This window comes from Rhinoderma darwinii, chromosome 2, assembly GCF_050947455.1.
Source record: "Rhinoderma darwinii isolate aRhiDar2 chromosome 2, aRhiDar2.hap1, whole genome shotgun sequence".
Taxonomy (NCBI): Eukaryota; Metazoa; Chordata; class Amphibia; order Anura; family Rhinodermatidae; genus Rhinoderma; species Rhinoderma darwinii.
Window position 1 is genome coordinate 227,598,400 of NC_134688.1, and position 71,076 is coordinate 227,669,475.

At 44.7% G+C, this 71,076-nt stretch overlaps 1 long non-coding RNA gene across 3 annotated transcripts; it reads right to left on the minus strand.

Moving 5' to 3' along the window:
• Window positions 1-17,311: 17,311 nt before the first annotated feature.
• Window positions 17,312-51,640, minus strand: LOC142740990 (uncharacterized). 3 transcript variants are annotated; one of them, XR_012880952.1, is made up of 4 exons: window positions 51,553-51,640; window positions 49,643-49,783; window positions 19,754-19,906; window positions 17,312-17,526 (listed from the first exon to the last, which is right to left on the minus strand). It is a non-coding gene; the product is annotated as an uncharacterized LOC142740990 (long non-coding RNA). The 3 variants fall into 3 exon arrangements; XR_012880953.1 differs by lacking the exon at window positions 17,312-17,526 and adding an exon at window positions 17,870-18,309; XR_012880951.1 differs by lacking the exon at window positions 17,312-17,526 and adding an exon at window positions 18,527-19,191.
• Between the last annotated feature and the right edge of the window lie 19,436 nt (window positions 51,641-71,076).

The following is a 71,076-nucleotide window of genomic DNA, read 5'->3' on the forward strand; positions in this document are numbered from 1 at the left end:
TCCATCTCCTCCTCCTTCTCCTCCATCTCCTCCTCCTCCATCTCCATCTCCTCCTCCTCCTCCATCTCCTCCTCCTCCTCCTCCATCTCCTCCTCCTCCTCAATCTCCTCCTCCTCCTCAATCTCCTCCATCTCCTTCTCCTCCTCCATCTCCTCCTCCATCTCTTCCTCCATCTCCTCCTCCATCGCCTCCTCCATCTCCTCCACCTCCTCCTCCTCCTCCATCTCCTCCTCCTCCTTCAACTCCTCCTACTCCATCACCTCCTCCATCTCCTCCTCCTCCTTCATCTCCTCCTCCTTCATCTCCTCCTCCTCCATCTCCTCCTCCATCTCCTCCTCGTCCATCTCCTCCTCCATCTCCTCCTCCTCCATCTCCTCCTCCATCTCCTCCTCCATCTCCTCCTCCTCCATCTCCTCCTCCATCTCCTCCTCTATCTCCTCCCATCTCCATCTCCTCCTCCATCTCCTCCTCTATCTCCTCCATCTCCTCCTACTCCATCTCCTCCTCCTCCATCTCCTCCTACTCCATCTCCTCCTACTCCATCTCCTCCTACTCCATCTCCTCCTACTCCATCTCCTCCTACTCCATCTCCATCTCCTCCTCCTCCATCTCCTCCTCCTCCATCTCCTCCTCCTCCATCTCCTCCTCCATCTCCTCCTCCATCTCCTCCTCCTTCTCCTCCTCCTCCTCCATCTCCATCTCCTCCTCCTCCATCTCCTCCATCTCCATCTCCTCCTCCTCCTCCATCTCCTCCTCCTCCTCCATCTCCTCCTCCTCCTCCATGTCCTCCTCCTCCTCAATCTCCATCTCCTCCTCCTCCTCAATCTCCTCCTCCTCCTCAATCTCCTCCTCCTCCTCAATCTCCTCCTCCTCCTCAATCTGCTCCATCTCCTCCTCCTCCATCTCCTCCTCCTCCTCCATCTCCTCCTCCTCCATCTCCTCCTCCTCCATTTTCAACATTTTTTACTCAGAACAGACGTGTGACAAAATGTCCAATTACAATGCTTAAAAAATCATGTATTATAAAAACATTTACTTTTGGGGCTACTTTGCCTAAATTGTTAGCAAATTGAATAAAAGACACCTAGAAAAAATTTAATTAAAAATCACCGGCCTCCTCCATTTCCCCTCTAGCCGTCCTTTCCATCTCCAAAATAGGTGTGTTTTCTGCCATTTTAGGTAGAAAAAAAACAAAAAATAAACAATTTGCTTACCATTTAAGCAAAGTAGCAGGAGGGTATAGTATGCCGTTTCTCAAATTCTACCTTGGGGAGCTGTGTGGTTTGTATTTTAATAGTAACATTTTATCTAAATTTACTTTTTATCTGCATGACCTGGTATTTTTTTGTTCAGAGTTTCAAGCTCACATTGACTTGGTACTCCCCTATAGGACCTCTCTATCTGTTGAACTAGGTATCATTAATAAAACTAATCTAAATCTGATACTTAAACATCTAGCTACTACTTCTGATCATACAAGTACCATCAGTCAAGCATATCAAATTCAATCACACAATATTAAAACATAAGTAAGGAGCATGGTTACATATCAGCATTAGATACACATGGGAAGAACTTATCGTTGTCAAACCTTGTTTTTAAATCTTTAAAAAATTGTTTCAATTTATTAAAGATCATATCTGACTACTACCATAACAATTGACAAAGTCAGTTGTTGTGATATCTCACTTTTAAGTCCTAAAGCATGATACATTAAATCAAATAGGGGAATTTATTAAACCTGGCATTTCATATGCAAGTGTTAAACAGAAGCCTGCAGTAGTAAGTTGTGATAAGTTTAAAAAGAAGTGCACGGCTCTAAATAAATTTGACACAACTTGGGATATCAAGGCTCCACAAACTGAAAGCTATGCCAGATACAATCTGGCATAGATTTCCGGTATAATTTACTCCAATTCTTGGCGTAATTTATTGTAAATCTGTTGAGCAGCAGAACCGTACCTCGCGCTGTTACATGAAACCAATAGGTGGAATTTAGTAAGACTAGCTTTTTTATACGCTAATATTAAACAGTAGCCTGCTGAAATAGGTTCATGTCAAGGGTATTCAGTAATTTACTTCCCAAGCCTAGAGGAGCATCAGTAGCACTCTGGCCAGGGAATCCAGTACTAGAGGGCCCCCTGCCGTTACCGTCCTTATACGGGGAGTGACGTTAGAGGCTCCCTCTTGAAGCGGGATCCCGGCCACAGTTTTACCAAGGCTCTGGTCTCCAACACTCGCATGACAAACCCCTAACACCACTGTCGATACATGGACAGTAATGTCAGGGGTTCCTTTAGCAGCAGAATCCCCGGCTAGGGCATTGCCGACACTTTAGCCGGGTATTCCAGGATCTCAAATCCCCTAACTTCACTGTCCATATATGGACAGTGACGTCAGTGGCTCCCTCCAGGAGAGCAATGACTGGCCAGAGCGTTGCCGACATTCTGGCCGTGGATTCCTGGATTTTCAGCTCCTTACATCACTGTCCAGATATGGACAGTGACGTAAGGGGCTCTTTCCAGGAGAGCAATAACTGGCCAGAGCATTGCCGACACACTGGCCGTGGATTCATGGGTTTTTAAGCTCATAACATCACTGTCCAGTTATGGACAGTGACGTCGAGGGCTTTCCAAAGACAGAAGTTCCCGGCCAGAGCGCTTGCGATGTTCTGGCCAGGGACTCAAAAGTTTAAAGCCTTTGATATCACTCTCCATATATGGACAGTGAGTCCCTCTAGAATTTGAATTCCCGGCCACAGTGTTGCCGACGCTCTGGCGAAGGTTTCTGGGTTTTTAAACTCCTAACATCCCAGTTCATATATTTACAGTGACATCAAGGGCTTTCCCAAGCCCCTAACGTCACTGTCCATATATGCCTATACAGTAGGGTACGTCAGTGCCATATGTTGGAGGTATACGTCGGGACTCTTTCCGACGTATATCTCAGACGAACAGAAAAAACGTGATTTCAACAGATCCGAAGAAGCTCACAGCTCTGAATAAATTTGGTGCAACTTGGGCTTTCAGAGCTCCACAGACTGAAATCTACGAGCTAGCATAGATTTTCGCTATAATTCACGCTGGCGTAAATTATATTAAATCTGTCATACAGGAAATCCACTCTCCCGCTGGGCCCAACTTACTATTTTAAAAGATGCGAAAACAGCATAAAGTTTTAAAAAGCAAAATTTTTTACTCAAAGCAGACGTGTGCCAAAATGTTCTATTACAATGCTTAACAAAATCATGTCTTATAAAAACATTTACTTTAGGGGCTACTTTGCCTAAATTGTTAGCAAATGGAATAAAAGACACCTAGGAAAAAAATTGAATTAAAAAACACCGGCCTCCTCCATTTCCCCTCTAGCCGTCCTTTCCATCTCCAAAATAGGTGTGTTTTCTGCCATTTTAGGTAGAAAAAAACAAAAAATAATCAATTTGCTTACCATTTAAGCAAAGTACCAGGAGGGTATAGTATGCCGTTTCTCAAATTCTACCTTGGGGAGCTGTCTGATTTGTATTTTAATAGTAACATTTTATCTAAATTTACTTTTTTTCCTCATGACCTAGTATTTTTTTGTTCAGAGTTTCAAGCTTACATTGACTTGGTATTCCCCTATAGGACCTCTCTATCTGTTGAACTAGGTATCATTACCAAAAGTAATCTAAATCTGATGCTTAAACATCTAGCTACTACTTCTGATCATACAGTACCATCAGTCAAGCATATCAAATTCAATCACACAATATTAAAACATAAGTAAGGAGGATGGTTACATATCAGCATTAGATACACATGGGAAGAACTTATCGTTGTCAAACCTTGTTTTTAAAGCTTTAAAAAATTGTTTCAATTTATTAAAGATCATATCCGACTACTACCATAACAATTAACAAAGTCAGTCAGTTGTTGTGATATCTCACTTTTATGTCCTAAAGCATGTTACATTAAAACAAGTAGGGGAATTTATTAAACCTGGCATTTCATATGCCAGTGTTAAACAGAAGCCTGCAGTAGTAAATTGTGATAAGTTTAAAAAGAAGTGCACGGCTCTAAATAAATTTGACACAACTTGGGATATCAAGGCTCCACAAACGGAAAGCTATGCCAGATACAATCTGGCATAGATTTCCGCTATAATTTACTCCAATTCCTGGCATAATTTATAGTAAATCTGTCCAGCAGCAGGACCCTACCTCCCGCTGTTGCATGAAACCAATGGGTGGAATTTAGTAAGACTGCCTTTTTTATACGCTAATATTAAACAGTAGTCCGCTGAAATAAGTTGATGTCAAGGGCATTCAGACATTTAGATCCCAAGCCTAGAGCATCGGTAGCACTCTGGTCAGGGATTCCAGTACTAGAGGGGCCCCTGCCGTTACCGTCCTTATATGGAGAGTGACACTAGAGGCTCCATCTAGAAGCGGGAACCCGGCCACAGTTTTACCAACGCTCTGGTCTGCGACACTCGCATGACAAACCCCTAACGCCACCGTCGATACATGGACAGTAATGTCAGGGGTTCCTTTAGCAGCAGAATTCCCGGCTAGGGCGTTCCCGACACTTTAGCCGGGTATTCCAGCATCTTAAATCCCCTAACGTCACTGTCCCTATATGGACAGTGACGTCAGTGGCTCCTTCCAGGAGAGCAATCACTGGCCAGAGCATTGCCTACATTCTGTCCGTGGATTCCTGGGTTTTTCAGCTCCTTACATCACTGTCCAGATATGGACAGTGACGTAAGGGCTCTTTGCAGGAGAGCAATCACTGGCCAGAGCACTGCCGACACTCTGGCCGTGGATTCATGGGTTTTTAAGCTCCTAATATCACTGTCCAGATATGGACAGTGACGTTGAGAGCTTTCCAAAGACAGAAGTTCCCGGCCAGAGCGCTTGTGATGCTTTGGCCAGGGACTCAAAAGTTTAACCCCTTAAGGACGCAGCCTAGTTTGGGCCTTAAGGCTCAGAGCCCATTTTTCAAATCTGACATATTTCACTTTATGTGGTAATAACGTCGGAATGTTTAAACCTATCCAAGCGATTCTGAGATTGTTTTCTCGTGACACTTTGGGCTTCATGTTCGTGGTAAAATTTGGTCGATATATTCAGTCTTTATTTGTGAAAAATTGCAAAATTTAGAGAAAATTTACAAAAAATAGCATTTTTCAGAATTTAAATGCATCTGCTTGAAAAACAGACGGTTATACCACCCAAAATAGTTACTAGTTTACATTTCCCATATGTCTACTTTAGATTGGCATCGGTTTTTGAACATTCTTTTATTTTTCTTGGACGTTACAAGGCTTAGAACATAAACAGCAATTTCTCATATTCTTAAGAAAATTTCAAAAGCCTTTTTTTGAAGGTACCAGTTCAGTTCTGAAGTGGATTTGAGGGGCCTATGTATTAGAAACCCCCATAAAACACCCCATTTTAAAAACTAGACCCCTCAAAGTATTCAAAACAGCATATAGAAAGTTTTTTAACCCTTCAGGCATTTCACAGGAATTAAAGCAAAGTGGAAATGAAATTTGCAAATTTCATTTTTTCTGCTGAATTTACATTTTTTTCAAATTTTTTCTGTAACAAAGAAGGTTTTACCAGAGAAATACTACTAAATATGTATTGTCCAGATTCTGCAGGTTTTAGAAATGTCCCACATGTGGCCCTACTGCGCTCGTGGACTAAACCATAAGCCCTAGAAGCAAAGAAGCACCTAGTGCATTTTGAGGCCTCTTTTTTATTAGAATATATTTTAGGCAGAATGCCAGGTTTGAAGAGGTGTTGAGGTATCAAAACAATGGAAACCCACCAGAAGTGAACCCATTTTGGAAATTACACCCCTCAAGGAATTCATTTATGGTTTTTGTTATCATTTTGACTGCACAGTTTTTTCACAGCACCTATTTGAATTGGGCTGTGAAATGAAAAAAATGATATTTTTTCCAATAAGATGTCATTTTTGATCAAAATTTCTTATTTTCACAAGGAACAACATACCCCATTTTGTTGCCCAATTTGTCCTTAGTGCGGCAATACCCCATTTGTGGTGATAAACTGCCGTTTGGGCCCATGGGAGGGCTCAGAAGGAAAGGAGCGCTATGTGTTTGTTGGAGTCCAGATTTTGCTGGATTGGTTTTCGGGTGCCATGTCGCATTTGCAGAGCCCCAGAGGTATCAAAGCAATGGGAAACCACCAGAAGTGACCCCATTTTGGAAACTACACCCCTCAAGGAATTCATTTATGGTTTTTGTTATCATTTTGACCGCAAAGTTTTTTCACAGCACCTATTTGAATTGGGCTGTGAAATGAAAAAAATGATATTTTTTCCAATAAGATGTCATTTTTGATCAAAATTTCTTATTTTCACAAGGAACAACATACCCCATTTTGTTGCCCGATTTGTCCTTAGTGCGGCAATACCCCATTTGTGGTGATAAACTGCCGTTTGGGCCCATGGGAGGGCTCAGAATTAAAGGACCACCATTTGGCCTACTGGAGCTTTTCTGGTGCTAAGTCATGTATGCAGAAGCCCCTGAGGTACCAGTAGAGTTGAAACCCCCGAGAAGTGACCCCATTTTAAAAACTACACCCCTTAAGACATTCATCTAGAGGTGTAGTGAGCATTTTGACCCCACAGGTATTGTGTAAAAGATAATGCGCAGCAGATGGTGCAGAGTGAGATTTGCAATGTTATATATATATATAGATGGCATGTCAGTGTCCGATATATTGTGCCCAGCATGCGCCACCGGAGATATACACCCCTTAAATTGTAATGTGGGTTCTCCTGGGTATGGCAATACCCTACATGTGGCTGTTATCAGCTGCCTGGGCATTCTGCAGGGTTCAGAAGGGAAAGATGAGGGGGGTAAGCTGTGCGGAGTGCATCAGGGTAAATTAAAAATCAAGGGATGTATGATACATTTTAAAACAATCTTTTATACAGAGCCCTGGTTTTTCGGGACACGTGTCACATTGGTATATTGTGTTCTTCCTTATCCCCCTCTTATAGCAGACTCTGCACCTCTTTTGACTCTCTCTCTTTCCACCGGTTTGGGGAACTTCTCCTGGAAAGTGTTGCCCTGGTACGATGCGTGTGGCCTCGCTTCCAGAAGTACTGGGTGCCCCCCCTTCCTGGTCCCTAAAGATTAGATCTTGAAATTCCAGGAAAGTTCCCCTCTGGCCTGCACATCGACGTAGCACATACGCATTGTACAAAGCCATCTGTATGATGTGCCCGGCCAGCTTCTTATACCACACCGCATAGCGCTGTAGGGCTTCAGGGCTTGATCTTACAAGTCCATCCCTCCCATGTACCTATTGTAGTCCAGGATGCAGTCTGGTTTGGGGGTGGCCTTTCCTTCATATATCCTAAACCTGTAGGTATACCCTGATGCACTCGCACAGCTTATACATCTTCACGCCATACCTTGCCCTCTTACCCGGCAGGTACTCGCGGAATTGAACCCTCCCTTTAAAATGTACCAGGGACTCATCAATAGAAATACACTTCTCGGGGGTGTATGCTTGGGAAAACCGGGCACTGGAACGGTCTAATAGGGGTCTCCGTTTATACAAACGGTCAAAACTGGGGTCATCTCAGGGTGGGCACGGCTCATTATGAGTATAATGTAAGAAGCGAAGTATTGCCTCATTTATTTATTTTTTTAGGTTCCAGTTCAGTTCTGAAGTTGCTTTGAGGGGCCCATATATTAGACACCCTTATCAAACACCCCATTTTAGAAACTAGACCCCTCAAAGCATTCACAACAGCATTTAGAAAGTTTATGAACCCTTTAGGTGTTTCACAGAAATTTAGAGCAAAGTAGAGGTGAAATTTACTTTTTTTTTTTGTCAGAAAATCCTCTTTATACCATTTTTTTTATAACACAAAAGGATTTATCAGAGAAACGCAACTCAATACGTATTGCCCAGATTCTGCAGTTTAGAGAAATATCCCACATGTGGCCCTAGTGTGGTAATGGACTGAAGCAGCGGCCTCCGAAGCAAAGGAGCACCTAGAGGATTTTGAGGCCTCTTTTTTATTAGGCACCATGTCCGGTTTGAAGAGGCTTTGTGGCGCCAAAACATTGGAAACCGCCCAAAAGTGACCCCAATTTGGAAACTAGACCCCTTGAGGAATTCATTGTAGTTTTCTTGGGGCGCATGCGGCTTTTTGATCAGTTTTTATTCTATTTTTAGGTGGCGTGGTGACTAAAAAAACAGCAATTCTACTATTGTTTTTTTATTCTATTTTTTTTACAGCGTTCACCGTGCGCTATAAATGACATATTCACTTTATTCTGTGGGGCGATACGATTACGGCGATACCAGATGTTTATAGTTTTTTTTTATGTCTTATGGCGTTTGCACAATAAAATACATTTTGTAAACAATCATTCACTTTTTGTGTTACCTTATTCTAAGAGCCAGAACGTTTTTATTTTTCAATCAATAAAGCCGTGTGAGGACTTATTTTTTGCGTAACGAACTGTAGTTTCGATCAGTACCATTTTTAGGTACATGCGACTTTTTGATCTCTTTTTATTCAATTTTTTGGGAGGTGAAGTGACCAAACAATTGTGATTGTGGTACGGTTTATTATTTATTTTTTTTTACGGCGTTCACCGTGCGGGATAAATAACAAAATAATTTTGTAGTTCAGGCCGTTACGGACGCGGCGATACCAATTATGTATAGTTTATTTGTTTGTTTATAGATTTTTATTAATAATAAAGGACTAATAAGGGAAAAAGGGGGATTTTTACTTTTAATACTTTTATTTTCTTATTTTTACACAACTTTTTTTTTACTTTATTACTTTGTCCCACTAGGGGACTTGAGGGCAGGAGGCCCTGATCGCTATTCTAAAACACTGCACTACATGCGTAGTGCAGTGTATTAGAACTGTCAGCTACTCACTGACAGCAAGCATAGTGGGTCCTGACGTTGTCAGGACCCACTAGGCTTCCGTCTATGGCATAGCCGGACGCCATTGTTTGGTGTCCGGTTGCCATAGTCACCATCGCCGGCCGCTATCGTGTAGCAGGCCGGCGATGGCGGATTAACCCCTAAGAAGCCGCGATCGCTATTGAACGCGGCTTCTGAGAGGTTAATCGGCGGGGGAGCTCCGCGATCGGTCCCGGCACATTGAGCAGTGATAGTCTGCTGTCGGAAACAGCAGCTATCACAGCTCATGAACGCGCCCCGCGCGAACGGCGCCGTGTTTACTCCATGACATACTATTATGTCATGGAGCGCGAACGATGCACTTACCATGACATAATAGTATGTCCTGGAGCGTTAAGGGGTTAAAGCTTTTGATATCACTGTCCATATATGGACAGTGAGTCCCTCTAGAATTTGAATCCCCGGCCACAGCGTTGCCGAAACTCTGGCGTAGGTTTCTGGGTTTTTAAACTCCTAACATCCCAGTTCATATATTTACAGTGACATCAAGGGCTTTCCCAAGCCCCTAACGTCACTGTCCATATATGCCTATACAGTAGGGTACGTCAGTGCCATATGTTAGAGGTATACGTCAGGACTCCTCACGATGTATATCTCAGACGAAAAGAAAAACACGTGATATGAGCAGATCCCAAGAAGCTCACGGCTCTGAATAAATTTGGTGCAACTTGGGCTTTCAGAGCTCCACAGACTGAAATCTACGAGCTAGCATATATTTTCGCTATAATTCACGCTGGCGTAAATTATATTAAATCTGTCATGCAGGAGATCCCCTCTACCGCTGGGTCCAACTTACTATTTTAAAAGGTGCGAAAACAGCATAAAGTTTTAAAAAGCAAAATTTTTTACTCAAAACAGACGTGTGCCAAAATGTCCTATTACAATGCTTAAAAAAATCATGTATTATAAAAACATTTACTTTCGGGGCTACTTTGCCTAAATTGTTAGCAAATGGAATAAAAGACACCTAGAAAAAATGTAATTAAAAAACACCGGCCTCCTCCATTTCCCCTCTAGCCGTCCTTTCCATCTCCAAAATAGGTGTGTTTTCTGCCATTTTAGGTAGAAAAAAACAAAAAAGAATCAATTTGCTTACCATTTAAGCAAAGTAGCAGGAGGGTATAGTCTGCCGTTTCTCAAATTCTACTTTGGGGAGCTGTCTGGTTTGTATTTTAATAGTAACATTTTATCTAAATTTACTTTTTATCTGAATGACCTAGTATTTTTTTGTTCAGAGTTTCAAGCTTACATTGACTTGGTATTCCCCTATAGGACCTCTCTATCTGTTGAACTAGGTATCATTACCAAAAGTAATCTAAATCTGATGCTTAAAGAGGCTCTGTCACCAGATTTTGCAACCCCTATCTGCTATTGCAGCAAATCGGCGCTGCAATGTAGATAAGAGTAACGTTTTTATTTTTAAAAAACTAGCATTTTTGGCCAAGTTCTGACCATTTTTGTATTTATGCAAATGAGGCTTGCTAAAGTCCAACTGGGCGTGTATTATGTGCGTACATTTGGGCGTGTTTACTTATTTTACTAGCTGGGCGTCCTGATGAGAAGTATTATCCACTTCTCTTCAGAACGCCCAGCTTCTGGCAGTGCAGACTCAGCGTGTTCTCGAGAGATCACGCTGTGTCGTCACTCACTTCCTGCCCCAGGTCCTGCATCGTGTCGGACGAGCGAGGACACATCGGCACCAGAGGCTACAGTTGATTCTGCAGCAGCATCGGCGTTTGCAGGTAAGTCGATGTAGCTACTTAACTGCAAACGCTGATGCTGCTGCAGAATCAAATGTAGCCTCTGGTGCCGATGTGGCCGACACGATGCAGGACCTGGGGCAGGAAGTGAGTGACGTCACAGCGTGATCTCTCGAGAACACGCTGTGTGTCTGCACTGCCAGAAGCTGGGCGTTCTGAAGAGAAGTGGATGATACTTCTCTTCTCAACGCCCAGCTAGTAAAAGAAGTAAACACGCCCAGATGTAACACACACAATACACGCCCAGTTGGACTTTTGCAAGCCTCATTTGCATAAATACAAAAATGGTCATAACTTGGCCAAAAATGCTCGTTTAAAAAAAAATAAAAACGTTACTGTAATCTACATTGCAGCGCCTATCTGCTGCAATAGCATATAGGGGTTGCAAAATCTGGTGACATAGCCTCTTTAAACATCTAGCTACTACTTCTGATCATACAGTACCATCAGTCAAGCATATCAAATTCAATCACACAATATTAAAACATAAGTAAGGAGGATGGTTACATATCAGCATTAGATGCACATGGGAAGAACTTATCGTTGTCAAACATTGTTTTTAAAGCTTTAAAAAATTGTTTCAATTTATTAAAGATCATATCCGACTACTACCATAACAATTAACAAAGTCAGTTGTTGTGATATCTCACTTTTATGTCCTAAAGCATGTTACATTAAAACAAATAGGGGAATTTATTAAACCTGGCATTTAGCCGGGTATTCCAGCATCTCAAATCCCCTAACGTCACTGTCCCTATATGGACAGTGACGTCAGTGGCTCCTTCCAGGAGAGCAATCAGTGGCCAGAGCTTAAACCTCTAGCTACTACTTCTGATCATACAGTACCATCAGTCAAGCATATCAAATTCAATCACACAATATTAAAACATAAGTAAGGAGGATGGTCACATATCAGCATTAGATACACATGGGAAGAACTTATCGTTGTCAAACCTTGCTTTTAAAGCTTTAAAAATTTGTTTCAATTTATTAACCCCTTAGTGACCAGCCCATTTTAGGCCCTAATGACCAAGCTATTTTATTCGTTTTTCTATAGTCGCATTCAAAGAGATATAACTTTTTTATTTTTTCGCCTACATAGCTGTATGAGGACTTGTTTTTTGCGGGATTAGTTGTACTTTTTAATAGCACCATTTTTGGGTACATATAATATTTTTATTAACTTTTATTAACTTTTTTTGTGGGGATTATAAAAAAAAAACTGAAATTCCGCCATTGTTCTATGCGTTTTTAAATTGATGCCGTTCACTATGCGACGTAAATAACATGCTACCTTTATTCTATGGGTCGGTACGATTACGGCGATACCACATATGTAGAGGTTTTTTATGTTTTACAACTTTTGCACAATAAAAACACTTTTGAACTACAATTATTTGTTTTTGCATCGTTGCTTTCCAAGAGCCGTAACTTTTTTATTTTTCCATCAATGTAGTGATTGTTTGGGCTTGTTCTCTGCGGGACGAGACGTAGTTTTGATTGGTACTGTTTTGGGGTGCATGGAACTTATTGATTCATTTTTATTATGACTTTTTTGGGGGGCAATGGAAAAAAATTGCAATTTCGCCAGTGTTTTTTGCGTTTTTTTTTTACGGTGTTCACCTTGCGGTTTAAATTACATATTAACTTTATTAATGGAGTCATTACGGTCACGGCGATACCATATATGTGTACTTTTATTTATTTTTTACACTTTTACTAAATAAAACCACTTTTTATGGAAAAAAAATGGTTTTATTTATTTTTTTACTGTAACTTTTATTATTAATATTTATTTCAAATTTATTATTTATTTCATTAGTCCCACTAGGGGACTTTACTGTGCGATCTTCAGATCGCTGATATAATGCTCTGGTATACTTCGTATACCAGAGCATTATTGCCTGTCAGTATAAATCTGACAGGCAATCTGTTAGGACGTGCCTCCGGCATATGTGCGTCCTAACAGGCATATGTGACGTGTGTCCTAACAGGCATATGTCCAGGGCAGACCTGGGGGCTTTTATCAAGCCCCAGGCCCCCATGACACCCCATCGGAGACCCGCGATTGCATTCGCGGGCCGCCGATGTGTGACAGAGGGAGCACACTCCCTCTGTAAACAAAGTTAAATGCCGCGGTCGCTATTGACGGCGGTATTTAACGGGTTAAACGGCCACGATCGAAGTAAACTTTGATCGCGGGCGTTTGAGCAGGAGCTCAGCTGTCATCAGACAACTGAGCCCCGGCTCCAGCCTGCACGGGAGACCCGTGCAGGACTTAGACTAGGCGAACGTGAAAAGGCGTCAGCCTAGCCTAAGGCCCCTTAGTGACCAACGTTAAAAGGCGTATTGGTGGTCACTAAGGGGTTAAAGATCATATCTGACTACCACCATAACAATTGACAAAGTCAGTTGTTGTGATAATTGACTTTTAAGTCCTAAAGCATGTTACATTAAAACAAATAGGGGAATTTATTAAACCTGGCATTTCATATACCAGTGTTAAACAGAAGCCTGCTGTAGTAAGTTGTGATAAGTTTAAAAAGAAGCGCACGGCTCTAAATAAATTTGACACAACTTGGGATATCAAGGCTCCACAAACTGAAAGCTATGCCAGATACAATCTGGCATAGATTTCCGGTATAATTTACTCCAATTCCTAGCGTAACTTATAGTACATCTGTCGAGCAGCAGGACCCTACCTCTCGCTGCTACAAGAAGCCAATGGGTGGCATTTAGTAAGACTAGCTATTTTATACGCTAATATTAAACAGTAGCCCGCTAAAATAGGTTCATGTCAAGGGCATTCAGAAATTCAGATCCCAAGCCTAAAGCATCGGAAGCACTCTGGCCAGGGATTCCAGTACTAGAGGGGCCCCTGCCATTACCATCCTTATATGGAGAGTGACGTTAGAGGCTCCCTCTAGAAGCGGGATCCAGGCCACAGTTTTACCAACGCTCTGGTCTGCGACACTCGCATGACGAACCCCTAACGCCACTGTCGATACATGGACAGTAATGTCAGGGGTTCCTTTAGCAGCAGAATCCCTGGCTAGGGCGTTCCCGACACTTTAGCCGGGTATTCCAGCATCTCAAATCCCCTAACGTCACTGTCCATATATGGACAGTGACGTCAGTGGCTCTTTCCAGGAGAGCAATCACTGGCCAGAGCATTGCCGACACTCTGGCCGTGGTTTCATGGGTTTTTAAGCTCCTAACATCACTGTCCAGATATGGACAGTGACGTCGAGGGCTTTCCAAAGACAGAAGTTCCCGGCCAGAGCGCTTGCGATGCTCTGGGCAGGGACTCAAAAGTTTAAAGCCTTTGATATCACTGTCCATATATGGACAGTGAGTCCCTCTAGAATTTGAATTCCCGGCCAAAGCGTTGCCGACGCTCTGGTGAAGGTTTCTGGGTTTTAAAACTCCTAACATCCCAGTTCATATATTTACAGTGACATCAAGGGCTTTCCCAAGCCCCTAACTTCACTGTCCATATATGCCTATACAGTAGGGTACGTCAGTGCCATATGTTGGAGGTATACGTCGGGACTCCTTGCGACGTATATATCAGACGAAAAGAAAAAACGTGATTTGAACAGATCCCAAGAAGCTCACGGCTCTGCATAAATTTGCAACTTGGGCTTTCAGAGCTCTACAGTCTGAAATCTACGAGCTAGCATAGATTTTCGCTATAATTCACGCTGGCGTAAATGATATTAAATCTGTCATGCAGGAGATCCCCTCTACCGCTGGGCCCGACTTACTATTTTAAAAGATGCGAAAACAGCATAAAGTTTTAAAAAGCAACATTTTTTACTCAAAGCAGACGTGTGCCAAAATGTCCTATTACAATGCTTAACAAAATCATGTCTTATAAAAACATTTACTTTAGGGGCTACTTTGCCTAAATTGTTAGCAAATGGAATAAAAGACACCTAGGAAAAAAATGTAATTAAATAACACCGGTCTCCTCCATTTCCCCTCTAGCCATCCTTTCCATCTCCAAAATAGGTGTGTTTTCTGCCATTTTAGGTAGAAAAAAACAAAAAAGAATCAATTTGCTTACCATTTAAGCAAAGTAGCAGGAGGGTATAGTTTGCCGTTTCTCAAATTCTACCTTGGGGAGCTGTCTGGTTTGTATTTTAATAGTAACATTTTATCTAAATTTACTTTTTCTCTGCATGACCTGGTATTTTTTTGTTCAGAGTTTCAAGCTCACATTGACTTGGTACTCCCCTATAGGACCTCTCTATCTGTTGAACTAGGTATCTTTACTAAAACTCATCTGAATCTGATATTTAAACATCTAGCTACTACTTCTGATCATACAAGTACCATCAGTCAAGCATATCAAATTCAATCACACAATATTAAAACATAAGTAAGGAGCATGGTTACATATCAGCATTAGATGGGAAGAACTTATCGCTGTCAAACCTTCTTTTTAAAGCTTTAAAAAATTGTTTCAATTTATTAAAGATTATATCTGACTACTACCATAACAATTGACAAAGTCACTTGTTGTGATAATTGACTTTTAAGTCCTAAAGCATGTTACATTAAAACAAATAGGGGAATTTATTAAAACTGGCATTTCATATGCCAGTGTTAAACAGAAGCCTGTAGGAGTAAGTTGTGATAAATTTATTAAGAAGCGCATGGCGCTAAATAAATTTGACACAACTTGGGCTGTTAAGGCTCCACAAACTGAAAACTACGCTAGATACGATCTGGCATAGATTTCCGCTATAATTTACGCCAATACCTGGTGTAACTTATAGTAAATCTATCGAGCAGTAGGACCCCACCTCCCACTGTTCCATAAAACCAATGGGTGGAATTTAGTAAGACTGGCGTTTTTATACGCCAATATTAGACAGAAGCCCACTGTAATAAGCAGTCAACTATTCAGTACCTAGAGCATCGGTGGCACTATGGCCAGGGAATCCAGTACTAGTGGGGCGCCTGACGTTACCGTCCTTATATTGACAGTGACGTCAGGGGCTCCTTCTAGAAGCCGAGTAACCAGGCACAGCTTTGCCAATGCTCTGGTCTGGGAAACTCGCATTACAAAGCCCCTCACGTCACTGTCGATACATGGACAGTAATGTCAGGGGATCCTACAGCAGCAGAATCCCCGGCTAGAGCGTTGCGGACGCTTTGGCCTGGAATTCCAGCATTTCAAAGCCCCTAAAGTCACTGTCCACATCTGGACATTGATGTCAAGGGCTCCTTCCAGCAGAGGAACCACTGGCCAGAGCGTTGCCGACGGTCTAGCCTGAAATTCTCGCTTTACAAAGCCCCTAATGTCACTGTCCATGTACGGACAGTAACGTCAAGGGTTCCTCCAGGAGCAGAATTGCCAACGCTCTCATCGGGGATTACAACATCTCAAATCCTCTAATGTCACTGTCCATATTCGGACGGTGACGAAACTCCCTCCAGGAGCGGAATCCCCAGCTAGAGCAATGCCGACGTTTTGGCCTAGGATTTCGGCATCTTAAAGCTCCTGAACTCACAGTCCATTTATGAATAGTGTTGTCAGGGGCTCCTCAATGAGCGGAATTCCCAGCCAGAGCGCTGCCAAAGCTCTGCCTGTGGATTCTGAATTTTTAAGCTCTTAACAACAGTGTCCATATATGGACAGTGACGTAGAGGGTTTTCCCAAGACAGGAGTCCCCGGCCATAGCACTTTCGATGCTCTGGCTGGGGACTCCATAGTTGAAAACGCCTGACATCACTGTCCATATTTGGAAAGTGACATTAGAGGCTCCCTCTAGAAGCAGATTTCCCGGTCACAGCATTGCCGAGGCTCTGGCCGGGGATTAGAGCATCTTAAAGTCTTTAACGTCACTGTCCATATATGGACAGTGACGTCAGGGGCTCCCTCCAAAAGCAGAATCCCTGTCCAGAGCGTTGCCGGCTTTCCTGAGCTTAGTACTTAAAGTATCGCTGTGTCCGGGGAGTTCAGGTGACGTATCCTATTGTATGCCTATACAGTGGGATACGTCATTCACTTCTGTTGAAGGTATATGTCAGGACTCCACCCGAAGTATACCTTCCTACGAAAAGAAAAACTTTGATGTGAACAGACCCCAAGAAGCCCACGGCTATGAATATATTTAGCACAACATGGGCTGTCAGTGCTCCAAAATCTGCACCAGCTATGAGCTAGCATAGATTTCCGCTATAATTTACACTCAGCGTAAATTGTAATAAATCCGTCATACAGCAGATCCCTTCTTCCTCTGGGCCAGACTCCATTTTTCTACCCGCAGTTGGCACTGACTTGGTGGAGGGAGTGTGTAGATTGCCAGTGGATAAGGTATTATAAGGTGTAGGTGCTGAAGCAAGCGTTTCAAATCATGAAGGGCAAGGAGCGAGTCAGGTTGAAGGAGTTGCAATCACTGATAGGGTAATTGAACTTTGCATGCACAGTCACACCAACAGGGAGGATTTTCTGTAAGAGTATTGAGCGTAGTTCAGTGTGAGTAAAAAAGATTTTCACAAAATTAGTTAACAAAGTACCCAAAAGAGGATTTTGAGGTGTGGGGTAGATTTTTTGAGGACTTTATTGGAGTGGCAGTAAGGTTGAAGTAGCCGGCATCAAATCAGAAGCTAAGACTGTTCACAGATGCAACTGGTTCATATGGGTACATAGCATATTTTAATGGACAGTGGTGTGTGTGGAAGTGGCCAGCAGTGGGAGAAAATAGAATTAGACTTATCGGTAATTAGTTTTTTTTGTAAAACCTCCATGACCGCACCACAGGAGGTAAGACTCCGCCTCTAATATGGACAGGAAAAAGCACAAGAGGTTAAATAGCCCCACCCCACCGTTTCTCCTCAGTGTATGTCCACTAACCATTTCTGGTAATTTTACATATCTATTACTTGTCATGGAAATCGAAAAAATGAGCAGCAACTCCAAGGATTCAGTTGAAAAATGGGTACTTTATTGCCCGTGGAACGTTTCAGCTCTGTCCACTAGAGCCTTTATCAAGCTTGAGAAAGGCTCTAGTGGACGGAGCTGAAACGTTGCACAGGCAATAAAGTACCGATTTTTTTCACCTGAATCCTTGGAGTTGCTGCTCATTTTTTCGATTTCTGTGTATTTGGAATTTTGGTCTGTTCCTCAGAGCTTGCACCCACACACAGCCAGTGCTGCTGGGCTTTGTATATATCTATTACTTGTTGAAAAATACGTGTAAATAATGTTTAATTAACATAAATAAAAGGGGGGGAATATAAGGGTGCTGTGATGGAGGGTTTACTAGAAACCAAATTACCGGTAAATCGAATTCTATTTTCTCAAGGCACCCTCAATGACAGCACCACAGGAGAATTCCCATATTAAATAATTGGTTGGGGGTGGGGGGGGGGGGGACTACAGCTTGGAGAACTTTCATTCCAACGGAAAGATCCTTGCTGAAAACAGATTTAATCTGTAATGTTTTGTAAAAGTGTGAACGGATGAGCAGGTTGCTGCTTTGCAGATCTGTTCAATGGATGCATCCGCTCTTTCTTCCCAGAATACTGACATAAAGCCTGTAGAGTGGGCCTTCAGATGATCTGAGGGAGACATGTGGAGGTTTTCATAAAATACACAGATCGCCATTTTAATGCATTTTGCCAATGTATTTTTTGCCACCTTCTTTCCCTTATTAGGACCATTGAATTGAATGAAAAGATTAAGATCTTTCCCCCACAAGTTTGTGGACTCAATGTATTGTAGGATTATCCTGCGGACATCTAGTGTGTGAAACTCTTCTTCCTTTTTGTTTGTTGGATTTTGACAAAATTAAGGCACAACTATATATTGGGACATGTGGAAGTTTGACATTACCTTGGGAAAGAAGGTGGGATCTGGATGGAAAATAAGCCTATCATTTAGGATTCTGAGAAAGGGATCCCCAATAGTGAGGACTTGAATTTCTCCTACCCTTCTAGCTGTGGGTATAGCTATCAAAAAAGCTGCCTTCTAAGAGAGATGATTTATCTTACAGGAAGATATACATTCAAAGGGAGATAACATCAAACCTCTCAATACTACGTTTAAATCCCAAGGAGGAAGAACTACACAAGGTCTGGGAGATAATCTAGATGCTGCCACAAAGAATCTTTTTATCCATCTATGGGAGGCCAGATCTTGATTAAAAAAAATTGACTCATAGCGGATCCTTGAACTTTTAAGGTGCTAGGTTTTAGTCCTTTGTCCAGGCCTGATTGCAGAAAGTGCAATATCTCTGCAATATTAGGATGATGAACATCGGGAAAGGAGTCGCCACACCAGGATAAGAATTTCTTCCAGACGTTCCCATAGATGGCGTTAGTGACATTTTTACTACTTTTTTGTAGGGTTTTTATGACTGCCTCTGACAATCCTTTGGCTTTCAGTATCAGGCCCTCAGAAGTCGACTGCGCTATTGATTCTGTCAAAACAACGACGGAACCCTGAAACAACGGTGACAAACGGAAACCATTAGCAACGTTTCCGTCACTTGAGATCAATGGTGATGCAAACGGAAGCTAAGGTTTCCGTTTGCCTTTCCGTTGAGGGGTTTCCCCGACGGAAACCCTCAAAGGAAAGACAACGTTGATGTGAATACAGCCTTAGAGGGCATCTCTACCCATAAAATGCTGTATTTGGTATTCTTCCATAGTCTAAATTTTTATTTTTGTCATGCATGTAGCCATATAACTACAATCAGGGGTGCACCAGGCTGTTAAGTAAGTTCTTATGACCTCCAGGAAATGCTGGAGGTTTCTGACATATAGCAGCATTCATGGAAAGAAATCAACATTAGCTTATTGTATATTGAAAGCTGCTGCAGTGCTCAGGAGGAAGGACGTTACAGCAGCTTGAGTGGCCATACAATAATTAGATATGAAAAGGGGGACATGGTTTTGAAAACTGCTGCAACTCTTGAAACATGTAAGAAACATGTAAAAATGGCCTAGAGAAAGTCTGAATGTGCCCCCCTGCCCTGGCATACAAAACTGGAATGGTCTTTACCTGCTTCCCTGCGGTGAACTTTCCTGCAGAGCCTGTGATTATGATGTGAAGATCTTGTAGCATGAAGAAAATGGTGGTCTTGTCTGAGAACTGAACAGATCTGATGGGACGAAGACTGCTCTACACATATGTGCTGCTGCATCAGGTGCTTGTCTGTAAAAAAGACACATCACAATGCCTTAGTATTCCATCAGCTGTGATGTCATCAATTGAAGGGAGAAGACTATGATGTCAACTGTAGGGAGAAGCCTGTGAGTGCTATAGATGAATATCCATGAAGAATTCATTATTTATAGAGCACTGAAAGCAGATCATTATGCTTTATAAACAAATGTACATTTTAAAGCTCTGTTAGTAGAAAAAACAACACATCGTATACCATTTTACACGTTGGCAATATAATTCAGAATCACTACTGTAGGCTTATACTGGAACAATTGTGAACTTATTAAGGTTGCAGCATGCTTGGCCATTTTTATTCTTTTGCCTTCTAGCCATAAACGTTTTTTTATTTTAATGTCTACGTTTCCATTTGAGGCCTTGTTTTATTTTTGCAGGACAAGGTGTAACTTTTTTGTGCATCACGTCCCCGCTAGAAAACTTGCACTTTTGATTAGCACTTTAGAGCTTTACATGTGTATTCTTTTTATAATATTTTTTGTGCTGTATTAACATAATAGCTCAGCGGATGTCTACCTATAATATGCTGCCCTTCAGGAGTATTCCCAGGAACAATCCTCACTTCCTCATCTCATGTTAAAAGTGACACTAAGGGTATGTTCACCCTATTTTCAGCTCTTTTTCGGGCCGTAAACGCCTTGAAAAACGGCTGAAAATACATGGCCTGAACGCCTCCGAACATCTGCCCATAAATGTCAATGGGAAAAACGGCGTCTCGTTCCCCCGGGGTGTTTTTTACGCGCAGTTTGTAAAAACGGCACATAAAAAAACGCCCTGTAAAAAGAAGTGCATGTCACTTCTTGAGCCGTTTCGGAGCCATTTTTCATTGTCTCAATAGAAAAACAGCTACAAAAACGGCCGTAAACAAACGCATCAAAAAAACGTTTGATGCATAGAAAAAAACGCCTGAAAATCATAGGCTGTTTTCCCTTGAAAACAGCTACGTATTTTACAGCCATTTTTTGTTAAGCATATGAGCATACCCTTAACCTTAAAAACACACATTAAATGAAATAAATCCTTTTATAAAATTGTCCCCTATAGATAAACCTGCAAGATTTCCAGCAAGCTGCAGAAAAAAGCAGTTGTGATTTTGCAGAAAAGAGGGAGCCTTTTCCTACCAGCCTCCTCTATCCAAACATCTGCAGCGGAAATGCCACTTGTGAACACCCTAAAAGTACGTTCACACTGAGTTTTTTGCAGGCAGAAAAATCTGCCTCAAAATTCCTTCAGGAGGCCGCACTCTCTTTGCTGCATTTTTTTTGCTGAGTTTTTCGCCCGCAGCCCGTGAGCGCTGTGATGTCAATGGGAGGTCAGAGATGGAAACGCCTGAAGAAAGAGCATGACGCTTTTTTGGCGCAGTTTCCAACGTGGTTTCCGCGCCAAAAACAGGGCCAAACAATCTTAGTGTGAACTAGGCCTAAGGAAATTACGCAGCATTTACAGTAGCAGCACAGTGAATGAGATTTGAACAAATCTCATGCAGACGCTACAGTAAAAATCTGCAGCAAAAACGTTCATAAAGTGACCTGCGATGCGGATTTTAAATCCGCAACATATTAATTTATGCTGCAAATCCGTTGCTATTTTGTTGCGGGTTTTCCACATTGATTAAATTCAATGGGTAAAACCCGCAACAAAATAGCAACAAATCCGCAGCATAAATTGACAAGCTGCAGATTTAGGGCATGACCACACGTGGCGGATTTCCTCCGCAACTGTCCGCATCAATGCCGCACCTAATCCGGGTTGCGGATTACGGCTGCGGATCTGCACAAAATGTGCAGAAAATTGATGCGGACTAGCTGCTGCGGACTGCGGGAAAAGTGCTTCCCTTCTCCCTATCAGTGCAGGATAGAGAGAAGGGACAGCACTTTCCCTAGTGAAAGTAAACGAATTTCATACTTACCGGCCGTTGTCTTGGTGACGCGTCCCTCTTTCGGCATCCAGCCCGACCTCCCTGGATGACGCGGCAGTCCATGTGACCGCTGCAGCCTGTTATTAGCCTGTGATTGGCTGCAGCCGTCACTTGGACTGAAACGTCATCCTGGGAGGCCGGACTGGAGACAGAAGCAGGGAGTTCTCGGTAAGTACGAACTTCATTTTTTTTTACAGATACATGTATATTGGGATCGGTAGTCACTGTCCCGGGTGCAGAAACAGTTACTGCCGATCGCTTAACTCTTTCAGCACCCTGGACAGTGACTATTTACTGACGTCTCCTAGCAACGCTCCCGTCATTACGGGAGCCCTATTGACTTCCTCAGTCTGGCTGTAGACCTAGAAATACATAGGTCCAGCCAGAATGAAGAAATGTCAAGTTAAAAAAGCAAGACGCATCCGCAGCACACATGACATGTGCATGACAGCTGCGGACTTCATTGCGGAACTTAGAATCTCCATTGAAGTCAATGGAGAAATTCCGCCATGAGTCCGCCACTGCTCCGCAACAGACAGAGCATGCTGCGGACACCAAATTCCGCTCCGCAGCCTATGCTCCGCAGCGGAATTTTACGCCTCGTCTAAACGAACACTGCTAAATTAAAGTGTAAGTCAATGGACAAACGGCTCCGCTGCGGATTAACGCTGCGGAGTGTCCGCAGCGGAATTTAAGTGAAATTCCGCCACGTGTGAACCCAGCCTTAAACTCTGCACCGCAGGTCAATTTATGCATTTTTTTGCTGCGGAAGTGAAACCTAGAACAAATAGCAAATGTTGCAACTTTTGTGGCGGAAACGCTGCGATTCCGCTTCAAAATTCACAAAAACGCTAATGCTTACCTCCGGCCGTTGCCATAGTGACGCGTTTCTCTGTTCTGAGTGACACCTGGCCTCCTGGGATGACGTTTCAACCCATGTGACTGCTGCAGTCAATAACAGGCTGTGGTGGTCAATTGGGCTGCAGCATCATTCCAGGAGGCCAGGCTGCACTGAAACGGAAGAAGGCGTTGCTACGACAACAGCCAGGGGTAACTATCAGCTTTTTTTATTTTTTTTCAAGCAGTGTTTCTGCAGCGGAGATTCAGACCGAAAATCTGCACCATGTGCACTTTTTCAGGCGGAATTCCCTGCAGGTTCAAGGTTGGATATGCTGTGTAGCCTAAGGCCTCATGCACACGACCGTAGCCATGTGCTCGGCTGTGATTTTCGGGTCGGCCGGCAGCAGACTGTCAGCCGCGAGCCGCCCGCAAATCGCGGGCCATGCACCGCGGCCATTATTTTCAATGAGCCCAGACCGCAGAACACGGCCATAATAAAGCTTGCCCGTTCTTTCTGCGGTGCAAGAGGCCTAAAGCTGGGTTCTCACTGTGCAGATTTTGCAAGTATTTTTTAACCCAAAACTAGGAAAGTAACCTAAATAGAAGAAATATAAGAATTGAGAATATAAGGGAAGGCCTTATAGGTCCGCTCTCCTTGATCCAATTCTGGCTTTGGCTTACAAAATGCTGACAAAATCCGCAGCAAATCTGCAATGTGGAAACCCAGTCTAAGGGCATGACCAGACATGGCGTATTTCTTCCGCCACTGTCCGCATCAATGCCGCACATAATCTGCGTTGCATATTCTGTTGCGGCTTTGTCTAAAATGGGCATTAAATTGATGCGGATTAGCCGTTGCGCATTGAGGTGAAAGTACGTCCCTTCTCTCTATCAGTGCAGGATAGAGAGAAGGGGCAGCCCTTTCCCTAGTAAAAGTAAAATAAATTCCTACTTACCCGGCCGTTGTCTTGGTGACGCGTCCCTCTTTCAACATCCAGCCCGACCTCCCTGGATGACGCGGCAGTCCATGTGACCGCTGCAGCCTGTGATTGGCTGCAGCCGTCACTTGGACTGAAACATCATCCAGGGAGGCCGGACTGGAGGAAGAAGCAGGGAGTTCTCGGTAAGTATGAACTTCTTTTTTTTACACGTCGATCTATATCGGTAGTCACTGTCCAGGGTGCTGAAACAGTTACTGCCGATCGCTTAACTCTTTCAGCACTCTGGACAGTGACTATCTCCTGACGGCACACACGTAGTCACCCGTAATTACGGGAGCCCCATAGACTTCTATGGGCCTGCCCGTGCCCTAATAACGGGCCGTGATTACGGGCGTTCAGTCCGGCTATAGACCTAGAAATACATAGGTCCTGCCAGAATGAAGAAATTTCATGTTCGTAAAGCAAATACGCTACGCACACACGTAACATCTGCAGACTTCATTGCGGAATTTTGACTCCCTATTGAAGTCAATGGAGAAATTACGCAATGAGTCCGCAACAAGTCCGCTACACGTCCGCAACAACCAGTGTATGCTGCGGACACCAAATTTCGCACCGCAGCCTATGGTCCGCAGCGGAGTTTTCCGCAACGTGTGCACGAACCTAACTAAAAAGCAGTGGAAAGCAATGGAGAATATGTCCGCTGCGGATTACCGCAGCGGAATTCCAGAGCAATTCCGCCATGTCTGGTCATGCCCTAAGGGTATGTTCACACGACAGCGTCCGTAACGGCCGAAATTACGGGGATGTTTTCAGGAGGAAACATCCCCGTAATTTCAGCCGTAACGGCAAGTGCAGGCGCTTGAACGCCGCGTCCATTACGGACGTAATTGGCGCTGCTTTTCATTGGAGTCAATGAATAACGGCTCCAATTACGCCCAAAGAAGTGACAGGTCACTTCTTTGACGCGGGCGTCTATTTACGCGGGTGTCATTTGACAGCGGCGCGTAAATATACGCCTCGTGTGAACAGACAAACGTCAGCCCATTGCTTTCAATGGGCAGATGTTTGTCAACGCTATCGAGGCACATTTTTCGGACGTAATTCGGGGCAAAAACACCCGAATTACGTCCGTAATTAGTGCGTGTGAACATACCCTAAGGGTGTGTCCAGATGTGGCAGTTTTGCTGCCAATTTGCGGCGTGGGTTCTGCATCGCAAATCCGCAGCAGTTTACAGTACATCAAAAGTGGATGGGGTTTTCAAAACCCCATCCACATGTAGCAGAAGACGACCGCAATAACAGCGGAGCATTCTGCATATTTTCAAATCTGCAGCGTGCTCATTCTGTTGCGGAGAAGCAGCGGATCTTCACTGCGGATTTCAGCCTTTGCAATGCATAGGCTGAAACCTACATAAAATCTGCTGCTAAATCCGCAACTAAATCTGTATGTAACATATGTGGATTTTCCAAGAATTCACATCAAAATCTGCAGGGAAATTGTCCGCTAAGTCCCCCTATGGAATACAGGTTACCCAGGTTCCTGAAAGACAAATCTGCCTAGATATAGTGCAATTTGGTAGCGACGAGGGGCATTTATTTAGGGGGATTAAGTATTCAGCAGATCTCTATTACAGTTCCACATGGTTTGTTACCCAGCTTTTCTGGAACCCTCAAGGGCAAATCTGTCTAAATATGACACAATTTGAGAGATAAGAGCGGGATTTATTTCGTTCGGTTTAATGTTTAGCAGTCTCTATTACAGATTCACATGGTTTGTTACCCAGCTGTCCCAGTACCCTGAAAGGCTTTGCCTTATCTATGGCACAATTTGGTAGAGAGGAGGGGCATTTATTTAGGGGGATTTAGTATTCTACAGTCTCTATTACAGCTTCACATGGTTTGTTACCCAGCTTTCCTGGGATCCTGAAAGACAAATCTGGCTAGCTAAGGTACAGTATGTAAAATGTATCACTGCATAAAAGGCAGGTGTGTTAATCGCAGCTTCACAGGGATTCTTGGCTCCCGATTAGCAAATCTGACTAGTAATGCTACGATATAGGAGTTGGAGATTTATCAATGCAGGACTAGGCAGATCTGGCATTCTGCCGCCTGGGAAAGATGGGTAACAAACTCTGTGGGGCTGTTGTGATGGATGACATATTGGTCATATAAAATACACACAATACTGCTCTGGTACGTTGTGTATATCCATCACATAGTATCAGGGCAATGTGGCTTGTGGTCACCATTGCAGCTCCACAGTGTTGCTGTTCTATGAGAGCTGAGTGACTAGTCGTTCTAGATATAGATATATATATATATATATATATATATATATATATATATATATATATATATATATACACATACAGGCCATGCTCCAGTTTTATGTGGGCCATTGGGCGACACAGACTTAGTAGGCCCCTTTGCGGGGGATCTCAGAGCGGCAGTAAAATGGCAGAAAACGTCATAACATTTTCATTTTTTCGTCGACGGAGATGTATGAGGGCTTGTTTTCTGCGAGACGAGCTATAGTTTATATAGGTACCATTTTTGGATACATGCTACTTTTTGATCACTTTTTATTCCAATATTTGTAGGGCAAAGTGACCAAAAAACAGATATTCTGGAATGGTTTTTTACGTTTTTTTTTTACACCGTAAAATAAAATAATATTTTTATAGTTTTGGCCGTTACGGACGCGGCGATACCAAATATGTATGGTTTAATTTTTATTTCAATAATAATGGAAGTTTTCCGTGCTAGGCAGACTGCCACCGGAACCCCTGCAATTTCATTGCTGGGGCTCCGATGAGCTGCAAACAACTTAAATGCAGCGATCGTTTTTGACCGCTGCATTTAAGGGGTTAATAGCGGGGATCGAAGCTAATTTCGGTCCCCGCCAATATAGCCGGATGTCAGCTGTAATACACCGCACCGACTCAGGATACGGCAAAATGCGGGAAGCACTAGCTTTCCATGACGTATCCATACGCCAAATGTCGGGAAGGGGTTAAATAGAGAAATATTTACATAATAAAGATGTGGCCACTTCCACTTTACCACACAAGGTGTCTTTGGTTTGATTTAACTCCTTAACGCCGAAGGACGGATATATCCGTCCTCAGCAGCTGCTAGTTCGCGCAGGAGGACGGATATATCCGTCCTGTGATGGCGCGGGTACTGAGACTGTACCCACGCGATCAGCGGCAGGAGCACGGCTGTTATACACAGCCTGGCTCCTGCTGCAACTGCCGGAATCGAAGCGCGCTCCGATTCCGGCAGTTTAACCCATTAAATGCCGCTGTCAATAGTGACAACGGCATCTAATGTGTTTGACAGAGGGGGGAGCTCCCTCTGTCACCCGATCGGCGCCCCCGCAAACAAATCGCGGGTCGCCGTCGGGTTTCCATGACAGCCGGGGGTCTAACAAAGACCCCCAGGTCTGCCTTCAGCATCTGCCTGTTAGGCGATGCCGGAGGCATGACCTAACAGGTTGCCTGTCAGTTTTACACTGACAGGCAATAATGCTTTGGTATACGAAGTATACCAAAGCATTATATATGCGATCGGCACATCGCATAGTGAAGTCCCCTGGTGAGACTTAAAAAAAAAATGTCAATCAGTTAAATAAAGTTTGTGAAAAAAAATAAATAAATAATTACAGTCAAAGTCAAATAAAACTACTTTTTTGGCCCAAAAAGTGGTTTTATTTAGTAAAACGGTCAAAACAAATCACACATACACATATATGGTATCCCCGCGTTCGTAACAACTTGACCAATAAAATGAACATATTAATTAAACCGCTGGATGAACGGCGTCCAAAGAAAACGCAAAAAACAACGTCAAAATTCTCTCTTTTCTCCCATTCCCCCCATAAAAAATAAAATAAAAGTTAATCTATAAGTCCTATGTACCCCAAAATAGTACTAATAAAAACTACACATTGTCCCGCAAAAATCAAGCCCACGTACGGCCACATCGACGGAAAAATAAAAACGTTACGCCTCTTGGAACGCGGCGATGCAAAAACAAGTAATTTTTTTCTAAAAGGCTTTTTATTGTGCAAACGTAGAAAAAACATATAAAACCTTTACATATTTGGTATCCCTGTAATCGTGCCGACCCATAGAATAAAGTTAACATGTTATTTACGCTGCATAGTAAACGGCGTAAATTTATAACGTGAAAATTAATGCTGGAATAGCTGCTTATTTTCAATTCTCTCCTAAAATAAAGTTAATAAAAGTTAATCAATATGTTATAAGCATCTAAAAATGGTACAATTACAAAATACAACTTGTCCCGCAAAAAACAAGCCCTTATACGGCTATGTCGACGGAATAAAAAAAGAGTTACGACTCCTGGAATGCGACCGTGAAAAAACAAAAAATAATCCTTGGTCATTAACGTGCAAAATGGCCCGGTCATTAAGGGGTTAAGGTAAAATAATGGTGTAATAGGTCCATGGCAAGTTGGTTTTAAGTTGGTGAATGTCCTTGCAGTCTCACAGTAGAATGGTAGAGCCACAGATCCTATGTAATGTATCCACGGGCTAACTGAATATGACTAAACATGGTGGCAGTCATGTGACCCTCCCCTCTACATACACACACATACATCATGTGACACCTAGCATTAACATGACATACATGTGTTGGGACCACATAGAGGACACATCCATGGGCTAAGTGAATAGGACTAATGGTAGAATAATGATGACCAACCTCATCACTGTTCATGTATTTACTAAAATGGCCGCCTGCCTCTAGGTGATGTTTAAAATGTCTGCCTGTCTCTAGGTAATGTTATCATGTTGTTAATAAAGTTAACTGTTTTAAAAAATAAAAAAAAACACATAGAGGAGACAGATAGTATTATGTAAGAGCTGCTTCTACACAGACACTGACAGACATGATGAGAGGCTGCTGGAGGAGGGAATACTTATAAAGTCTCATGCACACGGCCGTAGCCATGTGCACGGTCCGTAGTTACGGGCACGGATGGCCACGGACTGTCACCCACGTTTGCGGGTCGTGCTCCCTTTATAAAGTATAGGAACACGTTCCGTAAATTCAAAAAATAGGTCATGTCCTATATTTTGCAGTTCATTTCTACGGCCCTTACACCTTCCTGTAAATATACGGGAAGGTGTCCGCGGGCCATAGACATTAACACCTTCCCGACCGCCCACTGTCTTTTGACGTCAGGCGGTGCAGGTGCTTAGTCTACAGAGACGTCTTTTGGCGTCGCTGTAGATCAGGCTCATGAGTTCTCCTGTGAGCGCTCATCCTCTAAGCAGGAGCTGTAACTAACAGCTCCTGATCCTAAAGCCTCTTGAACACAGCTGGGGTTGGCAAACATTCAGACCCCAGCTGTTTAACACTTTGATTGCCGCGGTCCGTGACCGCGGCATGATGAAAGGGAATTCCCCTCTTTGATTGCATCACCGGGATTCCGGTGATGCGATCAAACACCGGGGAGTCCCTCTGCAGTCAGCCCTGTGGACCTACAAAGGACCCCAGGGCTGTCTGTTCCATTTGCCTGTTGTTCGGGCACACTATGCTGCCACTGTGCTGCCCGATCAGTAGCCTGTGTCATAGTGAGACAGTGTAATGTATTAGCGTACAGAAGTATGCTAATACATTACAAGTAAAAAAAAAAAAGTTACAAATAAAGTTATCCCTTGATGGGATTAAAAAAAAAAAGTAACAAAACAAATAAATAAATAAAAAAAGTCCCAAAAAGAGTCTTTATTTTGCATAAAATATATTTTATTGCCCCTACACTAAATAAAAACAAAAAACCTACACATATTAGGTATCTACACGACCGTAATAACCTGAAGAATTAATCTAATGGGTTATTTAGCGTGAAACTAAAAAAAACTATTCCGAGAATCACTTTTTCCTATATTCACGCCGTAAAATACTGTGGGAAAAAAAAAATGCTAATTCTCTCGCATAAAACAAGGCCTCATACAGCCACGTCAATGAAACAATAAAAAAGTTATGGCTGCTGAAACGCAGAGAGGCAAAAACAGAAAAATTGAGCTGGTCATTAAAGAGGCTCTGTCACCAGATTATCAAATCCCTATCTCCTATTGCATGTGATCGGCACGGAAATGTAGATAACAGTAACGTTTATTTTTTGTAAAAACGATAATTTTTGGCCAAGTTATGAGCAATTTTATATTTATGCAAAGGAGCCTTTCTAATGGACAACTGGGCGTGTTTTCTCGTATTACCAACTGGGCGTGTATTGTGTTTGTAACATCTGGGGCGTGTTTACTTGTTTTACTAGCTGGGCGTTGTGAATAGAAGTGTATGTCAGCATCAAACACAAGTAAACACGCCCCAGATGTTACAAACACAATACACGCCCAGTAAATGTGTGTCCCCAAATACAGTAACAGCCACAGTGTCCCTGATTACAGAGACAGCCAGTGTCCCCAATTACAGTAACAGCCACAGTGTCCCCAAATACAGTGAAAGGCACAGTGTCCCCGATTACAAAGACAGCCAGTGTCTCCAAATATACTAACAGTCACAGTGCCCTAAATACAGTGACATCCACAATGCCCCCAGACACTGACAATCACAGTGCTCCAAATATAGTGACAGCCCCCCAGCATAATTCACCTCCTTGTCTTATGGTGAATCCTGTCTAAGCAAGAGGAAGCATCACTTGCAGAGCAGAGACTCTTTGTTGGAGATGCTGCCACCTGCTGGCTGTACTTGTTCTTTGTCTTCTATATAACAAGTAAATACTTCACAACTTGCCCAAAGACCACCTGCCGAACTAGGTTTGGGCAGGTTGATAAGATGAAAAACCGCCAGGCTGCAAAGAAAGCAGCCCAATTTGCCAAGTTGGCAACCCTGCTTAGGGCCCTAAATAAATGGCAGATCTGTGTAAAATGTATTTTGTTAGATATTCTGACCACATATTGGAGCATACATTAAAGGGGTTTTCGAGGGACACTATTTTTTTCCATGCGGGGCAGCACACGAGCACAGAGGAGTTTCATTAATGAGAAGAAAATGGGACGGGCATTAAGTAAGGAAAGGATTCAACGGGGCGGGCATTGAGGAGACTGTGGACCAATAGGAAGCCTCAAACCCGGGTATACGTCAAAAGTCTCGGGTTTGAAGCATCCTATTGGTCCACAGGCTCCTCAATGTCCACTCCATTCCTTCTACTTCAATAGCCCCACCATTTTCTTTGCGTGCATGCTGTTCCTCAGTGCTCATGCGCTGCCTGCCCCAAAAATTGAGGAATAGAATGCAGGCAAAGAAAATCGTGCTGCTATTGAAGTAGAAGCAAAGAATGAACGGAGGGATGACATTATTATGTAGTCGTTCATGTGCCCCAAACGAGGCCTCTAGTAGTTCATGTCAGACAATCCGTCTATGTTTTATAATTTTAGCATAAATTAAAGTATTTTACTATATTTTCAGGGCATACTGACAGTTGTAGCTTTGCAGCAGCTTTTACCCAATATAGTATTTGTGAGAAGAATACATTTGTTCACAAGTAAAGAATATTTTCATGCAAAATGGATGGGTGCAGCATTTCAGGCTGATTGAATTTTTTTTTTTTTTTTTTTAATTGCCATAAATTCTCTTGTAATATTTAGGTTTTGCAACATTATAAAAATAAAGTAATTCCGAGTCTTCTGAACTTCTTCCCCCTCAAGTGGCAACACTTAAGAGCGTTATTTTTGTGAGATGCATAGAAAACAGCTATTCTGCCATTGTCTTTGTTTTTTATGGAGTTTACAGTGCGGGATAAATAATGTATTTATTTTATAGTACGGGTTGTTACAGATGTGGCAATACCAATTATGTGTAGTTTGTTTTTTTCAACAATAAATCATTGCGTTGGGGACATATTTAATTATTATTTTGCAAAACCACCTAGGCTGGATTCACGCCTGCGTTGAAACATTCCGTTGTTCTGCTCCGTCAGAAGAGCAGAACAAGGGAATAACGGAATCAACTGTTCCGTTGCACAACGGAAGCCACCGATTGCCGACGGAACCCATGGACTTTAATAGGTTTTATAGGTTCCGCAGCATGGTGCACTACTGTCACCGGTAAACCCTGCCAGATCTGACGGAGCCTCCGACACAGATGTGAACAGAGCTTTAGGTGCCTCAGTCATGGAGTAAAAAAAACAAAAACAAAAAAAAAAACATGTGTGACAATCAGAGAGCAAGTGTGATCTTTCATTGACAAGGAGAAGTGATATCATGAACAAACATCCATGCCACCCCTTCCCTGGGATCATCTGAAGTCAATGATCACAGATCCTCCTCCTCTTTCTGCAGGTTGTCAGCACGTCCCCCGATGGTTCCCTCTCTTCTCCTCCACACAGGCCCAATTAAAAGCTGCAAGTACAGTATATGCAGCTCCCACTTCAACCTGCTATAGCTCAGGCTAGATCGCGCATAGAGTGAACACCGTAAACACCTGAAAAACGGCCGAAGAATCAGAAGAATGCCTCCAAACATCTGCCCATTGATTTCAATGGAAAAAACGGCGTTCTACTCCGACGGGCCATCTTTTTATGCGGCCATTTTGAAAAACGGCCACGTAAAAAAACGGCTGCGAAAAAGAAGTGCATGTCACTTCTTGGGACGTTTTTGGAGCTGTTTTTCATAGACTCTATAGGAAATAGCTCCAGAAACAGTCATAAAAAACGCAGCGAAAAACACTGCAAAAATCGCGAGTGGCATAAAAAAAGTCTGAAAATCAGGAGCAGTTTTCCCTTGAAAACAGTTCTGTATTTTCAGACGTTTTTGAATTTGCGTGTGAACATAGCCTTATAAAGCCGCATTCTAGCCAGAGTTTCAGCCTCCAGTGTAGAAGCTACCTCTTCAGTAACACTGCCCTGACCTAGGGGGATATTTTCCTCCAGATAAACTGTAAGGGTATGTTCACACGATTAACAAAATACGTCTGAAAATACGGAGCTGTTTTCAAGGGAAAACAGCTCCAGCAGAGGCCGCACTGCCGCCTAAAAGACAGTAAAGGGGAGGCCTCCATGACAGGCTTAGGAGAGAGTAGGTCAGAAGTTCAGGGTGGGGTTCAAAGAGAGTTCAAACGGAGGGGGTCAGTATTATGGTTAGAGGCAGGGTGGAGCATGGGGGTGGGACGTTATGTCTTTTGCCTTCTTCCTGCTTTCTTCATTCTGAGGGAAGCAGGGAGAAGAGCAACATCAAAGATAAGTAAAAGTTCCCGCCTTCCCGCCCCTTTTTGGTTATGGTTTATTTTACATCCAGTGGTGGGGTCGTTAGCGCTTTCTGACTGTGGTTGCGGGGATGGTTGTTGGTTGCATGTGTCGGTGTCATGGCAGCTGGCGGGGGGAGTCCTTGAGGTTGGTCAGTACAAACTGGTGGGGGGGTCGCATCGGGGGTATGCGTCCTCCAAAAAAGGAATAATAGTGGAAGACTTTTTAGGGTGTTATCCCTTTAAAGTGGGTTTTTGGTCGGAGCCATCTGCAGAGGCGAGCGGTGCCTCCGAGCCTGGTTACGGCTGGAGGCAAAAAGGTGGTGGTTGGCAGATGGCTATCTCAATTAAGCAAAAAAGGAATAACTTCAAGGACTTCCCCTGTCTTAGTGTGTGTTAATATGGGTGATTTACATTTGTTATTTATTATTGATGTTTATTGTTTATGTTTATAAACATCCTGACCCATGTAGGGTCAAATGATTTATTAGAGGGAATTCTACGGTGGAGAATTCCCAAGGTTTTATAATCTTTGGATATGTTTACCTTTTCAGGTTATTTATAAATAAACGGCTGCTGTGGCCATTAACCCCTTAACCCCTTCCCGACATTTGCCGTACATGTACGTCATGGAAAGCATTGACTTCCCGCATCTTGCCGTACATGTACGCCGAATGTTTGGGACCGGCTCAGAAGCTGAGCCGGTGCCATCATCACCGGATCTCAGCTGTATCTTACAGCTGACATCTGGCTGTAACGGCGGGGACCGAAATTAGCTTCGATCCCCGCCATTAACCCCTTAAGTGCAGCGCTCAAACGCGATCGCTGCACTTAAGGTGTTTGCAGCTCATCGGAATCCCAGTAATGAAATTGCCGGGGTTCCGGTGGCTGCAATGGCAACTGGAGGCCTAATACTGGCCTCCCGGTCTGCCTAGCACCGAAGCCGGTCAAGATCCGCCCGGCGGCGGAGCCTGATCGGCTTCCGTAGCTGCCGGCAAGATGGCGCCGGGTCAGGAGCTGATCCGTCGTCATCAGCGGTGGAAGTCAGCTGTACTGTACAGCTGACATCCACCTGTAACGGCAGGAACCGGAGCTAGCTCCGATCCCTGCCATTAACCCCTTCGATGCAGCAATCGAAAGCGATTGCTGCATCGTAGCGGTTACTAGCAGATCGCCAGCCCTGACAGGCAATCAGGACTGGCGACTGCTGTTATGGCAACAGGAGACACAATGGTCTCCTGCTCTGCCATTACGGAGGCCGATTTAGGCCCCGCCGGGAGGCGAAGCCTAATCGGCTTGCTGTCAGTGAATGACTGACAGATCTAATACATTGCACTACATAGGTAGTGCAATGTATTAGAAAAAAAAAATCTGACCGTTGGACCTTCAAGTCCCCTAGTGGGACTTGAGAAAAAGTGTAAAAAAAGTATAAAAAAGTGTAAAAAAAAGTGCAAATAATAAAAGTTTGAAAACAATAAAAGTTTCAAGTAGTCAAATAAAACACAATCCCCCTTTTACTCTTATCAAGTCCTTTATTATTGAAAAATAATAATAAACCATATGTATTTGGTATCGCCGCGATCGTAACGACCTGAGGTATCAAAATATTATATTATTTATTGCACGCGGTGAACAGCGTAAAAAACGTTACCAGAGTTTCTGTTTTTTAGTCACTTTGCCCTACAAATGTTAGAATAAAAAGTGATCAGAAAGTCGCACGTATCCAAAAATGGTACCTATAAAAACTATAGCTCGTCCCGCAAAAAACAAGCCCTCATACACCTCCGTCGACAAAAAAATTAAAAAGTTATGGTTCTCACAACTTGGCGACAGAAAAAATACATTCTTTTTACAAAAGTAATTTTATTGTGCAAAAAGTTGTAAAACATAAAAAAGTGCTATAAATTAGGTATCGCCAGAATCGTACTGACCCGCAGAATAAAGTTAACATGTAGTTTATAATGCGTGGTGAACGCTGTATAAAAAAAAAACGAAAAAAGCTGTGCCAGAATTGCGTTTTTTTGTTTACCTGGCATCCCAAAAAATAGGATAAAAGGTGATCAAAAAGTCACATGTACCCCAAAATGGTACCAATAATAACTACAGCTCGTCCCGCAACAAACCAGCCCTCATACCGCTACGTCTATGAAAAATAAAATTAGTTATGGCTCCAATAAGTCAGGAAATAAAAAAATATGCAGTTGTGCCCGAGGGGAACATTTCTTCTGTTTGAAGAGGCGATTTATCAAGGACCTAAAATTAGGGAACCAGGAAAGGAAGGGCCCAAACATATCCGCTGGAAGTGACGGTGCCCGTATTATACCAGGACAACACTTCCTAGCAAAATTCCCCAACTACAAAGGCGCGGAGTGTGGATCAAAAGGGTGATAATAAAGGACGCCATATATCAGTGCGACACCGGCCTGTGCAGAAAGGATTGAGCACAGCGTAACACACATCTATGGATTATTTTATTGTTTTTTTTTACCCCATTATTATACCACCTGACTATGCCCCTTATATACTCTGCCCGGCTTACATATGCCCTACATTATAAACGGAAACACCAGCAAGACTCCAAACAAAACTACTACCAAGCAAAATCCACGCTCCAAAAGCCAAATGGCATTTCCTCCCATCTGAACCCTACAGCGTGCCCAAACAGCAGTTTCCTTCCACATATATGGCACCGTCATACCCGGGAGAACCCTTTTAGCAATTTTTGGGGTGTGTGTCTCCAGTGGCATAAGCTGGGCACGACATATTTGCCACTGAATGGCATATCTAGGGAAAAATATAAATTTTTAATTTGCACCATCCACAGCGCATTCATTTATGGAAAAGACCTGTGGGGTGAAAATGCTCACTACACCCCTTAATAAATGCCTTGAGGGGTGCAGTTTCCATAATGGGGTCACTTCCCAGGGGTTTATTTTTATTATTTCACATCTGAGCCTCTGCAGTTGTGAACCAATACTTTGTAAATCGCCAAATTAGGCCTCAATTTTACATGGTACGCTTTCACTCCTGAGCCTGGTCGACTGTCCAGGCAAGAGATTAGGGCCACATGTAGGGTGTTTCTAAAACCAGGAAACCCAGCATAATAATTAGAGAGCTGTCTTGTTATGGTGGCACAAGCCGGGCACCACATATTGTCCACATATCTGTGGAAAAAATCCCATTTTCACTCTGCAACATCGAGTTCACACTAATTTCTACAAAACACCTGCAGGGTTAACATGCTAACTACACCCCTAGGTAAATGCATTGAGGGGTGTAGTTTCCAAAATTGGGTCACTTCTGGGGGGTTTCCACTGTTTTGGGCCCACAGGCGCCCAGAAACCAATCCAGCAACATCTGCACTCCAAATGGCGGTCCTTCCCTTCTGAGCCCTGCCGTGTGCCCAAACAGCAGTTTATGACCACATATGGGGTATTGCCGTACTCGGGAGAAAGTGCTTTACAAATGTTGGGTTCTTTTTTTTCCTTTATTTGTTGCGAAAATGAAAATATTTGCGCTAAAGCTAAGTCTTATTGAAGAAAAAGGATTGTTTTTATTTTCACTGCCAAATTCTAATAAATTCTATGAAACATCTGTGGGGTCAAAATGCTCACTACGCCCCTAGATGAATTCCTCAAGAGGTGTAGTTTCCTAAATGGTGTCACTTTTTGGGCGTTTTCATAGTTTTTTCCCCTCAGGGGCTTTGCAAATGTGACATGGCCGCCGCAAACCATTCCTGCTCAATGTGATCTCCAAAAGCCAAATAGCGCTCTTTCCCTTCTAAGCCAAGCCGTGTCTCCAAACAGCCGTTTATTACCACATGTGGGGCATTACTTAATTCGGGAGAAATTGCTTTACAAATTTTGTGGTGCTTTTTCCCCAGTCCTTGTGGAAATGAGTAAAAATAAGCTAAACCTACATTTTCTTTGAAAAAATGTTGATTTTTATTTTCAGGGCCTACTTCCAATAATTTCTGCAAAAAACCTGTGGGGTCAAATCGCTCACTATACCCCTAGATAATTTCCTCAATGGGTGTAGTCTCCAAAATGGGGTCACTTGTGGGGGTTTCTACTGTTTTTTGATACCTCAGGGACTTCGTAAATGTGACATGGCCTCCGCAAACCATTCCTGCTAAACTTGAGCTCCAAAAGCCAAATAGCGCTCTTTCCCTTCTCAGCCCTGCCGTGTCTCCAAACAACCGTTTATTACCACATGTGGGATATTGTTTTACTCGGGAGAAATTGCTTTACAAATTTTACGGTGCTTTTTCTCCTTTAGTCCTTGTGGAAATGAGAAAAAAAATCGTTAAACCTACATTTTCTTTGAAGAAATGTTGATTTTAATTTTCACGGCCTACTTCCAATAATTTCTGTAAAAAACCTGTGCGGTCAAAATGCTCACTGTACCCCTAGATAATTTCCTTGAGGTGTGTAGTTTCCCAGATGGGGTCACTTTTGGGGGATTTTGACTGTTTTGGCACCGCAAGAGCCCTTCAAACCTGACATGGTGCCTAAAATTTATTCTAACAAAAATAAGGCCCCAAAATCCACTAGGTGTTCCTTTGCTTCGGAGGCCGGTGCTTCAGTCCAGTAGCACGCTACGGCCACGTGGGATATTTCCTAAAACTGCAGAAACTGGACAACAAATATTGAGTTGCATTTCTCTGGTAAAACCTTCTGTGTTATAAAAAAAATTGTACTAAAAATTTATTTCTGCAAAAAAATATTAAATTTGTAAATTTCACCTCTACTTTGCTTTAATTCCTGTGACATGTGTAAAGGGTTAAGACATTTTCTAAATGCTGTTTTGAATACTTTGAGGGGTGAAGTTTTTAAAATGGGGTGACTTTTTGGGGGTTTCTAATATACAAGGCCCTCAAAGCCACTTCACAACTGAACTGGCCCCTGTAAAAATGGCCTTTTGAAATTTTCTTGAAAATGTGAGAAATTGCTGCTAAAGTTCTAAGCCTTGTGAGGTCATAGAAAAATAAAAGGATGTTCAAAAAACGATGCCAATCTAAAGTAGACATATGGGGGATGTTAATTAGCAACAATTTTGTGTGGTATAACTGCCTATCTTACAAGCAGATACATTTAAATTGAGAAAAATGCTAATTTTTGAAATTTTTCGCTATATTTTGGTGTTTTTCACAAATAAATACTGAACATATCGAGCAAATTTTGCCAGTAACTTAAAGTCCAATGTGTCACGAGAAAACAATCTCAGAATCGCTTGGATAGGTAAAAGCATTCCGGAGTTATTACCACATAAAGTGACACATGTCAGATTTGAAAAATGAGGCTCGGTCAGGAAGGTCAAAAGTGGCTAAAGAGGGAAGGGGTTAATGACCGCGCCATTTTGCACGTTAATGACCAAGGATTATTTTTTGCTTTTTCATGGTTGCATTCCAAGAGTCGTAACTCTTTTTTTATTCCGTCGACATAGCCGTGTAAGGGCTTGTTTTTTGCGGGACGAGTTGTATTTTGTAAATGTACCATTTTTAGATGCTTATAATATATTGATTAACTTTTATTAACTTTATTTTAGGAGAGTATTGAAAATAAGCAGCTATTCCAGCATTGATTTTCACGTTATAAATTTACGCCGTTTACTATGCAGCGTAAATAACACATTCACTTTATTCTATGGGTCGGCACGATTACGGGGATACCAAATATGTAAGGGTTTTATATGTTTTCCTACGTTTGCACAATAAAAAGCCTTTTAGAAAAAAATTACTTGTTTTTGCATCGCCGCATTCCAAGAGCCGTAACGTTTTTATTTTTCCGTCAATGTGGCCGTATGGGGGCTTGATTTTTGCGGGCCAATGTATAGTTTCATTAGTACTATTTTGGGGTACATAGGACTTATAGATTAATTTTTATGGGGGGAATGGGAGAAAAGAGAGAATTTTGCCGTTGTTTTTTGCATTTTTTTTGGACGCCGTTCATCCGGCGGTTTAAGTAATGTGTTCATTTTATTGTTGAAGTCGTTACGATCGCGGGGATACCATATATGTGTATGTGTGATTTGTTTTGACACTTTTACTAAATAAAACCACTTTTTGGGCAAAAAAAGTCGTTTTATTTGATTTTCACTGTAATTATTATTTTTTTTTTTTACCAGCTTTATTTAACTGATTGACATTTTTTTTTTTAGTCCCACCAGGGGACTTCACTATGCGATCTGCTGATCGCATATATAATGCTTTGGTATACTTCGTATACCAAAGCATTATTGCCTGTCAGTGTAAGGGTATGTTCACACGAGGGCGTCCGTAACGGCTGAAATTACGGGGATGTTTCAGCCTGAAAACATCCCCGTAATTTCAGCCGTAACGGCATGTGCAGGCGCTTGAACGCCGCGTCAATTACGGATGTAATTGGCGCTGCTATTCATTGGAGTCAATGAATAACGGCTCCAATTACGGCCAAAGAAGTGACAGGTCACTTCTTTGACACGGGCGTCTATTTACGCGCCGTCATTTGACAGCGGCGCGTAAATTACGCCTCGTGTGAACAGACAAACGTCTGCCCATTGCTTTCAATGGGCAGATGTTTGTCAACGCTATTGAGGCGCTATTTTCGGACGTAATTCGGAGCAAAAACGCCCGAATTACGTCCGTAATTAGTGCGTGTGAACATACCCTAAAACTGACAGGTAACCTGTTAGGTCATGCCTCCGACATCGCCTAACAGGCAGATGCTGAAGGCAGACCTGGGGGTCTTTGTTAGTCCCCCCGCTGCCATGGAAACCCGACGGCGACCCGCAATTTCTTTGCGGGGGCGCCGATGGGGTGACAGAGGGAGCTCCCTCCCTCTGTCAAACACATTAGATGCCGCTGTCACTATTGACAGCGGCATTTAATGGGTTAAACTGCCGGAATCGGAGTGCGCTTCGATTCCGGCAGTTGCAGCAGGAGCCAGGCTGTGTATAACAGCCGTGCTCCTGCCGCTGATCACGTGGTTACAGTGACAGTACCCGCGCCATCACAGGACGGATATATCCGTCCTCCTGCGCGAACTAGCAGCTGCTGAGGACGGATCTATCCGTCCTTCGGCGTTAAGAGGTTAAATCCAACCTCGTTTTCTGGGAAGTAAAAATGTTTGTTTTTTTTAGAATAGAGGTAAGTGACGCATTCAACACACGATTCTACTTAACCAGCTCATGATTTTCAGAAGTTTTTTGAGCAACTCGCGTTTCTCGCTGCGTTTTTGCGGCCATTTTTGGAGCTGTTTTCAATAGTGTCTATGAGAAAACGGCTCCAAAAACGTCCCAAGAAGTGTCCTGCACTTCATTTGATGAGCCATCATTTTACGCGCCGTATTTTGACAGCGACGCGTAAAATCACAGCGCGTCTGCACAGAACATCGTAAGACCCATTGCAGGCAATGGGCAGATGTTTGCCGACGTATTGGAGCCGTCTTTTCAGGCGTAATTCGAGGCGTAAAAAACGCCTCCATTACGTACGAAAATAGGTCGTGTGAACATACCCTTAGGGCAAAGCCACATGTGGCGGAATTGCTCTTGAATTCCGCTGCGGACACTCCGCAGCGTTAATCCGCAGCGGAGCCGTTTCTCCATTGCCTTCCACTTCTTTTTAGTAGGCTTCGTTTAGACGAGGCTGAAAATTCCGCTGCGGAGCATAGGCTGCGGTGCGGAATTTGGTGTCCGCAGCATACAATGGATGTTGCGGACCAGTGGCGGACTGGTTGCGGACTCAATGGAGATTCTAAATTCCGCAATGAAGTCCGCAGCTGTCATGCACATGTTATGTGTGCTGCGGATGCGTCTTGCTTTTTTGACATGACATTTCTTCATTCTGGCTGGACCTATGTATTTCTAGGTCTACAGCCAGACTGAGGAAGTCAATGGGGCTCCCGTAATTACGGGAGCGTTGCTAGGAGACGTCAGTAAATAGTCACTGTCCAGGGTGCTGAAAGAGTTAAGCGATCGGCAGTAACTGTTTCTGCACCCTGGACAGTGACTACCGATCCCAATATACAGCAACCTGTAAAAAAAATAGAAGTTCATACTTACCGAGAACTCCCTGCTTCTGTCTCAAGTCCGGCTTCCCAGGATGACGTTTCAGTCTAAGTGACGGCTGCAGCCAATCACAGGCTGCAGCGGTCACATGGACTGCCGCGTCATCCAGGGAGGTCGGGCTGGATGCCGAAAGAGGGACGCGTCACCAAGACAACGGCCGGTAAGTATGAAATTCGTTTACTTTCACTAGGGAAAGGGCTGCACTTTTACCGCAGTACGCAGCAGCTAATCCGCATCAATTTACTGCACATTTTGGGCAGATCCGCCACAGAATCTGCAACGCAGATTCTGTGCGGCATTGATGCGGACAGCTGCGGAGGAAAACCGCCACGTGGGGCCATGCCCTTAGAGGGAAAATGCAGACTGCAGTTCTGCTGCACAATGCTTTCAAGCCAAACAATTAAATATGCACTGTATAGTGTTGGTGCAGGACTCGGGAGCGAGAACGGGGATGAGAGAGGAACTATGGGAGAGCAGGGATTATGAACAAACAGGCAGGGAACTGCTGGGGGCAGATTTTCATGAAAAATGAACATTGCATAGTTGCCAACATTTGAATTTTTTTTTCCAGGGACACTTAGGGTGTGCCATCTTTGATGGGTGTGTCTTATGGAAGCATGGCTTATCTGGTGGGTGTGGCTAGTTGGGAATGGCATTCTTTCCAGAATTTCTGCATACAAATAAACAAACAAAAATGTCTGCACTAGTTTGGCTCACAACTACTATCGTGGCCAGTATATCTCTCTGGGTATCTGGTTGTTTACAGGCAGGTAATGTCTCCCTTTATCACTAGGGCTAGGTAATATGTGCTTGCGACTACTGGTAGCTTAAAAACCAGTGTAGATTGTAGATGGTGCTCCACAATGCTCTGTGTAGATATTGCCACGCACTGCTTTCTGTAGATAATGCTACTTGGCCCCCCTGTAGATAGTGCCACAGTGCTCTCTCTAAATAGTGCCATGGTGACCTCTGTAACTGGTGCCACACAGCCCCCTCTAAAGCTGGTGCCACACAGCCTCCTCTGTAGCTCGGTAGCTGGTGTCACACAGCCCCACTGTGGCTGGTGCCACACAGCCCCCCTGTAGCTGATGCCACACAGCCCCCCTGAAGCTGGTGCCACACAGCCCCTGTAGCTGATGACACACAGCCCCTGTAGCTGATGACACACAGCCCACCTGTAGCTCATGCCACACAGCCCACCTGTAGCTGGTGCCACACACTCCCCTCCCTGTAGATTGTGCTACACCACCCCTCCCCTGTAGATGATGCCACACCACCTCCCCTGTAGATGCTGCCATGCCCCGCCCCTGTAGATAGAGACATTATGGTCTCCTGGAGGAGCCCATGACATCACTGGCCAGAGCATCGGCAATGCTCTTGCCGGGGTATCCGGTGCTCCAGGAGGAGCCCCTGACTTCACTGTCCATATATGCACAGTGACATCAGGGGCTCCCTCTAAGGCCTTATTTACACGAGCGTAGTTCACGTCCGTGATACGCGTGTGAAAATCATGCGCGTTGCACGGACCTATATGAGGCACTGGTGACATTCAGACATTCCGTGTTTTTCACGCAGCGTGCGTCCGCTGCGTGAAACTCACGACATGTTCTATGCTTGAGCGTTTTTTGCGCATCACGCACCCATTGAAGTCAATGGGTGCGTGAAAATCCGTGTGCTGCGCGTGATTCGCGCAACAGTAGATCAAGAAATGAAGGGAAAAATAAAACCACCTCCTTCATTTCTTTTTCTAAACCTCAAAACCGCATGTCATAAGGATGGCATATGCGCGAAAATCACGCAGCCACGCAACAAACAATTATGACACACGGAACTGCAAAACGCAAACGTTTGTGTGAATTCCGCCTAAGAGTGGAATCCCCGGCCAGAGCATTGCCTACGCTCTGGTCTGGGATTCCGCTCCAGGACGAGTGAATGGCAGAGCAGGAAGTGGATAGTTTCCTGCTCTGCCATAGTATTTAATTGTATCTGCGTCCTGAGGACGCAACTACAATTGAATGTGGCAGTTGCCAGGACACGTCCCGGGCAGTAATTTGCCGGGACTGTCTCTGTAAATTCGGGACAGTCCCGGCAAATTGTGTTGGCAGCTATGACAATGTCACCTTGAAAACACATTAAAGGACCACTAATGCCCTGTTCACATAGAGTTATTGGATACTTTTTTTGACGCGGAAGACGCGTCGGAAAGCGCCAAAAAACATCCGAAAACGCTTCCCATTGATTTTAATGTGAGGCGGATGCGACATGCCCTATCTTCAGGCGTTTACGTCTCTGAGCTCCCACATCAATGGGAGGTAGAGAAAGCGCTGCGAAAAACGCGGCAAACTGTGTGCAGGCAGATCAAAATCTGTCTCAAAATTTTCTGAATTTTCAGCCTTCAAAAAACTAAGTGTGAACATACCCTAAATATAAAATCCAAGCCAAGAAAAAAAAAAAAACACCAAAAACTACAAATCAAATATCACATATTCCCCTTATTTTTGTTGCTGCTTTATCCTATATCACAATTTAAAAACTTGAAAAATAAAATAGAAAACCAGTGTATTATTCTCTTAGGAGGCTGTTATGTTTTCTCTCTTGACTTCAATGGGTGCGTGATGCGCGAAATACGCCGAGATATTGAACGTGTCGCGCTTTTTACGCAGCGGACAAACGTTGCGCAAAAAGCACGGACTGTCTGTACTGGCCCATAGAATTCTATTGGTCCATGCGTGCCGCGTGAAAACCACGCGGCCTGCACGGACGCAATTCACGTTCGTGTGAATCCGCCCTAATGCTAATGCTAGTGCAAGTGAGCCAGGACATTTGTGCATGATATACAGACTTCAGCTTTCTGAGGGAAGTGTATGTGTAACGTGTGTACTGTGTTTTTATACGCTTGTAATGTTTTTTTTGTGTGTAATATGTGTATATACTGTATGTGCATGTACTGTACATATATATTTGTGTAATATGCATGTGTGTATATACTGTGTGTGCATGTACTGTACATATATATATTTGTGTAATATGTGTGTGTGTATATACTGTGTGTGCATGTACTGTGTGTGTATATATAATATGTGAGCAATGTGTGTGTTTGTATATATGTGTGTACAGTGTCAGACTGGCCCATTGGAGCACCAGAGGATCCTATAATACCCCAGTCATGAACATCAGAATGTTTTTTTCCCTGGTCTTGAAATTTTAACTCATCAAAGTCAGGCTGGATTCACACGAGCGCTGCGTTTTTGCGCTCGCAAAAACGTGGCGTTTTGCCTGCGCAAAAGGCACTTAACAGCTCCGTGTGGCCTCCACATATGGTGCGCAGCTGCGTGCTTTTCGCGCAGCCGCCATCATTATGACACTCCGATTGGATGTTTGTAAACAGAAAAGCATGTGGTGCTTTTCTGTTTTCATTCACCCTTTTGACAGCTGTTGCGCGAATCAAGCTGTTCGCACGGAAGTGCTTCTGTGCAACATGCGTGGTTTTCACGCACCCATTGACTTCAATGGGTGCGTGATGCGAGAAAAACGCCCAAAGAACGGACATGTCGTGACTTTTTTTCAGCGGACTCACGCTGAGTAAAAATCACGGACATGTCTGCAAGGCCCCATAGACTATTATAGGTCCGTGCGACGCATGTGAAAATCACGCGCGTTGCACGGACGTATTTCCCGTTTGTCTGAATAAAGCCTCAAGAGATGATTTCCTTCAAGGCTATGTATACCTTTGATGGGCATTTTTTTTATTATTATATTATATTTATTACTGTATTTGGTCTTGTTTTTCTCAGGACATATTGGGCTTCCATATTGTGTAAAAAAAATAATAAACATATTTGACTTTTTTTAAAAATATGGAAGGAAAATGGAAAAAAAAAGAAGAAAAAATGTGAATGTGTGATTTTAGGTGATGTTTTTTACATCTGGTGCATGCCAATGGGTAAACACACCTGATTACATATTTGCCAACTTCTGCTGACTTCAACTGTACCAAATATGTGTGAATTTCTTACACGCTGGGCGCAAGGTGGCGCATAAAATGGTGCGCAAACTGACTTTTAGAGAAAAAATTTCCAATGCTGGTTCGCTGAGACCGTACGACCATTACAGATGTTGTGACGTTTCCAGTCCACAAAAACTCAGTCCTCAGGATAGGCCATCAATATCTGATCGGTCAGGGTCCGGCACCCCCGTCGATCGGCTGTTTTGAAGGGGTAACTGTGCTCGTACGAGCGCTGCTTCCCCTCTATTTCCTTTACTGCTCACACTGTGAATCGCGGACACACTTGTAGCGGCGGTTCACAGTTTTACAGCCTTCTCCCATTTAAGTGTATAATGTAATACTGTGAACCGCCGCTACAAGTGTGTCCGCGATTCACAGTGTGAGCAGTAAAGGAAATGAAGGGGAAGTGGCGATCGTACGAGTATCGCGGCCCCTTCAAAACAGTTGATCGGCAGGGCTGCAGGGAGACGGGCCACCAACGATCAGATATTGATGGCTTATCCTAAGGATAGGCCATCAATTTTTGTAGACTGGAAAACCCCTTTGACACCCCAAAAATGATTATTTTATGGAAAGTAGACCACAAGGTTTAATGTCATATCATATTGTGTAAAATGTCTACAGCATGCAGATGAGTTTTGTAAAAATCACATCTACTTGCCTTGTACTGTAATCCGCTGCAGACTATGACTGCGCAAAGCCGCAGGTAAAATTTGCAGTGAATCCGCCACATCTAACGTCCCCCTAAGGCCCAGTTCACAGAGTTTTTTTGGTGCTGATTTTGACGTGGAAAAGGGCGAAATTGTTGTTTTTTCCCGGGCAACTGGGAGGCAGAAAAAGCATTTTACGTCCGCGGTCCTCAATACCCTCATGCAAAAAAAACAGCAAAAAAGTGCAGGCAGGTCAAAATCTACCTCAAAATTCCTGAAGGAATTTTGAGGCAGATTTTTTACTGCGTGCAAAATATTCCGTGTGAGTTACATGGTGACTTTCGCCACGACACAGGTTGTCCGACCAAAGATCTCTATGTCCCATAGCCTACACCACAAGTAATGAAAGTCAATGTGGTTGCGTCGCAACCTGCAAGTAACTGCATCACGACTGGATTTCTTGCAACTGCCATGTCGTGGCAACTTGCACGTTGCGACACAACCACATTGACTTTTATTACATGCAATTTAGGCTACGGGACATAGCAATCTTTGGCCGGTCGACCTGTGTCGTGCATGGCCAAAGTCTCCGTGTAGCAGACAGACAAAATTATTTATAGAGAAAATTCTTACTGAAAAGAAAAAAAATATGTGGTTTTTTTTTTTGTTGTTTTTTTTTACATTACATTATTCTTCTCTCTCTCTCTGGCAGTCTGCCAGAGAGGGAGAAGATGCAACTGTTGATCGCTGTGACAGGCTGTCACAGCGATCACCTGAACAGAGACCACTCTGAAGCTCGGTGATACAGCTCTCTAGACAGCTCTCTAGACAGCTGTATCATGGAGCTCCTTACCGTCGGCACACATGTAATTGCTGTGACAGGCTGTCACAGCGTTTACATAGCTGGTCTCATTACCGTCGGCGAGTAAGCGCTACTGGGAGGAGCAATGTAATCGCTGTGACATGCTGTCACAGGGATCACCTAACTGGAGACCACGCTGAGTGGTCTCTGGTTAAAGTTCCATGATACAGCTGTATAGAGACAGCTGTATCACGGAGCTTAAAGAGGCTCTGTCACCAGATTTTGCAACCCCTATCTGCTATTGCAGCAGATAGGCGCTGCAATGTATATTACAGTAACGTTTTTATTTTAAAAAAACGAGCATTTTTGGCCAAGTTATGACCATTTTTGTATTTATGCAAATGAGGCTTGCAAAAGTACAACTGGGCGTGTTTAAAAGTAAAAGTACAACTGGGCGTGTATTGTGTGCGTACATCGGGGCGTTTTTACTTCTTTTACTAGCTGGGCGTTCTGACGAGAAGTATCATCCACTTCTCTTCAGAACGCCCAGCTTCTGGCAGTGCAGACACAGCCGTGTTCTCGAGAGATCACGCTGTGTCGTCACTCACAGGTCCTGCCCCAGGTCCTGCATCGTGTCAGACGAGCGAGGACACATCGGCACCAGAGGCTACATTTGATTCTGCAGCAGCATCGGCATTTGCAGGTAAGTCGATGTAGCTACTTACCTGCAAATGCTGATGCTGCTGCAGAATCAACTGTAGCCTCTGGTGCCGATGTGTCCTCGCTCGTCTGACACGATGCAGGACCTGTGAGTGACGTCACAGTGTGATCTCTCGAGAACACGGCTGTGTCTGCACTACCAGAAGCTGGGCGTTCTGAAGAGAAGTGGATGATACTTCTCGTCAGAACGCCCAGCTAGTAAAAGTAGTAAAAACGCCCCGATGAACGCACATAATACACGCCCAGTTGTACTTTTACTTTTAAACACGCCCAGTTGTACTTTTGCAAACTCCATTTGCATAAATACAAAAATGGTCATAACTTGGCCAAAAATGCTCGTTTTTAAAAAATAAAAACGTTACTGTAATCTACATTGCAGCGCCTATCTGCTGCAATAGCAGATAGGGGTTGCAAAATCTGGTGACAGAGCCTCTTTAATGCCGCCGCGGAGCTGCGAATCTGCTGACTCTGTTCTGGAACGGCCCTGCAGAGTTAATTGCGGACTGCCCAGAAGTTTATAGTCTATGGGCGGTTCGCAAGTGGTTAAACAGGTCAGTTAGTGTGTTTGGTGTAACTTTATAAATAGTTTTTAATAAAAATCTGTTTTACTTTTTGAGATACATTCTCTATACAGAGCAGCAGGATATTTTGCTATGATCTTAATCCGTCAGTCCCGCGGACCTAACGGGTTCAGTGTCAGAGGGTGCTGCGTGTCTTTGACATGCAGAATCTACCTGCAATCCATCACATGATGGATACATGATGGATATATGATGGATAACAGGTGGATCGTGCGTGTCAGAGACACACAGGATCCGCTTTCACTGAACCCGTCAGTCCCATGGACCTGACGGGAACAAGATTTAGCGCTACATACAGCTGCTCTGTATACAGAAGCAGCTGTATCTAAAAAAGTAAAAATAATTTTCTAATAAACACTAATTAAAATGTTACACCAATCACACTGATTGACCTGTTTATTAAAAAAAAATACAATACATACTCATCAAAGGTTTACATAGCCTTTAAAGGGGTTTACCAGACAGTAAAAATGAATGGCCTAACCTCAGGATAGGGCATCAATAGTTGATGGATCGGAATCTAACTCCTGGGACCCCCGCCAATCAGCTGTTTTGAAGGGGCCGTAGCGCTTATATTTCTACTGCTGTTCCATGGCAATCAGGGGACATACTGCTAGTTGCACAGGGTCCCCTATAGGAGGGTGGCCTAACTGGTTTGCTGTAGTGTTAGGTGGTGAGTGTAAGAAGAACTTTTACATTTATTTTAAAATGTGATGGGCGGAGCTTAACAAAAGGGGCGGTGTTTATCGGCTACATGGACGGGCTTAGTGGTGGTAGGGAGTTTGGGTACAGATGCCTATGTCCTACCAGCATTCTGCTTGCCAGTTGCCAAGGTCCAGCACTCTACAAAAGAAAGCAGGAAAATATTGCAATGGGAGTGAAGAGTTGTGTTTGTTTGTTTGTTTGTTTGTTTGTTTGTTTGTATGAGTGAATTATGCAGTGTGTCATGTGTCTAATGCATCAGTGGTGTCAGTGTGTCCAATGTGTGAGCTGCGTATGCGGTACATGTCCTGTGCGTGAGTGGCGTTTGCTGTATGTGTCCACTGGCGTTTGTATTGGGGAGGGCAAAGGGAACAGGTTGGCATCGGTTCTGTGCGGGGACAGAAAGTGGCAGGAGCTATATTCGGGTGGGGTGGAGAAGGCAGACGGTGGCATGTGCTTAGTTATGGGAGATGGCCATGGGCACAGTAGAAGTTGGCAGGGGCTCTGTTAGGGGAGGAGACGGGGGTACAATAGATGGCGGTATAAGGGTGTGGAGGAAGATTTCCTTAAAGGAAACTTTGCTGCCTAATTTGTATATACGCCAGTATTGGTTGTTTATTGGTGCACTGTGCCTTTAATAAAGCTGTTTATGTGCTTTTGCTGCTGTCCCCTCCCCCAGGTGCCATTACATAGAAAGGGTGGCCACTTTGGCCTGTGTATTTATTTGAGGCCAGTTATATCATTTTTGTATATATGTCTTTGTGTTTTTCCCCTCAGAAGGTGATATCGTTTTAAGACATGTTATGTTGTGCTGCTGTTATTGCATTGTAACATTATGACTGTACACGTGATCCTTCCCATGTGTACAGCATGCATCAAGTACAGTGCAGCCAGTTGCGGCTTGTGACCGACGGACCAACCAGGGAAGAGTGCCCTTGGCTCTTTCTGTGACAAAATGTGAGCCAGCCAGCAGTCATCCGAATGAGTAAACCGCGTCTAAGAGCTATGCCTCTAATATTGAGAAGTTTTGTAGTTCCTGCTGTGGTTGGGTGTACTGTGAACACCGGCTTAGTAAAGTTGAGTTTGCAAGAATTCTCCTGTCTTCATACCATCAATGCTGCGAAACACCTGCATTAACCCATACTACACCACCTGCCCGGGGCCACTTCCTTACAGTGACGCTCTGTGAGGAAAGAGGGCACGAAAGGTGGCCACAGGCTCTGTGGGGTAGCAGGGGAGCACAGGGTGACAAGCAGGCACTGCCTACCTCCGCATACTCTCTTCAGCTTCTTCTTCTGGCTGGGCTGGCACTGATGTACAGGGCTTGCTTCAGACTGGTGGCAGGCACTCAAGACTCCTGCCTCAAACAAAGCTCTGCCTCCTCAAACATACACAGACACCCGTGTCACTGTAAGGAGGGAAAAGACAGAGTTGGAGGGGCTAGTATGAGTGGGGCGGGCACTGGCTGTTGCATGGAATCCATATAGTTTCAACGTATAGGTCAACGGAACAGGGCGCTGCGATGCTATAGTGCCTGTTCCATTCACATAAATGCCGCTATATGGGCCCTATAGTGTCAGGATAGCGATGGACACCTTTATGAGTTTTACATGTTAGTGGTTTCCTGGAGTTAGAAAACTTGCACTAAGTTTCAGGCAGCAAATTTCATTCAGAAGTATTGCAATGTATTATATTAGCAATCAGGATATTGGATGTTCAAATCCCGCAGTAGGACTAAAATAAAAACGTAAAAAAAAAGTTTCATGAAGTTTATAGAAAAATGAAAAAAGAAACTAGTTTCCCTTACAAAATGCCTCACAGTACAAAAAAAATATGTAAAAACTACAAGATTGGTATCTTGGCATCTGTAGCGACCTGTACTATAAAAAGAAAACATTATTTATCCTGCACAGGGAATAACGTAAAAAACAATGTCAGAATTGCTATAATCTCGCCTCCCAAAACAGCAAAAACAACTAATCAAACAACAATGGTGAAAAAAAAGTTTAATTCTCAGAATACTGTGTTTTTAAAAGTTTTTATTTTGCAAAACGAATAAAACACAAAATAACTTTATATGTTTGCTATCGCCATAAGGGTATGTACACATGACTTATTTACGGACGTAATTCGGGCGTTTTACGCCTCGATTTACGTCCGAAAATGCACCTCGATAGCGTTGGCAAACATCTGCCCATTCATTAGAATGGGTCTTACGATGTTCTGTGCACACGGTCATTTTTTTTACGCGCCGCTGTCAAAATGCGGAGCGTAAAAAAGACGCCCGCGTCAAAGAAGTGCCTGTCACTTCTTCAGACGTAATTGGAGCCGTTTTCCTTTGACTCGATGGAAAAGCAGCTCCAATTACGTCCGTAATGGACGCAGCGAAAAAGCACCTCAACATGCCATTACGGCTGAAATTACGGAGCTGATTTCTCCTGAAAACAGCCCCGTAATTTCAGCCGTTACGGACACTGCCGTGTGAACATACCCTAATTGTAACGACCTGCAGAACAAAGTTATGTCATTTGTACTGCACATTAAACAAGACTAAAAGTTGTTCAATACATTTATGTACCCCAAAATGGTAAGATTAAAAAATACAACTCATCCTGCAACAAATAGGCATTTATAAGGCTGTGTCGATGAAAAAAGCAAAAAAAACTATGGAAATGTGGAGATGAAAAAAAACCAACATGTGTACCCCAACATGGTACCATTAAAAATACAATGATTACACTTTCTAATATGCATGCTGTTGCTTTTGCACAGGTCAATTTAAATAGAGGGGGAAGCATATATTTGTAAATCTGTCATTAACAAGAATACATAAAAACATGGGATTTATTTTGTTATTAAGACATTTATCATTGTCAAAGAAGTGTTATCCATGTCATGTACAGATAAGGTACAAGGGGTACACGCTGCGGCCAAACAGCAGTAGATGTCGCATAGCCAAGAACTGCTTAGTAAATCCGAAAATAAAACCGCGTGGGTTTTGCCACCCAGCAGCTACCATTGTTCAGCTGCAGGGAGCATGGGCACCATAACTGTCAGTTAGTCACATGGCTGCTTAACATTAAAGCAACAACTGAACAGTTCAGCCCCATCTGTTGTAATACACTGCATAGTGTGACTATATTGTCCTGTGTGTAGTGTGTTAGGAGTAGCGCTTACCGATAGATGTACAGGAGATCTGTGCAGTCAAAACCAGGTACATATGAAAGGAGATAATGTGCAGGACATTCTCCTCAGAGATCACGAGTCACTGGAAGAACTGTTATAATACTATTGATCACGGCAGTTGGTCAACGGTCTTACCAACCAGTTAAAATCATAACAGGGCGTACAACCAATCACACTACCAGACATGTCTGTCACATGACCTCTTCACTGCAGCCAATTGTCTTTCAGGAATTATGTTTAAAACTGGACAAATATAATTTTTATCAATAATCTTTTTGGACAGTAATTTCACCCAAATCAAACAATGCAGATATTATAATGTGTAAGGAAGGGAAATCCCATAATGAAAATGGTCTCAGTGTATTCATTTTCAACAACTGTATGTTGCAGTTTTTTTTATTAATAATAATAATAATAATCTTTATTTATATAGCGCCAACATATTACGCAGCACTTTACAATTTAGAGAGAACATGAAACAACATCAGACATTACATAGTGACAAAGTTAATTTACAATTCAAACCTGAGGAATGAGGACCCTGCTCGCAAGAGCTTACAATCTATGAGGAAATAAAGGAGACACAAAGTGTAACAGTGTTTGTTTTGTACAATAGTCCCGCCATCTTTTATACACATAAAGCTGCATGAGCCGGTCACCAGCCAGTATCCGTGTATGACAGACATGAAGAGAAGGAGTGTGAGGGAATCTTAGGCCTCGTGCACACTTACGTCACCGTTTTCACGGCCGCTTTTGACGGGTCCGTGAACCCGTTTTAGCGGCCGTGTGGTTTCCGTGTGCACTCCCGTGTGCACTCCGTGTTTCCGTTTCCGTGCGCCGAGCATGGTACTGTCCAGGGTGACAGTACCATGGTCTGCGCGCGGAAAATAAAATTTTAATGTAATAAACATTTTTTTTTAAAAATAAGTTCATACTTACATTCCTCCTGTCCGGCCTCCAGCGATGACGTTCAATCCATGTCGCCGCTGCAGCCAATCACAGGCTGCCGCGGCCTCGGCAGCCAGTCACAGGCTGCCGCGGTCTCGGCAGCCAATCACAGGCTGCCGTGTCACAAAAGGAGGTCGGACTGGAGGAAGAACGGGGACTCGTCACCAAGACAACGACCGGGTACATATGAAAGGCTTTTTTTTTATTTTTAATCAGCAGCCTCTTTTCTCTATCAGTTATTAATAGAGACAAGTGGCTGCCGATTAGTGTAATATTTTTCTAATGTTTTTCTGCCCGCCCGGCGGTTGCTAGGCAACGGCTCCGTCACACACGGACGGCACACGGATGCCTTCCGTGTGCCTTAAGTTTTTTGACGGCCCCATTGACTTGCATGGGCCTCACGGTCACGGAATCCCGGACCAAAGTAGGACATGCTCTACTTTGGATCGGAAAGGAGCAACGGACCGTCAAAAAAACTGAGGTGTGCATGGCCCCATTGAAATTAATGGGTTCAGGGTGCTATCCGTGACAAAAACGGATAGCACCCTGAAGGAAAAAACTGAAGAGTGCATGAGGCCTTAGGCCTCATTTAGACGAGCGTGTGCATTTTGCGCACGCAAAAAAACGCAGCGTTTTGCGTGCGCAAAAGGCACTTGACAGCTCCGTGTGTCATAAGTGTATGATGCGCGGCTGCGTGATTTTCGCGCAGTCGCCATCATAGAGATGAGGCTAGTCGACGTCAGTCACTGTCCAGGGTGCTGAAAGAGTTAACTGATCGGCAGTAACTCTTTCTGCACCCTCGACAGTGAATTCCGATCACAATATACAGCAACCTGTGAATAAAAAAAAAGACGTTCATACTTACCAAGAACTTCCTGCTTCCTCCAGTCCGGTCTCCCGGCCGTTGCCTTGGTGACGCGTCCCTCTCTTGACATCCGGCCCCACCTCCCTGGATGACGCGGCAGTCCATGTGACCGCTGCAGCCTGTGATTGGCTGCAGTCTGTGCTTGGCCTGTGATTGGCTGCAGCTGTCACTTGGATTGAATTGTCATCCCGGGAGGTCAGACTGGAGGAAGTAGCCGGGAGTTATCGGTAAGTCAGAACTTCTTTTTTTTTTTTTACAGGTTCATGTATATTGTGATCGGAAGTCACTGTCCAGAGGGCTGAACCAGTTTAACTCTTTCAGCACCCTGGACAGTGACTGTCTCCTGACGTCGCATACCGGAAAATTTTTTGCCGGGTTCGGTCAAAACGAGTTCGGCCGAACCCGGTGAAGTTCGGTTCGCTCATCTCTAAATTCTGACACTCCGTTTGGATGTTTGTAAACAGAAAAGCACGTGGTGCTTTTCTGTTTACATTCAGAGTTTGACAGCTCTTGCGCGAATCACGCAGTTCGCACGGAAGCACTTCGTGGTTTTCACGCACCCATTGACTTCAATGGGTGCGTGATGCGCGAAAAACGCAGAAATTTAGAACATGTCGTGAGTTTTTTTCAGCGCACTCACGCTGAGCAAAACTCACGGACTGTCTGCATGCCCCCATAGACTTGTATAGGTCCGTGCGACCCGCGTGAAAAGCACGCGCGTCGTACGGACGTATATCACGTTCGTGTAAAGGAGGCCTTATTCTGATGACTAATCTAAAAGGAGGGCCATGGAAAGGAGTCAGATTAGGGAATGTTATAGGCCTGTCTAAATAGATGTGTTTTCAGGGCACGATTGAGTCTCATTCCCAGTGATCTAGACCACGGCTTCTCAATCTTTTACTACTGGGTCCTGAACCAGCCAGAACATGGCGATGCCTGGGCCTAAGAAATGGTCGCAGTCCATGCCAAGATGTTTAAAAATGTTTATTTCTCAATTTGTCATAACGTGTAATTATTGTGCAGCAACAGATGGCATACAGTAGATTAGAATATTCCTTTCTATGGTTTTTGTTCTTTGTTCAGAAAAACTATGTTCACGCGGGGGTGTATTTGTTCCAGATTTTCTGCATAGATTCTTCACCAAAAATCTGCAGCAACCTGCATTGCAAGTTTTCCAAACCTCATTCACACATTGCAGAAAAAATCAGCAGGGTTGTTCGGGCTTGCAGATTTGAAAATCGACAGCATGTTCTATTCTGCTGCGGAAAGGTGGAACAATTTGTATTTCACAATTGCCATGACAAAACCGTGGTGAGGGTATGTTCACACGCAAACTCAAAAAGTCTGACAATATGGAGCTGTTGTCAAGGGAAAACAGCTCCTGATTTTCAGACGTTTTTTTAAGCCAACTCGCTGCGTTTTTTACGGAAGTTTTTGGAGCTATTTTCAATAGAGTCTATGAAAACCGGCTCCAAAAACGATCCAAGAAGTGACCTGTAAGTGGCCGTTTTTATATGCGGGCATTTTTCAAAACGGCCGCGTAAAAAAAACGGCTCATCAGAACAGAACGCCGTTTCTCCCATTGAAATCAATGGGCATATGTTTGGAGGCGTTCTGCTTCTGACCTTTCAGCCGTTTTTCGGCCATTTACGGCCCGAAAAACAGCCGAAAATAGCCCGTGTGAACATACTCTTAAATCCAAGTAGAAATCAGCTTCAAAATCCTCAGGGGTATGATGCAGATTTGTGTTGCTGATTTTAAGGCTGAAAATACTCCGTGTGAACACAGACCATGTCTGATGTTGGGGTTTCTCTTTGCTGGATGACAGATCATATAGATTGTATTTTGGTTCCATCTCCCAGATTTTGCAAGTTTACAATGTGTTCCTTTCCACACCAGAACAGGTAATTTTCACAGCAGTTTCAGACAAGGTAGATCACATAATGATGGCTATACTATAGTGTGTTTAACCCTTTAGTGACCAGCCTATTTTAGGCCTTAAAGACCAAGCAGTTTTTTATGTTTTACCATTGTGGCATTCAAAGAGCTATAACTTTTTTATTTTTGTGTCGACATAGCAAACATAAGGACTTGTTTTTTGCGGGACAAATTGTATTTTTTAATAGCACTATTTTAGGGTACATATAATTTATTGATTAACTTTTATTAACTTTTACCCTTTCACCCATGACAGCACCCTTGGAGAGACATCCCATTCGCTGGACAGGAAGCCTGACGATATAAAAAAGGACACACCTCTCCACACACCCAGTCAGGTTTCCTGTCCTCCAGATGGGATTGTCCTGTGGATCAAGAGACTCTCTCTAGGACTGCAGACCCTCCAGTAGGTACTCACCTGTTTTCCTGGAGGTCTTCTGAAAGTGTAAGCCTCTTAGGGAGCAACCTGTAGTCTGGGGCTGGTATCTCCCTCCTCTCCCGGTCACCGCTTCCCTCTTCGGAGGTGGTAGATTCCCCCCGTGGGTGGGGTCTCCTCTGGGGGGAGAAGCTCTCCTGCGGTCAGGCCTTGCTCCGGGTTACAGGCAGAGAGCCAGGATTCCTGACCCAGCGTGTGGCCGCTTCCGCCGCACTACAGTAACCACTTCCGGTCGCGGGGCATGTCACTTCCGGTGGGAATGACGCGCGGACCTCCCAGGAAGCGGTGCTCCGGCGGCCCATGTGGGGAAGAGTGGCTACAGCGCATCATGGCCTGGGAGCCTCCCCAGCCAATCCTAGGCCTGAACCAGAACAGCTCCTTCTCCATCAAAGCAACCAGCATGGAAGATCCAGGAGAATCAGCAGAACACGGGGTACGACCTCAGCGATCAGACCCAGGAAGATCCTCCAGTCCGGTACTTTAAAATGGCATGGGATCTTCTAGGGTTTAAGTAAAGACTGGGATAGTTTTCCCAGACTGGATGCCCCGGTAGCGAAGATATCCAGGAAAAATGCCTTACCGTTTGAGGATCTTGGGTCTCTCCCCGATCCTATGGATAGGAAGGCAGACTATTACCTAAAAAGTACCTGGGAAGCCCCTGCGGGGGCCTTTAAGCTGGGTATTGAGGCTGCATGTGTAGCCAGGTCTCTCAAAATCTGGATAGCTCAGTTACAGCTTCATCTCAGGGAAAAGACTCCTAGTGATCAGATACTGTCTTCCCTCCCGGTTTTGTCTAAGGCCACATATTTTTTGGCTGATGCCTCAGTGGACTCAGTCCGTCTGGCAGCCAGATCTGCAGCCTTATCCAACTCAGCCAGAAGAGCAATATGGCTGAAAACAAGGAAGGGAGATGCAGGCTCCAAAGGGAAACTTTGTTCTATCCCTCGTTCAGGAGATCTTTTGTTTGGCCCCCCACTGGATGATCTCCTGGAGAAAGCATCCGATAGGAGGAAGGGGTTTCCTACTCAGGGCAAACCAGACTCCTTTCATTCCATAATTTAATAGAGAACCCATTTTCAAGGGACAGGATTTTAGATCATCTAAATTCCCTAAAAAGAACAGGGGTTTATTGTTTAGGCCTCAGAGCGATCTCAAGAATAAATATCACCAGCAAGGATGCCAGAGGAGTGGGGTAGGAGGTCGCTTATCCCTTTTCTATCAAGAATGGGAAAGGATCTCCTCGAACAAATGGGTTCTAGGTATCATAAAAACCGAGTACAAGCTAGAATTCATGTTCCCTCCTCCAGACAGATTCCTCCCCACAAAGAGGCAGAAGGATTCAGAGAAACAGCGGGCGCTAGAGTCAGAGGTTATTTCTCTTATTAGGAATGGGGTTCTGGTACCAGTCCCGAGACCAGAGATGGGGAAATGCCCCTATTCCCCCCTTTTTCTGGTAAAGAAACAGGAGGGCCAATTCAGGGTCATAATAAATTTAAAGCAGCTAAACTCCATCCTGATTTACAAAAAATTTTGGATGGAGACTATCCCCTCTACAATAAATCTTCTTTTCAGGGATTGTGTGATGGCATCAGTAGATCTGGAGGATGCTTATTACCATGTCCCTGTTTGGCAGGGAGGACCCCCTAACCCAGCTCCTACTTTGCAGCAACCCATGCTGTCCTCATCAGTTGTTCTTTGTGGATGGACCATTTCAAGCTGTCTACCTAGGAGAAACAACGCAGACGCACTTCGGGACTCTGTCTGTATTGCGGCCTCGGAGGCCATCTTGTTTGTTTGTGCCCCCAAAAGCCCAGGGTTGGTTGGAGAGACAACCCTGGGTGAAGAAGGACTTTTTTCAAAATTGTCCATTCCCATGATCATAGTGTCCGGCGAAAAAACGCACCGGGTCTCTGCTTATCTGGACTCTGGATCCGCAGCTAACTTCATTCTTGTCCAGTTGCCCACAGCACCTCTGGAGAGGCCTTTGATTATTGCATTGGTAAATGGACTACCTCTGCCAGACCCGCTTGTAGCTGTCACCAAGCCACTGAAGCTCCAAGGAGGCAGAGATGCCGCGACCATATCGGGCGTATGACTGTCACGATCTGTGGGTATTGTGCACCCACTGGGCTGTACCACCTTGATGGCATGGCAGCTGGAAAACAGGATACAAGTCAAAGTCTATAGTTCGTATAGGTGTACCTGTGGTAGTCTGAGACTCTTCTGTTGACTGTGCTGAGGCTTGTTGTTAAACTTTAGCACAGTAATCTGTATGGAGCAGATTGGTACAGACAGGTGACATCACTTACCAGCACCTGCCTGCCCACTAAAGGTCTAAAAATGATGCACATTCTTAAAATGCGATATTCTATGGATTTAATTTATTATGGAGATGGGCCCTAACCTTTTGATGATATGGGGCCCAGAAAATTGTAATGACAGCCCTGATAATTAGTATATGGTTGTAGCAATTGAGCTTACCTCTGCAGCACACCTGCAAACAGGAGCCTTACTCCAACCCTTTTTAAAACACAGTCCAGTAATATAAAAATGTGAATCAATTTGTTTCACATTTAGGCACAGTAGCAGGAGGGTATAGTATGCAGCTCCTCAAACTTTACTTTGTAGAGCTGTCTTGTTTGTACTTTTTGTAACTTTTTATTTATAGTTACTTTTCACAGTAGGCTGCTCTCTTCTTCCTCCTCGTCAGCCGGCTCCAACACCATCCCCCTATCCCAAGAAATGCACAGTGCACTGCATGCACTACACAGCCTACTACGAGAAGGAAGCAGTTATAGAAGCCAAGAGCTTCTGTGAAGCCCGCTGGCTGCTTTTTAATACAGCCAGGGCCCTGTCTTCGTTGTGCTACAGCACTGCCAATACCCATAGAGATCCTGTCTCCTCCTCCCTCTACTGCAATTTTACAAGAGCCCAACTTTTTGTTGTAACACGATACAGATTGCTCCGTAGTCGGCACTGACAGGACGGGGAGTCATTGTCGGTGGTCCTTCTCCTTGGGTTAGGCCTCATGCACACGAACGTATTTTTGTCCTCCCGTATATACTGGCGTAAATACGGGTCCTTGGTCACACGTATTCGACCCGTATTGCACCAGTATTTACGGACCCGTGCCCGTAAATACGGGTCCGGTGTCACCAGTATTCCACCCGTATTTACGGGCACGTTTTCGCTGCAAAATTGCACTGCAGTAATCGGCAGCCCTTCTCTCTATCAGTGCAGGATAGAGAAAAGGGACAGCCCTTTCCGCAGAAAAAGTAAAAGAAATTCATACTTACCCGGCCGTTGTCTTGGTGACGTGTCCCTCTCTTGACATCCAGTACGACCTCCCTGGATGACGCGGCAGTCCTAGTAGACCCATAGGTGTCTAACCGCTGGGTCTTTGACTGCAGGTAATGTGGGTGAAAAACTAATAGGGCCCCAGCTAGGGATTCAGATATTTGTTGTATGCCCAGCAAGGGTAGAGGTTAATAAGTTTCTTACCTCTGGCTGCTGCTCTTAGCCCCCTCCATCCGGGGGGAGGGGTTATGGTCCTTCTCCTTTCTCCCTCCTTCCTAGTGGATTTAAAGGGAATGTGTTGCCAGAAAAACATGTTTTGTTTTTTTTAATTAAACATTTAGTGTGTAGGTGATTAAACATTGTTCAAATTTTTTTTATTTTTTTCACGAGTCAGGAAATATTATAAATTAATTCTAATTTATAATATTTCCCATTGCTGGTCACTAGATGGAGCTATTCCCAAAATTGCAGCATTGCATGTGGTAAAGCAACCACATTGCTTTATGCTGCAAAATTGGGTAAAAAGCCCTCGCTCTAGTGAGCTCTCAGCTTCCCCCCCTCCTTTATCCTGTCTAGTGCCGGGATAAACGAGGGGTTTGAACGGTCTAACCTCCTACACTGTGTGTCGCCATTTTTTGAGCTAACACACAGTGTAGTAGGTTTACATACAGTAGTAAACGTACACAAACACGAACATACATATAAATCTCTTACCTGCTCCTGCCGCCGCGGCTCCCTCCGGCCCGTCCGCTCCGTCTGCTGCCGCTGGTCCAAGTGCACAAGTCCGGAAGCCGCGACCGGAAGTAGTAATCTTACTGTCCGGGCGCGACTTCCGGTCCACACGAAAATGGCGCCGGACGGCGCGCATTTCAAATTGGACTGTGTGGGAGCGGCGCATGCGCAGTTCCCACACAGACGGCGTACATTGAAGTGGATGGGACGGGAGCCGTTCGCAGTCCCTATGGGACTGTGGCTGCCGTATTCCATGTCTGTATGTGTCGTTAATCGACACATACAGAAATGGAACAAAAAATGGCAGCCCCCATAGGGAAGAAAAAGTGTAAAAATAAGAAAAAGTAAAACACAAACACACAAATAAATATAAACGTTTTTAATAAAGCACTAACATCTTTAACATATGAAAAAATAATTTGTGATGACACTGTTCCTTTAAGGAGCTGTCTTCCGGGTCTCTGCCTCTTTTGGCCGTTACATTGCAATCTCCTGCACATCTTGGGAGAGTACTGACCGGCAAGAGAGCAGCATGGAGGATTCAATTAGTCGTCGCCTGCTCCAAGAGGGTCCAGGCTGGCTGCAATCTCTGCTGGACGAGGCCTGCCGCCCCCAGCTTCTTCTTCTCCCCTGGCTTCGGCCGTTCTCACCCACCGACGAGGCTGTCCCCATCTGTAACAGCGAGTCAGCGCTGCATGGTGCAAAGCCATGTGGTGCCTGTAGACTTTCCTTATCAGTCGGCATCCGCCCCTCCCCCACCGTCTGTGCAGGGAACATGAGGCCTCAGCTCAGAGGCTGTGATGGGGGATTATGTTCCCCCCCTCTCCTGGCCTGTCAGCTCCTAAAGGGATGGGTAGGGCTCGGCCCCGCATGGGGACAGTTCAAACGACTCGTGTCACTGCAAGCCTGGCTACCAATACAGCAGGCTTGGCGGATGTACCCAGGGGTGCCCCCTTTCCCACAAACCATTGATTCCTACTGTACCTGCGGCTGCAGGTGGCAGTGTGAGTGTTCCCCAGGAGGTGGCAGGGGACACATGGCATGATTTATCCCCACCTCCCCTAGACGATGAGCCTGTATTCTCTCTCTGCGATAGTGGGGAGGATTTATTTCCTGCTGAGCAGGTTCCTCCTGCTGTTTCTACCCTGGCATCCACCATCGCTGACGTGCCAGTGTTTATACATAAGGATTTGGGCCCGGCCTATGTGCGGCCCTCTGACCGCTCTGATTCTCGGTCGTCCCATTCCCGCGAGGGTTCGACTCGGTACCGTTCCAGGTCAAGGCACCATCGCTCCTCACAGCATCACGGTTCGCGTCGCCGCTACTCCAGGCGTAGGGCGACTCCATCTTCCGATAGCTCATCGGATGTCTCCTCTAAACGAGCACGTCGCAATTCTCGTAACCGTGGCACCTCTGAACGTGGCTTTCCTCAACGAGCAGGGCTCGGATGCCCGAGGAACCTTTACGCTCGGTGGTACCAGCTGCCTCAGCTGTATTGCTGGTTTTACCTGAGGCACCTGCGCTTCAACCACCACCGCTACCTATCGCCTCTGCTACTGGACCCGGTGAGTATGACTGCCTACGGGCATGGCGTACGAATAATGTTTCAAATGTTGATTTACTGTCTGTTTTACAAACTTTATTGACGGGCAGTACCGGGCCACAGGTCGATTGTGTGCCTGTTCCAGCGGTGGCGAAGTCTTTGGTTGAGGCTTCCACATCTATGTCTACTCCGGTGCTGTCTGCGTTTAGGGATACGTATTTTTGTGGTATTGCACCCCTCTGGTCTCACTTGTCTGATGACACCAGGGAAAAAATATGTAGAAACGATTACGTGGATATTTGGTCCTTGGTGACTATCGATAAGGAGCGGCGTTTTGAGAGGGGGGTGCAGTCTAAACCGAAAGTAGCACGTACCTTTAATAACTGGTTGCAGGCGTTTGCAGTGTTAGGATGTGTGGTTTCGCAGAAGTTCCCTGAGAAGTAGCTCCAGTTGTTTGTGTACTTCGACACAATTTCCAGTGCTTATAAGACCCACGGGGGCGCCGCATGGTGGTGCTATGACCAGGGATTTAGGCGTAGAATGGCGCAGCGTCCTGAGGTAGGTTGGGACACTAAAGCGACGGACGTGTGGTTGCGTATGATGATGTCGCAGCGTCCCTTTCAGCCCGCTGCCCCCTCCTCCGGGTCCTTTTCAGGTTCCTCTCCCGGGGTTGGGGGCCCTGCATTGAGCGGGTCCGGATCTTGCTGGCTCTTCAATGAAGGGCATTGCAAGTTTTACGGATCTTGCAAATTCAAGCATGAGTGCTCCAACTGCGGGGTTGGTCATGCCGCCGTGCGTTGCTCACGTCGAGCCCCCCCTTCTGCTAAGCCGCAGAACTTTGGTAGAGTCGAGGACCCCAGTACGCGTCAGCGCGATGTGGCAGTGGCTAGATCAGTACCCCAGGATGGGGGAAGCCGTCCTACTTAGAACTGGTTTCATGTTTGGTTTTTTCATACCGTTTGTTTATAGCCCCGTTCCAACTTTTTCACGCAATTTGAAGTCAGCTAGTGAATTTCCGACCGTTGTCAAGGACAAGGTTGTTAAGGAAGTTAGTTCGGGCGCATGGCCGGTCCGTTTCCCGCTTTGCCTTTTCCTAATCTCCGTGTTTCGCCTCTCGGCGTGGTTCCTAAAAAGGAAGCGGGGAAGTTTTTAGTTTAATTCATCACTTGGCATACCCCAAGGGTAGTTCTGTTAACGATGGTATTAGCAGGTATATTGCGGCGGTATCTTATGTTTCATTTGATAGGGCAGTAGAATTAGTTTGTAGTTCCGGGCGGGGGGCCCTCATGTCTTAATCTTACATCGCATCGGCTGTTGCCGGTTCATGCAGATTGCTTTCATTTATTGGGGTTCCAGTTGGAGGCCACGTTAAAAAAATGAAAAACATAAAAAAAAGGCAATATTACTACGACATGTGCCTTCTCATGGGTTGTTCCATTTCATGTTTTTATTTTGAGGTGTTTAGTTCCTTTCTTGAATGGGTTCTTCGGGAGCACACCGGAGCTGCGTCCGTTACGCACTATTTGGATGATTTTTCTTTGTCGGTCCCCCAGCGTTGCCAATGTTTACTCAGTTCCTTCCAGTTTTTGGCTAGTCGTTTCGGCGTTCCGCTTTCCCTGGAGAAAACTGAAGGTCCCGTTACTGTGATTTCGTTTTAGGGATGGAGATTGACTCCTTACATATGGTTTCGTTTGCCGGCTGACAAAATTGACAAATTACAAGCCATGTTGGTTTTTGCATTGTTGGCGTGATGGGCTGTTGTGGTAACCTGACACTCTTGGAGATGTTTCCATTAATTGTAGCAGTTGAACGGTGGGGTGGGGTGGGGCTAAGGCTAACTCATCTGTGTTGTTTTGGTCAGACAATGAGAGCGTGGTGCATGCTGTGAACCAGTTGACCTCTGCTTCCCTCCCGGTGGTGATACTTCTGCGCCGGTTGGTGCTGAGGTGTTTTCAGCATAACATCCACTTCAGGGCTCGCCATGTTCCAGGTGTTGATAATAAAATTGCTGATGCTCTTTCTCGGTTTAATTTTCAGGCATTTCGTTCGCTCTGCCCGTAGGCAGACATGGAGGGGACGGAGTGCCCGGCTGGGCTATGGAGACTGCTGGATCACAGTTAGTGCCGTTCGTTCGGGCATCACTCGCCCCCCCATCGACATGGTCGGTCTACGGTAATGCATGGAATGAGTGGTTAAATATGGTGGGGAAAAGTATCGTTGGGCCTCCTGAAGCTCCTCGCTGGTCTTATGTGATGGAGTATTTGTCTGGTTTGTCGGAACGCGGCGTGTCAGGGTTAGTTGCACAGCGCCGCCTACTGGGTTTGTCATTTTTCTTTAAGCTCCATGGGTGGCCAGATGTCACAAAATCTTTCTTTATCCTGCAGGCCATTAAGGGGTGGTAGAAGTCAGCTGTGCGTAGGGAATCTAGGCGCCCTATTTCTTTTGCTATTTTGTATAAACTGTTGCATTGTTTGCCGGGTGTGTGCGCATCTATGTTCGAATCGGCCCTGTTGTCTGCAGCGTTTTCTTTTTTTGGCGCTTTGCGAATATCGGAATGAGTCCCGCCCAGTGCTTCCCGGGTGGGCGGCCTTTTATTTGAAGACGTTAGTTTGTCTTCATCTGGCCTGCGTTTCCGGATCCGTCGGTCCAAAACGGACGTGTTCGGCAGGGGCTGCTGGGTGTCATTGCGGGCGATAGGGGGTCGGGTTGCCCGGTCGCGCTGGCAGCTTCCTATTTAAGCATGCGTAAGTCTGGCTCGCAGTTTTTTGCGCATATCGACGGCAGCCCCCTCACCAAGTTTCAGTTCTCTGCGGTGTTTAAGAAGGCCTTGTCGGCTGCGAGCCTCCCCCCTGGTGATTTCGGCACCCACTCATTTCGAATTGGTGCGGCTACGACCGCCAGCGAATTGGGCTTGGCGGATACGGAAGTGCGTCAGGGCGCTGGCACTCCGATTGCTTTGCAGGGTACGTTCGCCCGGATTTGTTGCTGCATTAATTTTCTTTTCTTTTAGGTTACCGACCATCGGTATGGATTCTGGGCCATTCCTATGTTTTCTGGGCTGAGCGGAGGGCAGCCATACGGCCCGGGGGACAATCGCTGGGGTTTCAAGACGCTGAGATCTTTTGGAGAGGCCTGAGGGGGCTGAAGTGGTTACAGGCCTTGCCGGAAGTGGTGGATATTAGCCGGCACCGGTTGGTGCCGACTGTGTTGGTGTTGCACATCGGGGGAAACAATCTGTGCTCAGTGCGTCTTGGGGAGTTGATGTCGTTAATACAGTCTGACCTCGAGCGGTTCGCTTCATTTTTCCGGAGCTAGTATTGGTATGGTCAGAGGTAATCCCCAGGTTGGTGTGGCATGGTGCAAGAGATGTAGTGATCAGGCACCGGGAATTGGAGGGCGACAACAGAGGCCGGTTAATGGCGGATGGAGTCATCTGAATGATATTGGCCTGGATATATTTCGGTCCGGCCTGCAGGACGGGATTGAGCAGGCTCTCTTTCTCTTGGCTGGGGGTCGTGGTGGGTCGGAGGTACGTGTAGGGTGATTACATGCCCTCCTTGTGGCGGTTTGGTAAGGTGAATTACCTACATGCCCACCTATGTCGGTAGGCCGGCATACGGGTGTTTACCTTAAAAAATGTTAAATTATATTTGTTATATTTATAATAAAAGCTGTGGCCGACCCCGAGTCAACCCACGTTAAAGGAACGTTCATGTTGTCCTGTGTCAATTTACTATTAGGCTATCCCTAGCTATGTTATCTAAGGGTTATGGTATACATGCAGTCATGTGACCGCTGCAGCCTGTGATTGGCTGGAGCAGTCACATGGGCTGAAACGTCATCCCGGGAGACCGGACTGGAGGAAGAAGCAGGGAGTTCTGGGTAAGTACATAGTTACATAGTTACATATAGTTACATAGTTACATAGTTAGTACGGCTGAAAAAAGACACATGTCCATCAAGTTCAACCAAGGGAAGGGAAAAGGGAAGGAAAAATTTCTACACATAGAAATAGTATGAATAGTATGAATTTCTATTTTTTTTTTTACAGGTTGATCTATATTGTGAACGGTAGTCACTGTTCAGGGTGCTGAAAGAGTTACTGCCGATCAGTTAACTCTTTCAGCACCCTGGACAGTGATTATCCCCTGTCGTCGCCTAGTAACGCTCCCGTAATTACGGGTGCACACACGTAGTCACCCATAATTATGGGAGCCCCATAGACTTCTATGGGCCTGCCCGTGCCATTATTACGGCCTGAAATAGGACATGTTCTATATTTTTTAACAGCACGGGCACCTTCCCATAAGCATATGGGGAGGTACCCGTGGTCAATAGAAGTCTATGGGCCCGTAATTAGGGCCCGTAATTACAGGCGTTTTTAAGTTCGTGTGCATGGGGCCTTATTCTGAGGCCTGGGGCTTTATTCTTTCTTGGAAATTGTGAGGCCTTGAAATCTGGTCCCTTCGGATTTGGTTTCCTACTGAAACTCTGGGACGAAAGAAATCAGGTTGTCTGCCCTGTGTAGGAAATTATTTCTTCGTATCTGAGGCCTCCTTTAGAAGATCATTTAATGGCAGACCAAACATAAAATCACCAGAATATGAAATGGAGCAATGCTTTACCTTGGAGTCTCTGTCTGCCTTACAGGTTTTCAACCTGGTAACCCTTCTAGCTAACTTTGAAAGGGCTGCTGATCAAGCTAATAGGCGGACCGAATCCACTGAGGCGTGTGCCAAGGAGTCTTGCGCTTTAGATAGTACTGGGAGGGAGGAAGGAAAGGATCTGCTCTCTGGAGGTTTTTTCCTTAATATGCTGCTCTAACTGGGAAATCCAAATTTTTAAGGATATAGCCACAGAAGTAGCTGCAATACCTGGTTTAATGGCCACCGTTGAAGCTTCCCATGTTCGTTTTGTGAAGGATGGTTTATTTGCTTATATTCTCTGTATGAAATTACATTATGAATTATCAAGCAGGATGCCGAATTACTAAGATATGTATTATGTGAAAGTGATTACAATAATGTTTAAATGATTTCGTTTCGTGCAGCAGCCATCTTGTCTGGAGTTCCCATCTTGGTTCTTTTGTAGTGAATAAGAAAGTCATTGTTCCTTTAACACAAGTAATGTTTATTTCATATGTTTTATCTTTGACCTTGGCTCCCATACGAAGCTTGCAGAGAAGGCACAGGGAGTGAGATGGGAGGGTGGCAAATATGCTTGTGGGAATGCCTCCCCCATCTTACAGGAACATTCTGCCTAAGGGCAGATACAGACGGACGTTGCGTTTTTGCGCGCGCAAACAACGCGGCGTTTTGCGCGCGCAAAAAACATTTGACAGCTGCGTGTGTCATCCGTGTATGATGCGCGGCTGCGTAATTTTCGCGCAGCCGCCATCATAGAGATGAGGATAGTCGACGCCCGTCACTGTCCAAGGTGCTGAAAGAGCTAACTCTTTCAGCACCCTCGACAGTGAATGCCGAACACAATATCGAAAAACCTGTTGAAAAAAAAAAAGAAAAAGTTCGTACTTACCGAGAACTTCCCGGCCGTTGCCTTGGTGACGCGCCTCTCGACATCGGGCCCCACCTCCCTGGATGACGCGCCAGTCCATGTGACCGCTGCAGCCTGTGCTTGGCTGGAGCTGTCACTTGGACTGAATTGTCATCCCGGGAGGTCAGACTGGAGGAAGAAGCAGGCAGTTATCGGTTAGGGTATGTGCACACACACTAATTACGTCCGTGATTGACGGACGTATTTCGGCCGCAAGTAGTGGACCGAACACAGTGCAGGGAGCCGGGCTCCTAGCATCATACTTATGTACGATGCTAGGAGTCCCTGCCTCGCTGCAGGACAACTGTCCCATACTGTAATCATGTTTTCAGTACGGGACAGTTGTCCTGCAGCGAGGCAGGGACTCCTAGCATCGTACATAAGTATGATGCTAGGAGCCCGGCTCCCTGCACTGTGTTTGGTCCGGGACTTGCGGCCGAAATACGTCCGTCAATTACGGACGTAATTAGTGTGTGTGCACATACCCTAAGTCAGAACTTCGTTTTTTTTTCTACAGGTTCATGTATATTGGGATCGGAAGTCACTGTCCATGGTGCTGAAACAGTTTAACTCTTTCAGCACCATGGACAGTGACTCTCCCCTGACGTCGCGTACCGATAATTTTTTTGCCGGGTTCGGCCAAAACGAGTTCGGCCGAACCCGGTGAAGTTCGGTTCGCTTGTCCGGCTTCGCTCATCGCAAAGACACTCCGTTTGGATGTTCGGAAACAGAAAAGCACGTGGTGCTTTTCTGTTTATATTCATCCTTTTGACAGCTGGTGCGCTGTTTCAGTCGGTTCGCACGGAAGTGCTTCCGTGCAACCTGCGTGGTTTTCACGCACCCATTGACTTCAATGGGTGCGTGATGCGCGAAATACGCAGAGTTATTGAACCTGTCACGCTTTTTGCGCAGCAGACAAACGCTGCGCAAAAAGCACGGACTGTCTGTACTGCCCCATAGACTTGTATTGGTCCATGCGTGCCGCATGAAAACCACGCGGCCCGCACGGACCGAATACACGCTCGTGTGAATCCCCCCTAAGAGAGATAAGGCCACCTGCAAACCTGATGTGTGAAGAATTATACTGATGTATCTGGAATGTATCTTATGGTCTGCTATTGGCTGAATAACAAATATTGTCACATTGTCTCTGATTGGTTAACCTTAAGCCTACACCCCTTCTGAATGATAGTAATATAGTTTGAGTTTGGAAATAAACCTTCAGAGGAGTATTTTGAGCATATCAGCAGCGTCTGTGTTTTCTTCTCCTCTCTCGATATATATTGGTATGAAATATCTTGATTAGGATGCTAGATAAAGTGCCTGGCCTGAGTCTGTTGGACTCTTCTAAATTTCAGTCTAACATTTTGAGCCATTGACTTCCACGAGAGTTTTAAATAATAATCTGCTTTCCCATCCATAAGGGATTCTAATGGGATCTTCAAATGGTAGTGTATTTTTCCTAGATATCTTGGCTACTGGGAAGTCTAGCCTATAAATACTATCCCAATCTTTCCAGACTTCCTGCTCAAAAGGATATTTCCTTTTTGGGATCTTGGGAATACCAAGTTTCCTGTTGGAATTTTTCCATTAGCATTTAATAAGGCTGGCCACATTTTTAGGGATGAGAAAGGTTATTTGATTTCTGTCCTAGGCCCTCAAACATAATATCTTGGACAGAACAGTGTTCCTCGGGGTCATCAATATTAATGGTGGCTCTGACCAAGCTGATCAATATCCTCAGCAGAGAACAGACCCCCCCCCCCCCCCCCCCCCTTCAGAGGAACCTTTAGAAGAGCCTAGTTCACCATCCACATAATTATCCTCGCTAGAAGAGTCTGAAAAATCTGTCCGGCCAAGTTCTGTACGCATCTAAGGCTGGGTTCACACGAGCACATTAACGTCCGTAATAGACGGATGTATTTCGGCCGGAAGTCCCGGACCGAACTCAGTGCAGGGAGCCGGGCTCCTAGCATCGTAGTTATGTACGACGCTAGGAGTCCCTGCCTCTTAGTGGAACTACTGTCCCGTACTGAAAACATGATTACAGTACGCGACAGTTGTCCTGCAGAGAGGCAGGGACTCCTAGCATCGTACATAACTACGACGCTAGGAGCCTGGCTCCCTGCACCGAGTTCGGTCTGAGACTTCCGGCCGAAATACGTCCGTAATTACGGACGTTAATGTGCTCGTGTGTACCCAGCCTAAGGGAATTTTAAACCTAAGCCCAGGCAATATCTTTGATACTAGATGCAAGGCCAGTCAACTCATCAGCGATAATCTGTTAGTAAAGAAACTGCAATTTTACAGAATTTATCATTTTTTTTCTCAAGAACCCTCCCTGACCTTAACACACATTATACAAAATTATTCTGTCCTACTATTTAGTAGAGGATCATCACCGCCATCTTCAAAGCATCGGACTAGAGGATCTTGTAGCGTCCGAGCGGTGAGTGCACCCCGCTGCTTCTTCTGGCGTTTCCAGTTGGTGGTCCAGCGGAGGAAAGAACCAGGTTTTCTTTCAGCCTAAATAGGCCTAGGATTAGCTGGAGCAGACTTCAGACTTGGGTACGCTGTAAGCTCCTCCCCCCCACTGGGTCCGCCAGAAGACCACTTCCTGGGAGGTAAGCACGTAACCTATGCTGAACGTGATTTGAAGCACCAGGCGGAAGTGTGCCCGGAATGCAGCAAAACATCATGCCACACGTTGCAGCCTTCACAGCAAGGACATGGAGCACAATACAGGCAGAGACCGCTCTCCCACCAGATGAGACCCAACAGCGACCACCTCCGCAGAGGAAATCTGTGATCGGGAGAGGAAGGAGTAACTGTCCCAGGCTTAAAGAGGCTCTGGCACCAGATTTTGCAACCCCTATCTCCTATTGCAGCAGATCGGCGCTGCAATGTAGAGAACAGGAACGTTTTTTTTTTTTTTTTAAAAACAAGCATTTTTGGCCAAGTTATGACCATTTTTATATTTATGCAAATGAGGCTTTCTAAAGTACAACTGGGCGTGTATTGTGTTCGTTACATCTGGGCGTTTTTACTTCTTTTACTAGCTGGGCGTTGTGACTAGAAGTTTATGATGCTGACGAATCAGCATCATCCACTTCTCGTTAATACCCAGCTTCTGGCAGTGCACAGACACACAGCGTGTTCTCCAGAGATCACGCTGCGACGTCACTTCCTGCCCCAGGTCCTGCATCGTGTCGGACGAGCGAGGGCACCAGAGGCTACATTTGATTCTGCAGCAGCATTGGTGTTTGCAGGTAAGTCGATGTAGCTACTTACCTGCAAACGCTGATGCTGCTGCAGAATCAACTGTAGCCTCTGGTGCCGATGTGTCCGACACGATGCAGGACCTGGGGCAGGAAGTGACGTCACAGCGTGATCTCTGGAGAACACGCTGTGTGTCTGTGCACTGCCAGAAGCTGGGTGTTAACGAAGAGAAGTGGATGATGCTGATTCGTCAGCATCATAAACTTCTAATCACAACGCCCAGCTATTAAAAGTAAAAACGCCCAGATGTAACGAACACAATACACGCCCAGTTGTACTTTAGAAAGCCTCATTTGCATAAATATAAAAATGGTCATAACTTGACCAAAAATGCTCGTTTTAAAAAAAAACAAAAAACTTTACTCTTATCTACATTGCAGCGCCGATCTGCTGCAATACGAGATAGGGGTTGCAAAATCTGGTGACAGAGCCTCTTTAAGGTTGCTCCCCAAGAGACTTACACTTTCAGTACACCCAGGGGGTTTGCAATCCAGAGAAATATGCTCTGCTCAAACAGGACAATCCCGTCCAGAAGACAGGAAACCTGAGTGGGTATAAGGAGAGCTAGACCCGCTCTCACGAAGAATGGTGCTCCACAGTCCTGCAGCTTATCAGGCACTGAGACAGGTTCCGTGGGTAGGCTAGTGCGATCTAGTGGCGTCATCACACCGGCATGCGCAGAGATCCTGTCCCAGCAGTTTATAGGTTGCAGCGCTAACGTAGCATAGTGAATGGCAGAGCATGAAGCAGGCTCCCTTCTCTGCCATAGTAGTTAATTGTATCCTGAGGACGCAGATTCCTTACAGCTATTGATCAAAGACCATATGTGTACGTTGAACCCTATATGTACATCACAGCTGCATGTACTAAGTTTTAGCTATTATGTGAAAGCAGGGAGCCTTGTTAGCTTGTGTTCTTGTCGCC